A 72089-nucleotide genomic window follows, 5' to 3' on the forward strand; every position below is an offset into this window, starting at 1 on the left:
ATCATACTGCTATGTTGGAGGAAAAACTAAAAACTGATGGTTCTTGAGAGGCAAGCATGAAAAAAAAAAAAAGCTGAAACCCCCCAAATATCTAAGGCTGGGTTCACTCAGGGCGCTCAGGATTAGACAGCCATGTGGACGAGATTTCTCAGAAATCTCGTCCACAATGGACAGCCAATCCACTGCGGTTAAACCGGCAGAAACCGTGGCTGCGGCGCGGCTTTGCCAACCGCAGCATGTCCATTCTTTTTTTCTTTCCGCTGCGGCCGCGCTCTCCTCTATGGGAGCGCCGGCCGCAGCGGAAGAGTGAGCGGCTGGGCCGCTTCAAAGCCGCCGTGGGTTTTTCCGCGGCGGTTCTCCCAGCAGAAGTCTCGTGTTTTTATGCTGCGGCCAAACCGCGGGATTTCCGTGACCCCAGCCCAACAGTTAAATGGTTAATCTCCCTGAAGGCCATTTACAAATGTTGGCAATTATGTCCTTTTGAAGTCAATGGATAGATGAACTGGCATTTGTGAATCCTATTAGCATGGTGTGCTTTTTTAATGCAAATTACAGATCTAACAAAGTTTAACTTGACAATTAATACAGTAAATAAACTGCAGCGCAGAACATTTTCTTGTTTTTCAAAATATTTTCTATGGATTTTGTTAAGATTACATAACTTGTTCCAGCAAGTTATCAGCGTTAGATTACATTTTGCCACATCTGTATTGGTGCATCAGTATGATATCCATGAGGAAACATACAGAAGAGATAAATGATTAACATGCCTTTCTTTGCAATTAACACCATATTTATTCCTTCCTACATTTGTACTCTTTAAGACACTGCTGATAAATCTTGTCCTCTATGATTTGCTTCAAAAACCTTGTGAAGAGCTCAGCGCTGCACCTCTCTATAATACAGTGTATCACATTTACTTACTTGGCACAAAACATGGATCTCATAAATGGGTTTTCTGGTATTGATTTTTGACAAATCAAGCAGTGGACAGAGAATATCCCTCCGATGATGATGTCACCATCCTGCACATATTCATAGTCCTCATAGGCTGGGACAATTTGCAGGTTACAAGCTGATGATGGATTCTTGGTTCCAGAGCTGCAAGGTGTCACACACAGCAGTAGAATCAGCAGCACAAGTAGTAGCATTGCCAATGAATCAAGAGGTCCTGTAAATGTGGAGATTCTGTCAGCAGAGAAGTATCACAGGTTCTGTAGACTCCACAGTGACTGTCAGTGTAAGGAGCCTCAAACTGAACTGTCAGACATCTTATATAGCATTCAGCAACACAGAGATCTGATATTAGCTTCTACAGACAACAACTGTGACTATTCTTATTGCATGTAATGTCTGGAGGAAAAGCTCCAAAATACATTTTTCCTTTTTTTCTTTTCTTTTTATCTTTCTATTTTTTTTCTGATTAAAAACATGCCAAAGTGTGTGCAGCCCTAATACAAGAGTGTTGTGTGCTCTGTTAGTCATTGAATGGTTGTGATCAGCAGCACACCATTTGGTTAGGTTTGGTATTGCAAGCAAAACCAATTAAGAGGTGTGTTGTTTAGTCCACGGGATCCCTTTTCACTGGATGTTTTTTCTAACATGTCCTCTAACATTTAAACACAATGATTGCCAATCCATATATTTGTAAACTTATGTCACATGCACATGTCCATATTATTGCTCTATACAAACAGAAATTTCTATGGAACCAAAGTACAGCACCCATGGAAGTCTATATGTCCATGTGGTATTTCTGTATGCTTCTCCCATGGAAGAACTGCTCATAGATGAGAATATCCCCATAATACATTGTTATCCAGAGGTACCATACAGGGGTACATGGAGTGCCTACATCTCCATACACATAGGTTGAGATTCCTTTTGCTACTATACAAGACTCTCTACCACTGACTGTGTCACATGTGTAGCTCCCTAGAGTTGTGGTCCCACAGCACTGTTATAGCCACTTTTTGGAAATTGTGTGTGTATTACTTTAAATATGTTTTTTATGTATGTCCATGCTACCTAACCCCGCATGACTTTGCAGAATACACTCTAATCTGCTTTCTCACCTGTCAATCACCCCTAGCTACTCTGGGATTGGATGGAAAGTTTTGCCCGAGCTCAGGATTAGTCGAGTAGGAAGGTATAAAAGTTAGAGAATGAACAGGGTTGGTCAGTATAGTCAAGAGACGGAGCCTGAGAAAAAGACCAGAGTGGAACAAGAAGACCATCATTACTCCTAGGCCAGTGCAGTGAGAGGCTAGAACAACTAAGTGTGAGTACTCAAAATGCTAGAAATTTTTAGTAGATTAGAGATAGAGAAACAGAACAGAAGAGAAAGGGAAAACAAGGAAATTAAGTCAGCAAGTAATAATCAATGTAATAGTCAAAGCAAGGATAAAAGCTGGAAATCAAATGCAATGTTTTGTGTCAATCCCCTGAGAAAAGTACAGAATCAATCAATGCCTGCAAATGTAATGCAAGTTCATCATCTACTTCAAGTAAATGAAACTTTGTTTCTGCTGTAAGTCCAACAGTTCCCTCTCTTCCTGCATATGAAGATGTAAATAGTTTTCATCATCTAAGTGCTTCATGGAGTGCTTCCCACTGTGAGAGATTTAGTTTGGTTCATAGACTTTGGTTCATTCTGCAGATGCCTTTAAAGCCTTCAGAAAAGAGCATGCTGCCCTGGCCATCAACCATGTGCTGACTTGTAAAGTCACGTACATTTGCAATCTGTAGAAACAATGTTTATTTGCCAAATTATCTTTAAAATGGTATCAGGATGCGCTAAGAATTGCTGAGTGTGTAGGGGTTATCCTTTAATTGTGCTGTTTGTCCACCATCTGCAAATTCCAATGTGTTTACGCCAAATGTAATATTCTGAGCTTGGGAAAATTATTTCTTAGCCAATAATGTATACACCCTTATATCTTACTTATGTGTCATTTGTATAACCCTTCCCATATCTATATGTTTATGACACCTTTCCTGTCTTCTTAATAAAACTAAGGTGTTGGGTGGCTGGTTCACCAGACTCTCATTGCCATTAACTACATTCGGATGTCTTGTCTGAGTTTTAGTTAAGGGTTAAGTCACTGGTGACTCTTGTATTTGATTTTACCTGATTTAGGTGTACTTCTTTAAAAATCTCTAACACCACCAACCACAACATCTGCACTGAGGTACCACATGACATTACAGGAGAGCAAGAACTACTACGCCCATTATTGTTTAGTTCCCCACTTTTTGTATTTTATTATTTTTTATTCGGAAATGGTCCCTACCCATATATGAACTGGCATCACGACAAACTAACAGCTTACCCTACCCAACTCTGTGGGAAGCAGGCATTAAACTCTGTCTATCTTTTTACCACTGTGTAGTTAGACCTTATGGGCTTTTACCTACTAGCGTCTTTTTAACGCTGCGATATTGCTGCGTTTTTTTCAATGGGACTTTCTAATGTAAAAATCGCATCACACACAAAAATCGCAAGTTTGTACTTTTGCGATTTTTGTGCGATGCGATTTTTAACGTTAGAGAGTCCCATTGGAAAAAAAACGCAGCGATATTGCAGTGTTAAAAAAAATGCTAGTGGGTAAAAACCCTAAGACGGGCATTTTTCCACTCCACCAGAAGAAGAGCCACCATGACTACCATCTAATTATACCTCCTAGGTCGGGGTCGCTGCACATGTGTAAGGCCTTCTGATGAGTCAATATATACGTAAGACATGACTAAACTTTCTCTTGTGTTGTAGATCAGCTAGGAAGCAACAGATGAATCTAGTAACAGATGTCATTTTCTCACTTTTCTACAAACTATTGATGCAGTTATCCAGAATGGAGGTGGCAATTTGGGCAGATGGTGTTTAGCCCTACAGTGACAGATAAAGTGTAAGTCAATCCTCCAAACAGCTACTCTACAGTGAAAAATATGTGTGAAGGGCCCATCTCTTCTCCCTGGTATGATGGTGAAGTGTAGTGTGTACAATGCAAAGAAGAGTACATAGAGTCAGGATAAGAGTTGCAGTGTAACTCACTTTGACTTGATCCAGACTACAATAGTTCAACATTAGAGATGAGCGAACGTGCTCGTCCGAGCTTGATGCTCGCTCGAGAATTAGGGTGCTCGAGATGCTTGTTACTCGAGATGAGCACCACGCGGTACTCAAGTCAATTCCATTTCCTTCCCTGCATGTTTTGCACCATTTTCTGGCCAATAGACATGCAGGGAAGGCATTACAACTTCCTCCTGTGACGTTCCAGCCCTATCCCACCCCCTGCAGTGAGCGGCTGGTGAGATCAAGTGACCGCCGAGTATTTAAAGCGGTCCCGCCCGCGGCTTGCCTCAGACACACGCTGGCAGAGATTAGGGAGAGCACTGTTCCTGCTATAGGGAGAGTGTTAGACTACTGTTAGCGTCTTCAAGAACCCCAACGGTCCTTCTTAGGGCCACATCTTACCTTGTGCATTACTGTTGTGGCTGCTGGGAGCAGTTTTGAACAAATTTTTTTTTTCATCTTGGGCTGTGCAGACTATTGCGTTCTCAGTCTGCAGTCAATTATACAGAGTATAGGGGCAGTACTGGTCAGGCAGGGACAGTGGTAGTGTAGAATCCTGTCAACAAGTACCCCAAAAAAGCTCCTTCTTAGGGCTACCTGTGACCATGTGCAGTTTAATGCGTGGCTGCTGGGAGTTGTAGTGGCTCACTATTAGCCAGCTAGGCCTTTTTGCAGCCAAGCGAATAATTTTTTCGGCCTGCAGTGTGCATTACATAACCGCTGTGATCTTCCAAGTGCAGGCCAATAATTGCATAATTCTTACAATGCTCTGTGTCTGCTCTATTCGAAATACACCATGCTGAGGGGTAGGGGTAGGCCTAGAGGACGTGGCCGTGGATGCAGGCGAGGACGCAGAGGTGCAAGTGAGGGTGTGGCACTTTAAAAAAAAAACAGAATGTCTAGGGCATGGAGTGTTGGCCGCAGCCAACATGTATTTCCTCTCACGTAACCTCAGCTATCCGGGGCACTGCAATGGGATTTCTTTATGTACCGTCTGTGTGTTCCTGCTAGCCACCCATGCTGTGGGTGCACACAGACTTGCCACAGCGGAGTTTTACCTGCCTGGCACTTTTAAAAAAACACAGAATGTCTAGGGCATGGCCTGTGGGCCGCAGCCAACATGTATTTCCTCTCACATAACCTCAGCTATCCGGGGCACTGCAATGGGATTTCTTCATGTACCGTCTGTGTGTTGCTGCTAGCCACCCATGCTGTGGGTGCTCACAGACTTGCCACAGCGGAGGTTTACCTGCCTGGCACTTTTAAAAAAAAACAGAATGTCTAGGGCATGGACTGTGGGCCGCAGCCAACATGTATTTCCTCTCACATAACCTCAGCTATCCGGGGCACTGCATTGGGATTTCTTTATGTACCGTCTGTGTGTTCCTGCTAGCCACCCATGCTGTGGGTGCTCACAGACTTGCCACAGCGGAGGTTTACCTGCCTGGCACTTTTAAAAAAAAACAGAATGTCTAGGGCATGGACTGTGGGCCGCAGCCAACATGTATTTCCTCTCACATAACCTCAGCTATCCGGGGCACTGCATTGGGATTTCTTTATGTACCGTCTGTGTGTTCCTGCTAGCCACCCATGCTGTGGGTGCACACAGACTTGCCACAGCGGAGTTTTACCTGCCTGGCACTTTTAAAAAAAACCAGAATGTCTAGGGCATGGACTGTGGGCCGCAGCCAACATATATTTCCTCTCACATAACCTCAGCTATCCGGGGCACTGCATTGGGATTTCTTTATGTACCGTCTGTGTGTTCCTGCTAGCCACCCATGCTGTGGGTGCACACAGACTTGCCACAGCGGAGTTTTACCTGCCTGGCACTTTTAAAAAAAACCAACAATGACAGACATGGGTAGGGTGCAGAGTGCAGATGGTTTACCCCTTGCGTTGTCGATGAGGTATCCGACACCCAAACAGAATGAGTAGTGTGTGGACACATGGAGTCCCCATTGCTATGTCACTCGCAGCACCTTGGGCCACACATGGTGTTTGCTGGGACAGAGGCTGACCCAGGGCCCACTCACGTATTTCCCACACAGAGTATTGCTGCATAGTGGAGATGTGTAGAAGTGCTGGGCTGGCAGCGGACTTCCCTTTATGCCCACGTTTGCAGCTCCTGACGGAGGTGGCAAAGGATTGGAATGAAGATCGAACGTCAATCTATTATCAATTCTCAGGATTATATTTCTCATTGCTTCTGTACAGCATTGTGGGCTATCGCCCCCCCCCCCTCTTTCAAAGAGGGTCACTGCCTGGCCCTGCCAACCCTCTGCAGTGTGTGCCTCTGGTTCCTCCTCATGGCAGACGCACTTATAAATAGACATGAGGGTGGTGTGGCTTTGTTGTGATAGTGTGGTGCTTAGCTAAGGTGTGCCTTGCTAATGAGGGTTTGTCCGAAGTAAAAATTGTTGGGGGGGGGGGGGGGGCACTCTTGCTGATTGTGCTTTGTTGGGATAGTGTGGTGCTTAGCTAAGGTGTGCCTTGCTAATGAGGGTTTGTCCGAAGTAAAAATTGTTGGGGGGGGGGGGCACTCTTGCTGCTATTGTGGCTTAATAGTGAGACCTGGGAACCTGAGATGCAGCCCTGCATGTTACCCCTCAACTGCCCTATCGGTATCTGTGTCGTTTCCATCCCTTTTGTAGGTTTTGAAGATTTGCACAAATGAAAACCTTAGCGAGCATCGGTCATATACAAAAATGCTCGAGTTGCCCATTGACTTCAATGGGGTCCGTTACTCGAAACGAACACTCGAGCATTGCAGAAAGCTTGACTCGAGCAACGAGCACCCGAGCGTTTTGGTGCTTGCTCATCTCTATTCAACATCCAATTGATGAAGGTCCAAAATGTTTAATCCAGTTTCAGAGTTGGTCATGAGGATGGTTGATTAAGAAAGTGCTACCCATTTCTGCTCCATACTGCTGATGGAGCTGATGTAGGGTTCTCACCACAGCCCAGCTATAGCTCCATAAAGCTGATATAATTTTCACACCACACCCATAGAATCTGCAGCTTCCCCAATATACCACTGCTGCGGGGACTAGATCCAAGATTGGCTCTGAGCTTCTATTCCATTAAACTAGCTTACTAGTTTACACTACACTTTACTCTTATTTTCTAAATTTTCTAGAAGGTTACAAGAACTTTTAGAACTTCTGCTCCTCCCACAAGCTTCTTGTTGATCGTTAGCTATGAAGGAAGCTGAGTCACTGGGCTGTTCTATCCCTCTGTGTATAAAGTACTCTATAAAACAACCATCTTCAAGTCTTCTATTTTTTCAAATATAAGGGCAAAGAAAAATAGACAATGTACAATGTTTGTGTTGCCCTAATGCAAGAGTGTTAAGAGCTATGTTGCAGATTGAATAGTTGCGATCACTAACACACAATTTGGTCAGGTTTGGTATTGGAAGCAAAATTTCAAATTGATGGCACAACATTTTTGGCATATAACCTGTAAATCAACTGACAAGAGCCTTGTAGGCCTCTGAGAGCTGAAGTGATGGCTCCTGTTACCTGACTGTTCTTATACATCCACTTGACCAAGAAGCATGCAATTTTAACTCTTCTGCTGCTGTTTGGTGAGTACCGATGCAGCCATTAAAGTTGTCCGGTTACAGAACTGTACTTAATCCTTCATAATGACAGGACTTTTTTAACATGACGCTGCAGCCTCTGAATGGCTGCAGTGGTCAATTCACTTCTTATGGTGGCAGCTGTCACAAATAATACGGTCAGAAATCAGTTGTCCACTGCAGCTAATCAGCCATCAGTGCTCACATCCTGAGCACTATGATGCCAGGAGTTCGGGAACATGACGTTGCAGTTTCTGATTGAGACTTGACTTCCAGTATCAGCAGTTGTCACAACTAATGGTGTTTAATTTTTACTATGGTCAGCTCTGTTGAAGGGACATCTTGTAGACAGTGAACACTTTAAATAAGTGCACCTTTTAAATATAAAGTGCAGCATTGGTTAAAGCCACATCTGCTCAGACGGGGAGGAGAGGGATTAGCTGCAGTCACATTATGGCTGGATTCAGATGAACGTATATCGGCTGGGTTTTCACGCTCAGCCAATATACAATGTCCCTCTCTGCAGAGGGGGGGGGGGACTGGAAGAGCCAGGAGCAGTGCTCTGAGCTCCCGCCCCCTCTCTGCCTCCTCTCCGCCCCTCTGCACTATTTGCAATGAGGAGAGGCGGAACGGGGGCGGGGCTAATTGGCAGAACTTAGCCCCGCCCCCGTCCTGCCTCCTTTCATTGCAAATAGTGCAGAGGGGCGGAGAGGGGGTGGGAGCTCAGTTCCTGCTCCTGGCTCTTCCATCCTCCCCCCCCCCCTGCAGATGAGGACACCGTATATCGGCTCGGCGTAAAAACCGAGCCGATATACGGTTGTCTGAACCCACCGTCAGTCTGTGAAACAGCTATACCTTGCTTGTGTCAAATTTGTTATAAAAATATAGCAGCTGCTCTGGAAATTATGACACGTCACACTCAGTTTGGTATAATCAGAATGATCTTTCCTTTATTTCATCATGCAGCAAAACTTTATAATTCTAAATCAATCTGTGTACCTATCTGCCTAGCCAATAAAGTACAAACAAGCGTGCATTAGTTCTGCTTTGTCATCTTTTTTTGCTATTCGAGCACATGCTATGAAGTCAATCATTTCTTATCAAGGGTGTATCTTTTGGTTGTGTCATCTAGATAGAAGTCCGAAGCAGTTATGATAGAATACACCCATATCTTGTTTTGTAGCAAACCACTTAATATAAAATATGCCTGTAGCTTTCTTATAGATACATACACATACAATTTTGATCATATAAAGAAATGTAAATATGGAGTCAGCCTTGCTACACAATCATATATTCTCTAGCAGGGGTTGCGATAGTTAAAGTTGCCCCTGTAATTTGGATCATGGCGTGATTCAGAAGATCTCTCTAAGAAAGGTAATATGAGTGATGCATAATAGTTGGGTGCTCATTTTAAAGATTTGACATAGGGACTGAAGAGCTTCAAGTTGGGGAGGCAGTGTTACATGTATGTACTGTATATTATGTACAGATAGTCCATTTAGACTCTCGTGACCCGGCGATGGGACCATATTTACAGTTGGCCCGTATATGGCCTTGAACCTGTTGTGCTTGCTGTATTGCTAAAATAAAGTTAAACTTTTATTTCCAGCATAGAAGATGTCTGATGTTTATGTCAGTTATTCCCATAGACTAGAACAGCCACATTGCCACGGGTCTATTTCAGAGACAACTGACCACAGTCTAAATCTGATTTATTGTGGCCCAAGATGGAACAAGAACACCTTATGAACGTATTATCCACTATAGCTGACGGGAGTACCGTTACTGCATGTTCATCCGAAACCGCTATGCAAATTGTCACTGTACTAACTCAACCCTATCTTGTGGCCCAGGGAAAACTTCAGCCTGATTCTCGGCATCATGTTAGACACATGCAGCTTTTTTTCCCTCTTTGCCCTGATTACTACACAGTAGGGTTCTGGCCGGCTAGGTAAAAGGTCATTAATGAGATTTTAGGACTATTTCCTAGCCTAAAAGACTTCCTATACCCTGTGCTACTTTCTGTAAAGAGAAACATTACCACCTCCCCAGGACAGTTAGATAACTCATCTACATATGGACAATTGTTTCTATTCTTCCTGGGAGCGGGCATTCTGTTAAGATCATTCCAAGAGCACAACAGGCAATCCTGAAAGGTAAGAAAAAACTCAAGTGGAACAGCCAAAGGCCTACAGAAGACTCCAGAAACAAGATATAAACAAACTTGGCATAAAATCTGGGATATAAAATTCTGTTCTAGAATGATCAATATAATCCTCACCCCAGTATCATAGAATTCTGCACTTCAGTATATAGGATTTTGTATTTATTTCAGGTCTGCAAAGAATGATGTAACATTTAGGGAAAAATATGCAGCACAAAAGTCCAGCATTACAGGCCAGGATAGCAAATATCTCCATGGCCACCATGTATTTGCCTTTGGTGCTGAGATAAGCCGGGATCATGGCTATCCAGACACTGCAGAACACCAGCAAGCTGAAGGTGATGTACTTGGCCTCATTAAAACTGTCTGGTAATGTCCTAGCGTAGAAAGCTGTAATAAAACTAACAGCGGACAGAATCCCCATGTAACCCAGGACAGAGTAGAAGCAAAGATCTGACCCTTCATTACACTGAACTACCATTTTCTCCTTATAAGTGTGTGTGTCCAGCTCCTGGAAAGGGGGAGAGAAGGTCACCCAACTCATACAGAGGACAACCTGGACAGAGGAGCAGATCAGAAGCACACAATTGGGAAGCTTTACTCCAGTCCATCTTCTCCACGCACTTCCAGGCTTGGTGGCTTTGAACGCGATGCAAACCATTAGGGTCTTGGCCAGCAATGAAGAGACGGATACTGAGAGTAATATTCCAGCAGAGATCTGACGTAACATGCAGGTTCCATCTACAGGATGGCCGAGGAACAAGAAGACACAGAGAAAACTCAACATGATGGAGACCAGGAGGACAAGGCTTAGGTTCTTGTTATTTGCTCTTACAATCGGGGTGTCCTGATATTTAATAAAAATCCTCAAAATTCCGGCAGTCAATGTAAGAAGTAACATGGATCCGGATAGAACAATCACTGATATCACATCATCAGAGAAAGAGAGAAATTCTACCAGTTTTGGAATACACTGAGTCTTGTTCTCATTTGGCCACTCATGGTCTGGACATCTCCTGCACTTTTCGCTGTCTATAGGAAATAAAAGCTCATTACATCACATAATATGGCAACAACAAAACATGCAGGGCTTAATAAGCATCAGTACAATACTTGGCTACCCTGTGGGCCTTTGTTAAGCTCCTTGCTACCTTTGCACCCTACCGGCACCTCACAATCAAGTCACGGAGAGATCAATGGGGTAACAAAGCTCCCAGCTAGAAGCTTAGATTCCACAATCAAAATCGACCACAGCATCTAAATGGTTAAATGTGATCAATCACCGTTATCGCTGATTGAGGCCACTGAGGGAGGGTGTCAATGATTTTAAACAGCCGGCACCTATCAAGCATGACTCCTGAGTCCATTCCATATCCTGCCATGACCTATGATATCATAGAGGCTTAACCCTTTCCAATCCAACCCGCACACTCCCCAGATCTTATTTAAATTGTGTGGGAAAACGCATTGTGGATTCCTTGCAATTATTTTATTACCAATTTTTTGTGCTGTATACTGTAACATGCATATGCAGAACAGCTTTCGACATTGGAGCACTGTCCTATATGCTGTTAGAAACAAGTGTCTAACCTTGTCGATATCGGAGCTATGCAGGAAAACCCTAATGTCGGATGAGGGCCAACACTAGATTGGAACAGGTTAATGGGGTAAGAATAGCTGACCAGCTGCAATATAAATGCGATATTTGTAAAACATTTAGATCATTTAGAAAGGAAACAGAAGAAAAAGAAGAAGAAATACTTACCAGAATTGTTTGATATTTCTCCTTCAAAACATGGTATACACCCATAACAACAAGAACTTTTTTCCTTGAGTACAAGTTTTCTACTTCCTGGTGGACAACTTTCTGTGCACCGAGCCTTTGGTATCTGGACAAAAAAGACACCATAGTCTCTTAATTATTTTTAGTTCGGAAAGTTTACTCCCTACATGAAACCCCATGGCCTTCCTTAGACTTCGAATGCAGACTGTTCTCAATAATCAGGGAAAACCTTTTCTGATGACCTCCTTCACAGCAAAATCTTTAATTTCTCTATCCAGGACCCAATGGCTTCAAAATGTCAATCACATATTCCACAGAACTTTCAGCCTGGAAGACTGGTCACACACCATGGATAGTAATGAGTGAAGTTCAGTTCCACCAGATTGCAAAGTTGCATTTGGTCCAAATTAGTTTGAACCGCACTTGACCTACACCAATACCTATAAAACTGGTGCATAGCATTGTCTTAGAGCCATAAAGCCCCATATAACATTATTAAGTTATCTAGGAGTGTATCTTAGTAGTTTTGATCTGCTTTACGACAAAACGTTATTGAAGAAAAGAAGAAAAAAATGATTAATTTTCCCTCTTTTAATTTCCCCATTTTGTCCTTAGTCTCCTACTTTTCCTTCTCCTTCTTCTCTTTTTCCTTTGTCATCCTCTTTTTAAAAAAAAAGAAGAAAGAAGAATAATTTTAGTAGGTTTGGCCAAGGCAACGTTTAGCAAAATTTGACCCGAAACTGAATTTGACTGTTTCGGTTCACTCAACACTACAAAGGGATCACGTTTCTGGAATGGACACATTCATAATGAAAGTGAGCTTTTAACCACCCATCCCCACTCTTCCAAACCAAGAAGTACGCCTATAAATGAACAAAATAGAATGTAGCTACCACCCAGATATATTACCCACCGTGAGCCAGGCTGTAGACCTGCAAGAATTGACCAAAGGATCTAAAACAGCCCAAACTAACTAGCATAGACTTTTGTTGACACTTTGCACAAATAGTCATCAGTACTGGTGGTGAGGAACTGTAAATGCATCACAAAAGTCAGCGGCACAGATGACGTAGCCTGGAGCTACAGATGATGTTCACTTAGTTGGTTAGATGAAAGTAGGTAGTCAATTCACAAGTGAAAAATAATGGGGAGGAAAGTATATATGAATCCTTGATTTTATTTTTCCCAGCTGTAATGTAATGACTGTTGTAAGGCAACTTTTCCAGATATGTAAATAAATATTTACGACCATGTCAAATCACAATCTGCTCACTTAAAGTATACAGCACACATTTTGCAAGAGCTGGGATAAAATAAAATGGAGGATTCATATATACTGGGCATACTGGATGTAACCTTATTATATACAGTCATTGAATCTATAAAAGGCTGTGAAGCAGTCTTCTTCTTATATAAAAAGGAGCGATCTATGGGATTATCAAGTTCAAATCTATTGCATAATGTATAAAATTCAGCCTGCAGTATAATTATTTTATATATAACTATGCGTTCTACTTACAGATAAGGGAAACCACAATGGAGATCAGCTTCACTCCTAGCTAAGCAAACCTCTATATGGACTGGTGGGACATTTATTCATATTCCCAGGAGAATAGATATGGGTGAGTCAGGTACTATAGCAGAAATCCGTAGACCATATCTTCTTCATATGGGAGGAAGCAGATTTCTCTTGATGTATTCCTTAGTGAACTAAGTAATGATGACTTTCATATTTCTTTCACTCCTATTAGAATTTTCTTGATTTAACTTTTTTTGTGGATTACCATTAATTACTCATTAAAAGTTACAATAAGCCAATTGACGAGCAGTTTCATTTTGATGATCAATTGTCACTTCCCACATAGCTATTAAATATCCTGATTCCTGAAGTTTTAGGTTAGGAGAATAAGACAAAATTGCATGCAGACTTAGTGTAAAAAGGGCAGATACTTTAGAGAGGAGAGGCCAGACAAGGGCTGAAGGCCTAGGGGTAAGCCAGCCTGACTTGGCTTGGAGGCAGGAGAATTGAGAAAAGAGGTGTTAGAGGCATTAGGGGCAAAAAGAGCCCAGGGCAAGGTATGTTATAGGCCTCTCCAGCACTGCGTGGCCACTCTCGTGGCAGCCAACTAGTTGTGTCCCAACCAACCTCCATAACTTTTTGGTACGGTAGCAGATGTGTTGTTCTATTTCTTTAGAGAATCAGGTATGTATGACTGGTGTTTGTGTGATTGTCACGCCAGCAGTAGTTGGTGGGAACCTTTTGAGTTGGTGATAAATTGTGGGGGTAATTCATAGTGTTTATGTTTCTCCAAGATATTACTATGTAAGTATTGTACTTTGGCTTACTTTGCACTCCTGCTGGGTGATGTCCTAAGGAGGGATGTATATTCTAAAACAGCCATCTGTGCTTGCTTGTGGTGCCTGTAAAACTGCAGGAAGTAGGTTTTTTTCTGTCAGTCGAAAAAACCACTTTGAGAAAGTAGTGAACAACAATCTCTGATGAAGAAAACTGCAAGTGTTTCAAAACATGTTGGTTTACAGTGTCCTTACTCCGATGCTAAACCCTGGTAATGTCATCCAGCATTTTTTTTCATCTTGTTCAAACTGGCACATGGTGAATGTCATTGGGTGGAGCACAATTTTGGACAAGTGTCCAGTTTTTTTGCCCTAAGCTAGACAACTATTCCACTAATCATTTTTTACTTGCAAATGGACTACCTTCTTCCATTTGCCCAATTGCAAAGTAAGCTATGTGAGTACCATCTGGAATTGGAGGTTCAACTGTGCAGTTGAGTTTACAGCTCTTTATAACTAGGGCAGTTGCTATGACCTGTAAGTGGGGATCACTGGACCTCACTGTTCAGCCTCATTGCAGAGAGGAGAGTCTGAGTGGTTAGCTTTACTTTAAATACTTTTGATTTCTGCAGAGCAGTACGGTTGATAGCTATGACAATATGTTGTATCCAGTATTCCTTGTTCTAGTTCTTAGTACCCAATTTCAGTCCAGTCTCTGTTTTGCTACTTTGTTTTCTTGTCCAGTTTATGTTTACTAGTTTGTGGTTTGTCTAACCTCTCTTGTTTGTTTCTGTTTGCTTTAAGTCATTTCAGCAGTTGCTTCTTTAGGCCCAATGCCCACAGATGGATTATCTCAGTGGAATCCACAGCCAGAAACCCGCCACAGATTCCACTGCAATAACTGTCCATAGACATGCTATACTAAATGATTATCCCATGTCCACGAGTGGAAATTAGCTGCGATTTTCCGCTCGCGGGGGAGAATCACATCATGTTCTATTTTGCGTGGAAAAATGCACAAACGACTTCCATTACAGTCAATGAAAGCTATCCGTCCTGTGATACTTTTGCAGTGAACACAGCAGAAGTATCCCAGGAATATGCGTCACCGCTAGAGATGAGCGAGCACCAAAATGCTCGGGTGCTCGTTACTCGGGATGAAATTATCGCGATGCTCGAGGGTTCGTTTCGAGTAACGATCCCCATTGAAGTCAATGGGCGACTCGAGCATTTTTGTATATCGCCGATGCTCGCTAAGGTTTCCATTTGTGAAAATCGGGGCAATTCAAGAAAGTGATGGGAACGACACAGCAACAGATAGGGCAGGCGAGGGGCTACATGTTGAGCTGCATCTCAAGTTCCCAGGTCCCACTATTAAGCCACAATAGCGGCAAAAGTGCCCCCCCCCAACAACTTTTACTTCTGAAAAGCCCTCATTAGCAATGCATACCTTAGCTAAGCACCACACTACCTCCAACAAAGCACAATCACTGCCTGCATGACACTCCGCTGCCACTTCTCCTGGGTTACATGCTGCCCAACCCCCCCCCTGCACGACCCAGTGTCCACAGCGCACCCCAAATTGTCCCTGCACAGCCTTCAGCTGCCCTCATGCCACGCCACACTCATGTCTATTTATAAGTGCGTCTGCCATGAGGAGGAACCGCAGGCACACACTGCAGAGGGTTGGCATGGCTAGGCAGCAACCCTCTTTAAAAGGGGCAGGGCGATAGCCCATAATGCTGTACAGAAGCAATGAGAAATATAATCCTGTGCCACCGCCATCAGGAGCTGCACACGTGGGCATAGCAATAGGGAACCTATGTGCCACACACTATTCAATCTGTCAAGGTGTCTGCATGCCCCAGTCAGACCGCGTTTTTTTTATAAATAGTCACAGGCAGGTACAACTCTGCGATGGGAATTCCGTGTGCACCCACAGCATGGGTGGCTCCCTGGAACCCACCGGCTGAATATTAATGTATCCCATTGCAGTGCCCATCACAGCTGAGGTAACGTCCGATTAAATGCAGGTGGGCTTCGGCCCACACTGCATGCCCCAGTCAGACTGGGGTTCTTTAGAAGTGGACACATGCAGTTACAACTCCGTGTGGACCGACAGCATGGGTGGCTCCCTGGAACCCACCGGCGGTACATAAATATATCCCATTGCAGTGCCCAACACAGCTGATGTAACGTCAGCTGTAATACAGGTGGGCTAAAAATTAATTGGATTACACTGTAGGCGAGGGCACCCAAAAATTGGTGTACCAACAGTACTAATGTACCTGAGAAAAATTGCCCATGCCCAACCAAGAGGGCAGGTGAAACCCATTAATCGCTTTGGTTAATGTGGCTTAATTGGTAACTAAGCCTGGAGGCAGCCCAGTTAAAATAAAAATTGGTTCAGGTGCAAGTTTCAACGCTTTAATGAGCATTGAAACGTATAAAAATTGTTTAGAAAAATTATATGACTGAGCCTTGTGGGCCTAAGAAAAATTGCCCATTCGGCGTGATTATGTGAGGTTTCAGGAGGAGGAGCAGGAGGAGGAGGAGGAATATTATACACAGATTGATGAAGCAAAAATGTCCCCGTTTTTGATGGTGATAGAGAACGATGCTTCCATCCGCGGGTGCAGCCTACGTATTGCTTAGGTATCGCTGCTGTCCGCTGGTGAAGAAGAGAAGTCTGGGGAAATCCAGGCTTTGTTCATCTTGATGAGTGTAAGCCTGTCGGCACTGTCGGTTGACAGGCGGGTACGCTTATCCGTGATGATTCCCCCAGTCGCACTAAACACTCTCTCTGACAAGACGCTAGCCGCAGGACAAGCAAGCACCTCCAGGGCATACAGCGCGAGTTCAGGCCACGTGTCCAGCTTCGACACCCAGTAGTTGTAGGGGGTAGAGGCGTCACCGAGGACGGTCGTGCGATCGGCTACGTACTCCCTCACCATCCTTTTACAGTGCTCCCGTCGACTCAGCCTTGACTGGGGAGCGGTGACACAGTCTTGCTGGCGAGCCAGAAAGTTGTCAAAGGCCTTAGTGAGTGTTCCCCTGCCTGTGCTGTACATGCTGCCTGATCTCCGCGCCTCCCCTGCTACCTGGCCCTCGGAACTGCGCGTTCTGCCACTAGCGCTGTCGGATGGGAATTTTAGCATCAGCTTGTCCGCCAGGGTCCTGTGGTATAGCATCACTCTCGAACCCTTTTCCTCTTCAGGAATGAGAGTGGAAAGGTTCTCCTTATACCGTGGGTCGAGCAGTGTGTACACCCAGTAATCCGTAGTGGCCAGAATGCGTGTAACGCGAGGGTCACGAGAAAGGCATCCTAACATGAAGTCAGCCATGTGTGCCAGGGTACCTGTATGCAACACATGGCTGTCCTCACTAGGAAGATCACTTTCAGGATCCTCCTCCTCCTCCTCTGGCCATACACGCTGAAAGGATGACAGGCAAGCAGCATCTGTACCCTCAGCAGTGGCCCAAGCTGTCTCTTCCCCCTCCTCCTCATGCTCCTCCCCCTCCTCCTCCTCCTCAATGCGCTGAGATATAGACATGAGGGTGCTCTGACTATCCAGCGACATACTGTCTTCCCACACCTCCGTTTCCGAGTGCAAAGCGTCTGCCTTTATGCTTTGCAGGGAACTTCTCAAGAGGCATAGCAGAGGAATGGTGACGCTAATGATTGCAGCATCCCCGCTCACCATCTGGGTAGACTCCTCAAAGTTTCCAAGGACCTGGCAGATGTCTGCCAACCAGGCCCACTCTTCTGTAAAGAATGGAGGAGGCTGACTCCCACTACGCCGCCCATGTTGGAGTTGGTATTCCACTATAGCTCTACGCTGCTCATAGAGCCTGGCCAGCATGTGGAGCGTAGAGTTCCACCGTGTGGGCACGTCGCACAGCAGTCGGTGCACTGGCAGATTAAACCGATGTTGCAGGGTCCACAGGGTGGCAGCGTCCGTCTTGGAGTTGCGGAAATGTGCGCTGACCCGGCGCACCTTTCCGAGCAGGTATGACAAGTGTGGGTAGCTTTTCAGAAACCGCTGAACCACCAAATTAAAGACATGGGCCAGGCATGGCACGTGCGTGAGGCTGCCGAGCTGCAGAGCCTCCACTAGGTTACGGCCGTTGTCACACACGACCATGCCCGGTTGGAGGCTCAGCGGCGCAAGCCAGCGGTCGGTCTGCTCTGTCTGACCCTGCAGCAGTTCGTGGGCTGTGGGCCTCTTCTCTCCTAAGCTGAGTAGTTTCAGCACGGCCTGCTGACGCTAGCCCACCGCTGTGCTGCCACGCCGCGCGACACCGACTGCTGGCGACGTGCTGCTGCTGCTGACACATCTTGATTGCGAGACAGAGGTTGCGTTGGAGGAGGAGGAGGAGGGTGGTTTAGTGGAGGAAGCATACACCCCCACAGATACCACCACCGAGCTGGGGCACGCAATTCGGGGGGTGGGTAGGACGTGAGCGGTCCCAGGCTCTGACTCTGTCCCAGCCTCCACTAAATTCACCCAATGTGCCGTCAGGGAGATATAGTGGCCCTGCCTGTCTGTGCTTGTCCACGTGTCCGTTGTTAAGTGGACCTTGGCAGTAACCGCGTTGGTGAGGGCGCGTACAATGTTGCGGGAGACGTGGTCGTGCAGGGCTGGGACGGCACATCGGGAAAAGTAGTGGCAACTGGGAACCGAGTAGAGCGGGGCCGCCGCCGCCATCATGCTTTTGAAAGCCTCCGTTTCCACAAGCCTATACAGCAGCATCTCCAGGCTGATCAATTTGGCAATGTGCACGTTTAACGCTTGAGTGTGCGAGTGCGTGGCGGCGTACTTGCGCTTGCGCTCAAACAGTGGCGCTAGCAACGTCTGGATGCTGCGCTAAGAGACATTGCTGGATGGGGCCGAGGACAGCGGAGGTGAGGGTGTGGGTGCAGGCCAGGAGACGGTAGTGCCTGTGCCCTCAGAGGGGGGTTGGATCTCAGTGGCAGGTTGGGGCACAGGGGGAGAGGCAGTGGTGCAAACCGGAGGTGGTGAACGGCCTTCGTCCCACCTTGTGGGGTGCTTGGCCATCATATGCCTGCGCATGCTGGTGGTGGTGGCTCCCCAGCTGATCTTGGCGAGACAAAGGTTACACACCACTGTTCGTCGGTCGTCAGGCATCTCTGTGAAAAACTGCCACACAGTAGAGCACCTTGACCTCTGCAGGGTGGCATGGCGCGAGGGGGCGCTTTGGGAAACAGTTGGTGGATTATTCGGTCTGGCCCTGCCTCTACCCCTGGCCACCGCACTGGCTCGGCCTGTGCCCACACCCTGACTTGGGCCTCCACGTCCTCACCCGCGTCCACGTCCTCTAGGCCTACCCCTACTCCTCAGCATGGTGTATTACCAGTAGTGCAGAAACAGAACGCTGTAATTAAATGTGCCGCTTATTGGCCTGTGGTTGGAGGCTGACTTCGCTTACCGAACGCACAGCAGAGCCAGGAAATAATTTTGCGCAAGCCTGCTGTAACACTTAGCTGGCTGCGTATGAATTAGGAGGACAACTACACCCAGCACAGACCCAGTACACTGAGGATAGTCACAGGCAGCCCAAATAGATTTTTTTCCCCAAATGTTTTTGGAAAGGCCCACTGCCTATATTCAATAAATATATGTCTTCTGTCCCTGCCTCACCACCACTACTGGCCCTGGAGTATGTATAATTACTGCAGGGCGCAATGCTCTGCACGGCCGATATACAAAAAAAAAAAAAAAAGTGCAACACTGCAAAAAGCAGCCTCCACACTACTGCACATGGTTAGATGTGGCCCTAAGAAGGACCGTTGGGGTTCTTGAAGCCTAAAATCACTCCTAACACTCTCCCTATAGCAGCTCTGGCACCAACAGCACTTTCCCTCCTCTATGTCAGAATAAATCTGTGGCAAGCCGCAGGAGGGGCCGATTTTTATACTCGGGTGACACCTGATCTCGCCAGCCACTCACTGCAGGGGGGTGGTATAGGGCTTGAACGTCACAGGGGAGAAGTTGTAATGCCTTCCCTGTCTTTCTATTGGCCAGAAAAGCGCGCTAACGTCTCAGAGATGAAAGTGAAAGTAACTCGAACATCGTGTGGTACTCGTCACGAGTAACGAGCATCTCGAACACGCTAATACTCGAACGAGTATCAAGTTCTGACGAGTACGTTCACTCATCTCTAGTCACCGCCCAGTGCCGGCGCGTCATACACTGTACTGCTCATGTGCACTGGTTTCCTGGATCGGACTCTCTTGGGGGGCGTCGTGTCAGATTCCACTGCGATATTCTGCTGGCAGAATCCAACACGGCAGTGGGCATGAAGCCTTAGCCTATTGACTGGTCCATAATGCCCTCCTGTACTTTTTGAGAGCTTCTAGACAGGGTTATCTACAGGAACAATTTTGGGCTGTTTGGGTCAGTGTCAGAGCTCCTTCACACTGGCGATAAAAAGGGAAAGGGACAATAGAGACACCATTGACAACTAACCTACTATCTCCCCACAAAGGTCTGCGCTCGGCTGCCACAAATCTTGGCATCACAAATAGGATGATACCTCCATGCCTGCCACATCAAAGTATGCAGAAATGGACTTTTGCTACCCCAAACTGTGGATTACAAGTGGAATTTTTATTGAAACAATGGCTGCTAAGATACCCCATGTGTTGCAAGAGGACTGTGTGTTGCTACTGAGTGATTTGGCCATACAAGATGGCAGCAAAGCACAGGAAAATTCAAGCTGTGCCATATTGTGTCTAGAGATAGTGCTGACTCGCCTTCTTCATCACCTGAAAAAGACCCATAAAACTTTGCTTCCAAAGAAAAGCCCGCCAGTGGTGAGAAAAAAGTAGGGGGCAAGACTCCACCATTGAAGTGAATGATGAGAGTTTTACAGAGACTTTTTCCTGGGTGGAGTCTACCCAGAGGGGGAGGCGGAGAGAGTGGAGCATGTGAGAAGAACTGAGAGAAGCTGTAAGACAACACCTAGCTGCACGATGTCTGCAAAAAACGTGCCTGCTATCTATCCGCCACCAGAGCCCAGCTGTCTGTTTGCGGATGAGAAAGAGGTGGTGGAGCTAATGGCTACAGTTAAACCGGCGTTGGCCCTTCCGATTGAGGAGGTTCCTGCCAGGGAGGGAGTGTGTGCTGCTGCCAGTGCTGTTCCAATTATGCCCCGAATTTGGAGGAAGAAACCAAAGGCAATCCACCTGCTCACAGAGAGGCGAGCAGAGCTCCTACCATGGGGAAAGCCACCTCTGAGACCGCTGTGGTCAGCTGAGACCCCGTCTGTGACTATTGGTTTAAGAAATTCCCATCAAGAAGAGGTCTCTGTCTCAGCTTCTGTTATAGAGAGACGCGCTAAGGATCAGCCATAGGCGCGCAGGGGTTTCTGAGCCCAGCCCTGTCCTTCACCTACTTCAATGTTTCCCAAGACCCCAGTTGAAATGGTTACCCCGTTGAGAAAAAGCCATGGTATGTGGAGTCTGTTGTCGGATTTCTAGCCCCCACAGGACCTGTCCGTTCACATTATCCCCATTGGATCTTTATCCACCGTAATAACACAGAGGCCCCTTTGTTATATTGCTGAACATTTGTGGCCCTACATGGTGGCTTATCCTGACTACAATTTTTTGTTTGTATATCAATCTACTGAGGACAATGTCCCTGAGGGGAGAGAGACATTGTTGGTGGAGACTTCCATGGCCCAGCCATTCTTTATGTTCCTCTATAGGGATTAGCTTTTTTGGGAGTACCTAAAAGCCCACGGGTTTCACTTCTGGGAAGGAAGAAGAGCCCGAAGTTCCCTGGGATCATCTTGGTTCTAGAAGGACTTACTAAAAATTTTTTTCCAATGTTTACAGAAACTCCTTAAAAGTGTGAGATTTGTAGTTGTAATTTTTTTGTTGTGTTTGAATCATGGACTTCCTTTTAGGTCGAGCATTGCTAATTTTGTGCCGTTTAATTGGAAAAGTTGTTTGCAGGACAATATTTAGAAAAATGTTTGTGATAAAGCTATTTTCTACATCTTTTTTCACGTGATACTGTACTGAAAGTAATGTTTCTTGAAATAGGTAATGGTAAATTAAAAATGTCCTGACCTGGTTAAGTTTATAGAGTTGCTTGAAACTGTTTTAAAGAAAATGTGCAGAAGGTGAAGTATAATGCTACCCTTATGTATAAAATGTACATAATTAATTGTAAGAGTCTATGTGGGTGGTGTAGTGTAAGAAAGAGAGAGAGAGTACAGGAGGTATGTCATTAGCTGGGAGAAACAGTTCCTACAATTTTTATACCAGTGTCTGCTTGTGTACCTGCGGATAGCTTCTCTGTGCACATTCCCATTTTATTTTTATTTATTTAGTCCCGTCTGGAAGTTCGTAGACAATAAGTGCTGTTTCCAAGTCGAAGGGGAAGGCAGTGAAGGTTATGCCACTCCTACCCATAACCTAGCAAGACACCCATTTCTTTCTATGTGTCAGTATCAGTGTGTCTCTTTATTTCAGGCTTTGGAGAGAAGAATTATGTAAGGGCCCCATAGTGTAAGGTGAGCATTTTCAAAAAGGTACTGGTGAGTCCTATAAATTCTACATGTTGTTGCAATTTTAATTCTGTCACTGGAAATGGGAAGCTGACTGTCAAAGGTGACCAGAGGGGGTAGAGAGATATGGTTAAGCCATGCCCTCACCAGTCTTGTCTAGAAGATTATTAATTTCCCTCAACACTTCTTTATTGAATTTGGTAAAACCACTCATTACTGAATTTGTTAGAGGATGTTTATATGGGTTAGTACACTGAGGGATTCTCACCTCAGCCATATTTTCTGTTTTATAGAGAGTGTCGGGATCGGCTTTCTTTGGGTAGGGGGGCACAGTAGTGTCCCAGAGTAGGGCCATCCAGCACTTTAATATCTGTCTCCTGTGGTGTGCTTAATAGAGATGAGCGAGCACCAAAATGCTCGAGTACTCGTTACTCGAGTCGAACTTTCAGTGATGCTCGAGAGTTCGTTTCGAGTAACGAACCCCATTGAAGTCAATGGGCGACTCGATCATTTTTGTATATCGCCGATGCTCGCTAAGGATATTTATATGTGAAAACCTGGGAAATTCAAGAAAGTGATGGGAACGACACAGAAATGGATAGGGCAGGCGAGGGGCTACATGTTGGGCTGCATCTCAAATTCCTAGGTCCCACCATTAAGCCACAATAGTGGCAAGAGTGAGATCCCCTCCCCCGCACTGTCAGCGTAAAGATCGTTCTCCTCTGCCACAGCTGTAACAGCTGTGGCAGAGAAGAACGATGTTAGCCCATTGAATTCAATAGAGCCGGCAATACAGCCGGCTCCATAGAAAGCAATGGGCTGCCGGCGATCGTGGGATGAATTGTCGGGAAGGGCTTAAATATATAAGCCCTTCCCGGCAATTCATCCAGACATGTGTAAAAATAAAAAATATATATATACTTTCCTGGTCCCGGCAGACGGAGTTCAGCGCGGCCGCTGCAGTCCTCCTGAACTGCTCTGAACAGCTGTGAGTAGTATTCAGCAGCCGGGGATTTAAAATCCCCGCCTGCTGAATGAGCTGCCTCTGATTGGTCACAGCCTGACCAATCAGAGGCAGATCTCACTCACACCCATTCATGAATTCATTAGTGGGTGAGTGAGTGCTGCCTCTGATTGGCTCAGGGGCAGCTCTCAGCTGAATGTCATTGAATAGAACTAGGTAAAGCAACTTATCCGAGTGTAGAGCGATCTAGAGCAATGTCATTCAGCTGAGAGCTGCCCCTGAGCCAATCAGAGGCAGCACTCACTCACCCATTCATGAATTCATGAATGGGTGTGAGTGAGACCTGCCTTTGATTGGCTCAGCGCTGAGCCAATCAGGGGCAGGTCTCACTCATACCCCCTTCACACCCACTGCAGGCCGGCTGCGCTGAACTCCGTCTGCCGGGACCAGGTGAGTATATATATATTTTTTATTTTTACACATTTCTGGATGAATTGCAGGGAAGGGCTTATATATTTAAGCCCTTCCCGACAATTCATCCTGCGATCGCCGGCAGCCCATTGCTTTTAATGGAGCCGGCTGTATTGCCGGCTCCATTGAATTCAATGGGCTAACATCGTTCTGCCGGGACAAGGTGAGTATATATATTTTTTATTTTTACACATTTCTGGATGAATTGCAGGGAAGGGCTTATATATTTAAGCCCTTCCCGACAATTCATCCCACGATCGCCGGCAGCCCATTGCTTTCTATATTGCTGGCTCCATTGAATTCAATGGTCAGTGCTCGTTTAATCGAAACGAGCATCTCGAGCACCCTAGTACTCGAACGAGCATCAAGCTCGGACGAGTATGCTCGCTCATCTCTAGTGCTTATGTGTTTATATAGTTGGATGTGATAGACTGTGTTGTTATGTGTATTGGCTCTGTCTGGGTCAATGCCAGGTCATTTGTCTGGTGTCTGTATTATCCTAATCTTATGTGTCTTGTCAGTTACCCTAAGCAGGCCTAGGATTGGCTAGGTAGCTCACCCATAGCTCGGGTTTGCTTGTGAGTGCAACTATAAAAATCCAGAGAATGGGGTGAGAGAAGGGGCTTAAGATAATAGAGGAGGAGAGGTGTATGTGTGTGGAACTAAAGAAGAGTTCAAGCAGAGCGGGCTGGGCTCAAGTCAAGCTACGTAGGCCAGAGTGGAGTCTTTTTCATCCCTGCTGGAAGAAGAATCACAGACAGGGCAGACTCCTCGAGGCTCAGAGAAGAGAAAGTCTTTACAAGTTATAATCTTACAGAAGAACTCTCAGATAACTTAGACTGATGGGTGCATCTTCTAGAACAGAGAGAAGGAGAGAGAAATTGGTACATGTGTTGGCTGTTAACCGCTAAACTGTTGGAATTACTACTAATTGGAAGATACAAACTTGGAAATGTGTTTTGAAATCTTTGCAAGTGTGGAGTAAGCTGTATGCCTGTTTATGTTATTAAAGCAATTCTTATGGTTATCTCTACTTGCCACTGTGCGCAGCCTGGCCAGGCCGCATCTAGATACTACAGAGTGGGACGGTAGAGTCACCATTGACAATTTTATTTTCCCGCCATCTCCCCACAAAGATCTGTGCCTTTTAGAGAGTACTAGTGACACGAGAAAGGAGGAAGCCTGAACTGAGAAGTGCGGCCTCATAATCAGAACTGACATTGCTGATAGAACAATGCTGCAGGGACTACAGCTAGAGAGACTGCTACAGATAGACTGCTATCGTCCTGCAGATGTGTACGGTAGCCCCAGCAGACGTCCAAAGATGCTTCACCTACGCTACAGGAGAGATATGTAAGTGAGGTATGTCCTCAGAAAAAAAACAATGTGTGCACACAGGCAATGATCCTGTGTGCACACATTGTTTTTTTCTGATCCTGTGATGCCAGTGACTGCTGGAGTTTTTGATGACTGTGCCATTCAGAGGTGAAGAGCTGGAAGCCTGGGTTTTTTCTGGTACAAGAAAAAGGGAGGATGACATCACAATGAGAGCGGGAGACGAACAAGGAAGACAGGGAGCATCAGGTCAAGAGTGAAGAGGCCTGCCTACCCACCCTTACAGGGGGGTGAAGTTGTTGGTCTAGCAGCTTATGGGAGAAGTTTTGGGTCATATGGAAAGTTGTCACAGCTGGCTGCTCGAGGTGGTTTTTCCATGCCAGCATTTTACGGTTTGGAAGTACGGGTCTTCAAGCACGCTGCATAAGCGTGGTTTTCAGAGGGTTTTATCAAAGTCGGTTACAATGTTAAGGATTGTTGGAAAATACGGTTTAAAGCATGAAAAATGTTAGTAAAAGCTGTGGCTTATACGACTTGAACAAACATGGAATGTAATAAAAGCTGTGGCCTACCCCACTTGAACCAACATGGAGTGTCAGAGTTATTATGTTAATAAATTGAACTGGAAGGGCAACAGATGGTTGGTATATAAATACAAGCAGTCGTGTAAATAGCAGCCGTTCAGTATTGAACGGCCACTGTGTTAAGTCAATGGAGAGGGCCGGTGGAGAGAGAGGAGAGAAATTTCCTCCAGCTGTCGTGCCACCACCCACTGGCCGCTCTGTCAGAGACCCAGTGATACTTGCTCCTGTGTGACAGCACAGCAGCCAGTATGTGCGGGGACAATTGTCAGACATTGTTTGTGTGATATTCGTCCTGTGTAAATGGGGCTTAAGAGTAAATGACCCAATTAGGAATACTGTGGGTTAAAGCATTAGAGTAAGTTCTTGTGGATTTAATTTATTTGTTCAGATTCACTAAAGAAATGTCAAAACTTAACTCACAAACTTTCATCATGATGACACATTACCTCATTGTTGATAGTATTCCACTGAATTAAACTTTCATTGATGATAATGGCTTCTACGTCAAGTATCTGTGAAAATTGAGGTACAATGTAGGGAACAATACTTGAGATCAATGTTTGATTGACTATAATGTGGTTATGAATTTCGAAATGTTCTAAGATTGCTCCGTTCATCTGGAAAACCAGTTTACCAAAAAGTTCTAGATGAATCAAAGTATGATATACCTTTGAAATAAAAGGGGAAAAAAAAGCTATAACCACACACTGAAACATATGAAAACCGTAAAATTGAAAAGCCTCAACCAGTATATTGTACTTTTTTTTTTACACAATTGTACGATTTCGCTTGTTTGACATATAGAGTTTGCTGCAACAATGGCAATCACTATCCATAGCAGCTGCTAGGGACGAATTATAGGTAAGGCACATTGGTACCTGCCCAAGGGCCTCCACCACCCTACCTTCATGGTGGCAATATGGCGATCCTCTCCAGGTGAAAAGAGGTAGAGTTCTACCCTGGCTCCATAACACTCACAAACTATAGTTGAAAGGACTATTGTATTTCTTGCTTTCTTTCTTATATGTGGATTTTGTAGGAGGTCAAGTGGGATCCATATCCCCACAGCGTTCCAAGAGGCTGCTGCAACCCTAATAAATCCCTAGAAAAAGCTATGAGAATTTCCACAAGAGGGAAGCTGATGACCAAAATAAAACTAGACTTTCATTTACCCAGGAAAAATAATTTAAATAGCCTAGTCAAGTCAAGGTGGATTTGTAGGCACTTCTGGAATCCCAATTTACAGTATATGGAGAACTAGCCAGTTTCACCTGAAGAGTGCGACACATCTGCATCTTTCTGTGGTTACCATAGATTTAAATAGAGAGCTGCTGCCTCACCTGGCCAAATTGGGATTGGGGGACCACTCCTCTTCCAACAGCAGGCACTACATCTGGGTTAAATATCTGAGTCTGAAATCCCTAATTAAAAGTTGAAGGTGTAAAAGACTGATTTAACCGCTTATAGACAAGACTGTTTTGTACCTTAAAGGGGTTGTCCCGCGGCAGCAAGTGGGTCTATACACTTCTGTATGGCCATATTAATGCACTTTGTAATGTACATTGTGCATTAATTATGAGCCATACAGAAGTTATCAAAAGTTTTTTACTTACCTGCTCCGTTGCTAGCGTCCTCGTTCCCATGGAGCCGACTAATTTTCGCCCTCCGATGGCCACATTAGCCGCGCTTGCGCAGTCCGGGTCTTCTGCTTTCTTCAATGGAGCCTCTAGTGCAGGATGCCGGCTTCGTGTAGCTCCGCCCCGTCACGTGCCGATTCCAGCCAATCAGGAGGCTGGAATCGGCAATGGACCGCACAGAAGAGCTGCGGTCCATGGAGGAAGAGGATCCCGGCGGCCATCTTCACCGGTAAGTATAGAAGTCACCGGAGCGCGGGGATTCAGGTAAGCGCTCCGGTAAGCTTTCTTTAGGTCCCTGCATCGGGGTTGTCTCGCGCCGAACGGGGAGGGGGGGGGGGTTGAAAAAAAAAAAAAAACGTTTCGGCGCGGGACAACCCCTTTAAGGAGCTGACACCATTTGGGATTTTACCCATGGTGGTGGTTTTACTACCCTATTTTTTTTCCTTTAGCTATCAAAAATATTTTTGCTGCGTTTTTTCCCCCTTTACATGTAGGGCTAATTTTCTTTTCCTCCTGGTTTTTATTGAAATTTTCCATCAATACAAAGGGAAAATAGACAAATATGCCACTCACATTTCACATGCGGGAAGAAAATGCCCGCTAAAGTTCGCGAGTAGTAAAAATCAAAAGCAATTAAACAAGGAACACTTTAACTTAAAATAAATGAAAAGTGGGTAGGTGGAAAGACAAACAGTGGCATTGGGGTAGTGGGAAATGAGTGGGGGAGCGGAGGGAGGGGGACTACCTAACGCCTATGGAAGCATTAGCATGTGGCTGTCATAGTGGGTTCAGGGCCATCTGCTCATCCATGAAGTAGGCCAAAACATGACCCCGTCGCCAGGCAGGCATATACAGCTAGAGGCTGCAAAAATAAAGAGGCCCACGAACTCCCTGATCATATAACCAAGTCAACCAATAACTAGAGACCATTTCGTACTTTATACCAGGTGCTCCATGTCTCCAGGAATCCGTCATGGGTGCCTCTCGACCAACTGACCAGTTATTCCAAGTTGCAGGTCTGGTCAACTCTATCCTTCCATTGGGTCAAAAAGGATGAGATTTTTTGGAGCCAAAGAAGAGGGACCAGTGCCTTAGTCACGTCAAGTAAATGGACAATCAACCTGTGTTTCAGAGGATGAAACCCTACTGAGGGCTTCCAGAGAAACAAGATCTCTGGGGTGAGTGTAAATTTTGGGGAGGACTTCTAGAGAGTCGCTTCGACCTCCAGCCAAAAGGGAGTCAAAATCGGGCATTCCCACCAAATGTGTAGGTATGAGCCTATTCCCCCATCTCATCTCCAGCATTTGCGCTGCATCGCTAGACTATGATCGAAGAGCCACTGAGGCGTCCTGTACCACCTGACTAAGAGTTTGTAATGGGCCTCCTGTGAGGGAATACAAGGAGACAGGCCATAGGCCATTTTCAGGATTAAATGGATATCACCCGACGAAAGGTTAATACTCAGTTCTTTCTCCCATGAGGATAGAAAAGCTTGATAGAGATTTGTGTGGGGAGATAAATTGTTTGTGGAGGAATGCAATTCTTCTAACTGTATGTTTGTCGTTGCTTAAAGCCCTTTCAAACTCTGAGAGTGGCATCGTAGAGGTATATGACTTAAGATAGTCCCCAATCACACCTCTCACATGGGCTGACTGTAAAAAAGGAAAGGGTCTGCCCAGGAAGAAAGAACCGTAGGGCTTTCTCTGTACCCAGATGTGCCAGGGCCTGTAAATCGCCAAAGGACCTATTAACAAATTTAGACCAGAGACTCGTTAGACAGGAGTCCCCAGGGAACCCATGAAGCAAGGTAGTATGCTGAGAGGGATGATCGGGGAGGGCTTCTTGGCAAGGGTTCCCTCAGGGCATCCCAGACCTCGCAGGGACCTCTTAGAAGGGGACTGAAGCTCTTGGCTCTATATAGATTCTTCTATGGAAACCAAAGGGTCTCCAAAAAGGAGGTGCCATATGTGGTTTTGACCTTTTGTTCATAAGTGAACCTGGAGGGGGTCTCTCAATGGTCTAGTTAACTCCATCCAATAACTCAGATGAGATGCCAAATGAAAGTCGTGGATGCAGGGCAGACCAATTCCCCCCTCAGAGCCTTTCCTTATCATGAGGCTATACGCCAATCTAGGCGTAGTCGTAGTCATGCAGAAGATTCTTGATTTTAGCTATAAGGGGAGAAAAATTAGCAAGGTATAAGTCACCTATTCTCTTGGTTAGTTTCAACCCTAAGAAATCAATTGCTGATTCTGTCCAAGAGAATAAGGAATCATCCTCTTATGCTCTACGGCGGCTTGGGGGGATGGAAACAGTATCGTCAACTTGGCAAAATTGATTTTGAAATTAGAGAGGCTCTCAAACTGATCCAGGAGGGAAGTAAACCTAGGGAGACTAGTTTCTAGGTCTGTGATCGAGAATACAATATAGTCGGCAAACGAAGCACTATAGAGCTCCTGTCCCCCCATGGTTAGGCCGCGTATCTCAGGATCTAGTCTGACACTCTGAAGCAAAGGTTTTAGTGCAAGAATAAAGAGGGTAGGGGAGAGTGTGCAGCCCTGATGGGTACCATTTCTGATATCAAAAGGCGAGGATAGAGAGTCGTTGATTTTTAGTCTGGCGTGGCGATCATAGTAGAGAGAGAAAATGGCTGAAATACAGTGGGAGGGGAATTGAAATGTAGGAGTACAGCCTGCATATAGATCCAATCAATCCTATCAAAAACCTTTTTTGCATCGGTGCTTACTAGGGCTAGGGGAATTCCTTTTAATTGGGCGTACTGTACCACGTGTAAAATTCGCAGACAATTATCTCTCCCCTCCCTTCCCTTCACAAACCCGCCCTGTTCTCTATTAATCAAATTAGGAATGAGAAACTCCATGCGTTTGGCCAAGAGTTTAGCCCACAATTTGACATCTAAATTTATGAAGGAGATGGGCCTGTAGCTACTACACATCTCCGGATCATTATTGTCTTTATGGAGAAGAGTAATATGAGCTTCTTGGGCCTGTCTCGGGAGGGGACAGCCCTGTAGAAGGGAATTATAAAGTTCGGTCAGGCGTGGTACTAATACGTGACGAAGGGACTAATAATAGATAAGAAGGAGGCCATCTGGGCCTGGGCTTTTACCGGGAGGGGAGGAGTCTAAGACTCACTTCACCTCAGGTTCTGAGATTGGGACAGTCAGGGAGGGCGCTACATCCTCCTCTAATTTGGGCAGACGCGAATTTGTTAAAAAGTCCGCAATTTGCTCTCTAAGCCCGCTGGGAACGTCAGAGGGTGGGTGTGCCCTGAGATTATAAAGCTGGGCGTAGAACTTCTGGAATTCTCTAGCTATTTCGACTGTGGACGATACCCGGGCGCCCCTACTGGGGTTAATGGAATTGATTTGGTTTTTCCTACGAGCTTTCTTAATCAGAGCCGACACGTTTGCTTCCCCGATTACCTTGGGCGTAAACTACATGTTTGAGGTGAAGACACTTTTTATTAAATCTAGATTCCAGACTAGAGATGAGCGAGCGCACTCGGCCGAGCTTGATGCTCGTTCGAGCATTAGGGAGTTCGAGATGCTCATTACTCAAGACGAGCACCACGCGGCACTCGACTCAATTACATTTCCTTCCCTGAGAAATGTGCGCCCTTTTCTGGCCAATAGAAACACAGGGAAGGCATTACAACTTCCTCCTGTGATGTTTCAGCCCTATCCCACCCCCCTGCAGTGAGTGGCTGGCGAGATCAAGTGACCCCCGAGTATTTAAATCAGCCCCGCCCGCGGCTCGCCACAGACACACCCTAAGAGAGATCAGGGAAAGTGCTGTTGCTGCTGCTGCTGCTATAGGGACAGTGTTAGCATCTTCAAGAACCACAACGGTCCATCTTAGGGCCACAGCTCACCTAGTGCATTACTGTTGTGGCTGCTGTGAGCAGTTTTGCACTTTTTTTTTTAAATGTATGTCGGGCGTGCAGGCTATAGCGTTCTCAGGCTGCAGTCTGTACTTGAGTATAGGGACAGTATTGGTCAGGCAGGGACAGTTATAGTGTAGAATCCTTTCTACAAGAACCCCAACGGTCCTTCTTAGGGCCACAGCTCACCTAGTGCACTACTGTTGTGGCTGCTCTGAGCACTTTTGCACTATTTTTTTTTAATGTATATCAGGCGTGCAGGCTATAGCGTTCTCAGGCTGCAGTCTGTACTTGAGTATAGGGGCAGTATTGGTCAGGCAGGGACAGTGGTAGTGTAGAATCCTGTCTACAAGAACCCCAACGTTCTTCTTAGGGCAACCTCTGACCGTGTGCATTTAACTCCGTTGTTGCTGGGAGTTGTAGTACCTCAGTATTGCACAGCAGAGCCTGCGTGCAGCCTTCATTTAAATATTTTTCTGTCCGCACTTTGCATTGCGTCAGCTCAGTCTGCCTCTAAGTGTACGCCAAGAAACCACAAATTTTCTACAACGCTCTGTGTTATACGTGTGCTGTCTCACAAGTGCACGGTGTGCCGGATGCCCATAGATTGAAAGTGCAATACACACTGCATAGCCTCAGCCTGCATTGCATCGAAAAAAAAAGGAGATTTAAAAAAGAAATCCTTTTTACGGCTACCGGTGACCCAGTGCATTTGTCTGCATGGCCTGTGCGACTTCACGTCCATCCAAACTGCATAGTGCACAGCAAGGCCTGCGTGCAGCCTTCATTTAAATATTTTTCTGTCCGCACTTTGCGTTGCGTCAGTTCAGTCGGCCTCTAAGTGTACGCAAAGAAACCACAAATTTTCTACAACGCTCTGTGTTATACGTGTGCTGTCTCACAAGTGCATGGTGTGCCCGACGCCCATAGATTGAAAGTCCAATACACACTGCATAGCCTCAGCCTGCATTGCATCGAAAAAAAAGGAGATTTCAAAAAGAAATCCTTTTTACGGCTACCGGTGACCCAGTGCATTTGCCTGCGTGGCCTGTGCGACTTCACGTCCATCCAAACTGCATAGTTCACAGCAAGGCCTAAGTGCAGTCTTCCTTATAATTTATCTCTGGCTTCATTTTGTGTTATATTACCGCTGGCAGCCACCAACTGCGCGGCAATAATTCACAAACATTTTTACACTGCTCTGTCTCGATTCTTATTCCAGCATGCTGAGGGGTAGGGGTAGGGGCAGAGGACGTTGACGCGGTTGCGGTTGAGGACGCGGAGTCCCAAGTGAGGGTGTGGGCATAGGATGAGTTCCTGGTCCAGGTGAATTGCAGCCGACTGCTGCGGGAGTAGGAGAGAGGACAGTTTCTGGGGTCCCCAGCTTCATATCACAATTTTTGGGTCCTCGTCGTAGACCTTTATTAAAAAATGAGCAGTGTGAGCTGGTCCTGTCGTGGATGGCAGAAAGTGCATCCAGCAATCTATCGACCACCCAGTATTCTACGCCGTCCACTGCTGCAACTCTGAATCCTCTGGCTGCTGCTCCTCCTTCCTCCCAGCCTCCTCACTCCATTACAATGACACATTCTGAGGAGCAGGCAGACTCCCAGGAACTGTTCTCGGGCCCCTGCCCAGAATGGGCAGCAATGGTTCCTCTCCCACCGGAGGAGCTTGTCGTGACCGATGCCCAACCTTTGGGGTCCAGGGGATGAGGCTGTGGACTTCCAGCACTTTAGGCCGTGCTGAAACTACTCAGCTTAGGAGAGAAGAGGCACACGGCCCACGAACTGTTGCACGGTCTGTCAGAGCAGACCGACCGCTGGCTTTCGTCACTGAGCCTCCAACCAGGTATGGTCGTGTGTGACAACGGCAGTAACCTGGTGGCGGCTCTGCAGCTCGGCAGCCTCACGCACGTGCCATGCCTGGCCCACGTCTTTAATTTGGTGGTTCAGTGGTTTCTGGAAGGCTATCCACACTTGTCAGACCTCCTCGGCAAGGTGCGCCGGGTCAGCGCACATTTCCGCAAGTCCAACACGGACGCTGCCACCCTGCGCACCCTGCAACATCGGTTTGAGCAGTATGAGCAGCGTAGAGCTTTAGTGGAATACCAACTCCAACATGGGCGGCGAAGTGGGAGTCAGCCTCCTCAATTCTTTACAGAGGAGTGGGCCTGGATGGCAGATATCTGCCAGGTCCTTGGAAACTTTGAGGAGTCCACCCTGATGGTGAGCGATGATGCTGCAATCATTAGCGTCACCATTCCCCTGCTATGCCTGCTGAGAAGTACCCTGCAAAGCATAAAGGCTGATGCTTTGCGGGCAGAAACGGAGGCGGGGGAAGACAGTATGTCGCTGGATAGTCAGAGCACCCTCGTGGAGGAGGAGGAGGAGGAGGGGGGGGGGAGCCTGAGGAGGAAGAGACAGCTGGGCCCACTGCAGAGGGTAGCCATGCTGCTTGCCTCTCATCCATTCAGCATGTATGGCCTGAGGAGGAGGAGGAGGAGGATACTCAAAGTGATCTTCCTAGTGAGGACAGCCATATGTTGCGTACAGGTACCCAGGCACACATGGCTGACTTTATAGTATCAAAGGGAAAAAGCTAACTTTGCGCTCGTTCGGGAATAAGGTATTTATTAAAATACAGAGCGACGCGTTTCGGTGAAAAATAATCACCTTTTTCAAGCTCAATAAACAAATTATACATTGACATACATATATGCAATCCAAATAAACACTTCTTGATCTATACCGGCCGTTTACATGCCGAAAGCAATCAGTGAAGTGTGATCATTAGGGGCGGGAACAATTCTTGCTGACGGAACGTACAGGTGACATAAACGTCATCAAGTTAGTACGTGACATGGAACGCATTATGCGTGTCACGTGTTTTAAAACAACTTTATTGATAGCCAATTAACTGCAAACAGAACGGCAAAATACCTAGCGAATCGCACACTGTGCCAAATGCGGCAAACTGTGGGGGATTAAAGGTCTTTTACTAAAAGCGGTCCTGGATATCGGTGTCAGCAGGGTCTATCGGTTGATTCTCCCTGCACGGCACCAGATGAGTGCTTTCCGATTATATGTAAGGTAGCACTATTCTGAAAATTCATTGAAGAAACCTGGCACATTCCTGAAACTGTCTTTTATGGCTGACTTTATGTTAGCATGCCTTTCTCGTTACCCTCGTGTTAGATGCATTCTGGCCACTACGGATTACAGGGTGTACACACTGCTTGACCCACGGTATAAGGAGAACCTTTCCACTCTCATTCCCAGAGAGGAAAAGGGCTTGAAAGTGATGCAATACCACTGGGCCCTGGTGGACAAACTAATGGTAAACTTCCCATCTGACAGCGCTAGTGGCAGAAAGCGCAGTTCCGTGGGCCAAGTAGAAGGGGAGGCGTGGAGATCAGGCAGCATGTTCAGCGCAGGCAGGGGAACACTCTCCAAGGCCTTTGCCAGCTTTATGGCTCCCCAGCAAGACTGTCTCACACCTCGGCAGTCCAGGCTGAGTTGGAGGGAGCACTGTAAGAAGATTGTGAGGGAGTACGTAGCCGATCGTACCACTGTCCTCCGTGACGCCTCTGCTCCGTACAACTACTGGGTGTCAAAGCTGAACACGTGGCACGAACTTGCGCTGTATGCCCTGGAGGTGCTGGCTTGCCCTGCCGCTAGCGTCTTGTCAGAGAGGCTATTTAATGCAGCTGGGGGAATCATCCCGGACAAGCGTACCCACCTGTCAACTGACAGTGCCAACATGCTTACATTCATAAAGATGAACAAAGCCTGGATTTCCCCAGACTTCTCTTCCCCACCAGCGGAGAGCAGCAGAACCTAAAGATTATTTTCGCTGCAACCACAGATAAAAGCACTCTCCTCTATATTACCGGTTAAACGGGGCATTTAGCTTTGTCAATCTTTCTCTGACATTAGTCCTCCTCCTGCTACTCCTCCTCCTCCAGAAACAACATGTCATCGCGCTGAACAGCCAATTTTTCTGCGGCCCAGAAGGCTCATCTTCATCTACCATTTTTTTTTACAATTTTTCTAAGTTTCAAAAGTATTGAGACTGTAACATGAACCAATTTTTTTAACAGGGCTACCTCCAGGCACTGTTACAAATTAAGCAACAGTGAGCTGTATCTTTAAAAAAATGTTTATGGGTTTCACCTGCCCTCTCGGTTGATAAATTTTTCAGAGTTACACTTGTACTCTTGGTACATTAATTTTTGGGGCCCACGCCTACACTCTTATCCAATTAATTTTTCCAGCCTTCGCTTACGCTCACGGTATCCCAATGTTTCAAAGGTTGGCCTATACTTTTACTACAGAAATTTTACTGGGGTCTGCCTGCCTGCCTATAGCTCTGCTACAAGACAGTTACAGGGGTCTGCCTATACTGCTGCCACTTACATGTTACAGGGGTCTGCCTATACTGCTGCCACTTGAATGTTACAGGGCTCTGCCTATACTTCTGTATAGGTGTCTTCCTATACTGCTGCCACTAGGATGTTACTGGGGTCTGCCTATACTGCTGCCCTGTTAATATTACTGAGGTTTGCCTATACTCCTGCCACGTAAATGTTACAGGGTCTGCCAATACTACCGCCAAGTAAATGTTACAAGAGTCTGTCTATACTTCTGCTACAGAAATGTCACTGGGATCTGTCTTTAGTGTTACTACAGAAATGGTGCTGGGGTCTGTCTATACTGCTGCTACAGAACTGATACTGGGGTCTGCTTATACTGCTGCTACATAAATGTTACTGGGGTCTGCCTATACTTCTGCCACATAAATGTTAAAGGGGTCTGCCTTTACATCTGCTACAAGAATGTTACTGGGGTCTGCCTATAATTGTGCCACGTAAATATTACAGGGGGTCTGCATATACTTCTGCTACACAAATGTTAAAGGGGTCTGCCTATGCTTCTGCTATATAAATGTTTTAGGGGTCTGCTTCCACTGCTGCAACAGAAATGTTACTGGGGTCTGCCTATACTTCTACTACAGGCATGTTACAGGGGTCTGCCTATGCTTGTGCTACATAAATGTTACAGGGGTCTGCTTATACTGCTGCTACAGAAATGTTACAAGGGTCTGCCTATACTGCTGCTACATAACTGTTACAAGGGTCTGCCTATACTTCTGCCACATAAATGTTACAGGGGGTCTGCGTATACTTCCGCTACAAAAATGGTACTGGGGTCTGCCTATGCTTCTGCTACATAAATGTTTCAGGGGTCTGCTTTTATTGCTGCAACAGAAATGTTACTGTGGTCTGCCTATACTTCTGCCACATAAATGTTACAGGGGTCTGCCTATACTGCTGCCACTTAAATGTTACAGGAGTCTGCCTATACTTCTGCTACCAGAATGTTACTGGGGTCTGCTTATACTTCTGCCACGTAAATGTTACTGGGGGTCTGCATATACTGCTGCTACACAAATGTTACAGGGTTCTGCCAATACTGCAGCTACATAAATGTTACAGTGGTCTGCCTATACTTCTGCTAATGAAATGTTACTGGGGTCTGTCTATACTGTTACTACAGAAATGTTAATGGGGTCTCCCTAGACTTCTGCAAAATAAATGTTACTGGGGTCAGCTTGTACCTGCCTGGCAGTTTTAAAAAAAACAAGAATGTCTAGGGCATGACCTGTGGGCCACAGCCAACATGTATTTCCTCTCACGTAACCACAGCTATCCGGGGCACTGTAATTGGATTTCTTTATGTACCATCTGTGTGTTCCTGCTAGCCACCCATGCTGCGGGTGCACACAGACTTCCCATAGAGGTGTTTTACCTGTCTGTCCCCAAAACACTGACAGACTTTGGTAGGGTGCAGAGTGCAGATGGTTTACCCCTTGCGTTGTCAATGAGGTATCCGACACCCAAACAGAATGAGTAGTCTGTGGACACATGGAGTCCCCATTGCTATGTCACTCGCAGCACCTTGGGCCACACAAGGTGTTTGCTGGGACAGAGGCTGACCCAGGGCCAGCTCACATACTTCTCACACAGAGTATTGCAGCATTGTGGAGATGTGTAGAAGTGCTGGGCTGGCAGCTGAGTCTCCTTTATGCCCACGTTTGCAGCTCCTGATGGAGGTGGCACAGGATTGGAATGAAGATGGAACGTCAATTTCTCATCGATCCTCTACAGCATTGCGGGCTATCGCCCCCCGCCCCCCTTCAATGAGGGTCGCTACCTGGCCCTGCCAACCTCTGCAGTGTGTGCCTCCGGTTCCTCCTCATGGCAGACGCACTTATAAATAGACATGAGGGTGGTGTGGCTTTGAGGTCAGCGTGTGGCATGAGGGCAGCTGAAGGCTGCGCAGGGACACTTTGGTGTGTGCTGTGGACACTGGGTCGTGCGCGGGGGGGGGGGGGGGGGTTGGGCAGCATGTAACCCAGGAGAAGTGGCAGCTGAGTGTCATGCAGGCAGTGATTGTGCTTAGTTGGAGGTAGTGTGGTGCTTAGCTAAGGTATGCATTGCTAATGAGGGTTTGTCCTAAGTAAAAATTGTTGGGGGGGGGGGGGAGGCACACTCTTGCCGCTATTGTGGCTAAATAGTGAGACCTGGGTGCCTGAGATGCAGCCCAGCATGTTGCACGTTTCCATCACTTTCTTGGGTTTTCCAGATTTTCACAAAATAAAACCTTAGCGGAGCATGGGTAATATACAAAAATGCTCAAGTCGCCCATTGACTTCGAGTGAGTAGCAATTGCTGTCACTCCACCACAAGGACTGACATGCCGCCGTTTTGTCTTTATTTTCTTTGATTTTAAGTTCTTTGTCCTGACCTAGGGGCTAGTCCCCTTCAGCTACTCACTCGAGTTGCATTATCAGTCTATTTAGCAACTTCAGATAGTTTCTTATCATTTAGGTAGCTGCAAATCTATCTTGAGGACTTTAAGGGCTTAGGTTATTGATAGCATCTGACGGCTTATATATCTCTTTTTGATCTCATCTTGTACTTTGAGGATAATTTTGTCCTCTTAATGACCATTACCGTGACCATCATTGCCACGTCATAGGTCATTCTTTTCTGATTTTTGTAAATTGCGGTGCACTGGAATTCTTCGCTGCATTGCATTTACATTTAGAGACAGATCATTTTGGCGACCACTGGTCCATGATTATCAGTCCTGGACTATGTGTGGCTTCCACACTTTATAAAAATTTAGCCACAATCCAACCTTTTGGTTGGAACTAGCGCATTGTAACCCCTGAGCAACCCACCAGTTGGGAGAAACGCGTTGGGTAACGCGCATTTTTGCTTTAAGAGCAAACTCCTTATGTGCAAGTCCTTCCCACTATACGACGCACATTAGGATACCAGATTTAGAGTGATTCTACTTTATTTGATCACTTTTCTGGATCTATGATCAATGTTGTACATCAATTGAGCTTCATCACATGACTCGATTTCCCATTGTTCATATTTCAGAAGTGGCGGTTGCTGTCGTTTTTTAAGGTTGAGTCCTATTATACGACTCCAACCTGTTTGGTCACTAGTCACTAGTGGCCTTCTTAATCCTAATCTTCCCCTTATTTGTTTGTATTTGTTTTGTTCTTCTTTTAAAGGAATTTAATAAAAGGTATTTTTTAATTTTATTAGTTTGGAAGGTCCTAGCAGCAGTTACTGAAGCAACCACCTACAATGCTCTTTGGAACGTCTCTTACTTAATTGGTAGCAAGAATATCTTTGCTAACAGTTAGATTCAATTCTTTACATGCACAGTCCAATTTAGATTAGCCTCTGCTGTGGAGCTTCACTCAGACTGCACTACAATATCCACTTGTTACTCACAATTCAGTTTCGTAAGTGATACCTGGAAGGATGCATGTGGGGACGATTCATCAGCAGGATAGCTGACAAGCACTGTTCCCACCGGAGGTGAGAAAACAGAGTACTCAGAGGGTCCTTGTACAACTTATCCTCTCTGTCTAGCTTCACCCCTCTTCCAAGAGCTCATGACACGGAAATTCCTCTCACAGCGTGGACTGGCACAAAAATCAGCATTGCCCAAAAATGGCAGGGTGGGTTAAGATTCCAGGAGCTCTCTCTGTAGTCTTTGTCCTGAGCTCACATGTAACTCTTCTCCCTTCCTGCTCCAAGAGACAACTCACTCTCCCAGCTGTCGGGTCCCTTCCACATTCCCGAGGGTTTGTGCAAAATCTGCTGAGGGTCTTCTTCATAACCAAAATCACATCTCATCTGTACAATTTAACTCTTATATCTCTGCATAGCCTGGGCTTATGCAAGATTTTGCAAAACTAAGACTGCAATACAAGATGCAAACAATAAATGTTATTTTGCATGTGAATAATATGCTTTATGCAATCACATGACATCTTTGCACTGGGGTGTAATAGGGACACTACACATTGCAATAGTAGCCCCAACAACACTGGCTCTAAGCCAAATGGGTGTAGATTCATAACAAATCCATATCCAATGCCTTGACAAGTACAATATTTCACTAGACGTGTCTATTATGTCTTAGTGAATTATTCAGGAATATTCATAAAAAATATTAGAATTACTTATGCAAGCAATATATGCCCATAACTATTTATCATCTATGGAGTAACAGAACCAGCTATGGCTATAATAAAAGGAACACGTAAGGGAGAACTGAAGAAGACAAACATTTTAAAACACTGTAACTTTCACTATAACTTATGTTCTCTAAATGGAGACGACCGACTCACCAGCTGTTTTATGCCACTAAACATATTTCTATCACTTACCTGGAATTGATAGGATGCGTCTGTTCTAGACCGGTTGTCTTGGGAATAGTGTATTTGATGTAGAGCGTTGACCATAATGTTCACTGCATTAAATACTGGGTCATAAAGTGTATCATGCAAGTAATTCCAGGTATCCTTAATCCGCTCCCGTCCTGTGCAGTTGTGTAGGGATATATCATAAATCTTTCCATAAAATGTATCTTTTTCTTTTTTTCCTGATGCGCAGTGGAATATTGTCATCCACAGGTTCTCAAGTAACAGGTCTTCCGGATAGTTTAAAGGATAGAAGCCATCAATGAAATGCTTTAGTTCTGCATTATGTTTTGAGAATGCGTCCAGGGACAAGCTTCCATTGAAGATCTCTGGATACTTCTCAATGAGAACAATATTTGGTCCCCAGGAAGGAGTGAAGATCATGGTCACATGACTGAGCCATTTACTTATAGGAGATTCGAATATCTGATCATGGTAGGTTCCACAAAGTATAATCACTTTAACAGGAATAATTTTAATTGCCTCAATGACCTTTTGATAATTAGTGTTCATACTCTGAAAAGCTTTAATCATATCTGTAACTATAAAAGCTACACAAATCTTATAGTATGATAGGAATCGCATTAATAAGGTGGATTCTCTCTCTCCGCTCTCGTTATTAGACGTAATAATCCCAACCCAATTCCATTCAAATTGTTTCAGAAGTGAACATAAATGCCCATACATTTCATAATCTCTTGGAACTGTCCGGAAAAAATGTGGGAAAAGATGTCTTTCACCCAAGACATTGTCTGTTGCTCCATAACTGATCTATAAAACAAAAAATGGGAACAGGCAGTGGAGGAAAGAAACGGAGGAGAGTGAGCTTCCATAGAGATGAGGACACAAACTACAAAAATGTCATATAATAGTAATCTTTATTGCCAATATATTCTGCAGTGCTTTACAATTAAGAAGGTACATGTAATCAGACCTTACCTAATAATAAACTAATAAACAACTCAAACAATAGGAGTGAGGGTGCTGCTCACAAGAGCTTACAATCTATGAGGAAATAGCAGTTACACCAAGATAAAAAGTGCTAGTTCTGTCCAATAGTTGGCCATCTTTTATATTAGGGTAGTATACGTTAAACTGTATGAGCCATCACCGGTCAATATCTGTGCATGTACAGATATGGGGTGAATTAGGGTGTACAGAGTGTGCGGGATACTGACGGATGACTGGAATAATGTAGAAGAGGGGTAAATGGAATGTGATAGGAGGGCCTAAAAAGTTGTGTTATAGGGCATGTTTAAACGTGAATATTGCTGATTACCTTGATTGTCCAGAGTAACACATTGATGAGAAGTGCTGCAGCATAAAAAAAGCATTGAAGACTGAAGTGAGAGGTTTGGATTTAGGAGACTATTAGTCTTAGATCATTGACAGAACAGAGAGCATGGGTACCGTGGTATACAGAGATGAGCGCGGAGATATAGGGTGGTGCAGCACTGTGTAGAGATTTATGGATGAGAGTAGTGAGTTTAAATTGTATTCTATAGTGGATTGACAACCAGTACAGAGACTGGTGGAGGGGAGAAGTAGTGGTGCAGTGACTGGCATAGGGTGGAGGCATGGGTGTAGTAATTGACCCAAGGTGGAGGCAGCAGTGCAGTGATTGGTTCACAATGAAAGCATCAGTGCAGTGACTGACACAAGAATGGGGCATTGGTGCAACGACTGGCACAGGGTGGAGATATAGGTGTAGTGACTGGCACAGGGTGGAGGCAGCAGGGAGGTCTAGCACAAGGTGGAGGCACTGCAGTAGGATAGAAATATTCTGGATGAATTGGAAAGGGGAGAATTTAGCAAAGGAAAGAACGATCTGTAGAGAGTTATAGGAGTCAGGATGAGAATGGCTCAGGTCAGAGGTGTAATGTGAAGCTTCTGGGCCCAGTACAAAATATGTAACAGGGCCCCCAAGTATAATGCTTTATTCATAGTACTAGGCTCCCTATATGGACAAAAGAGGCCAGATGGGCCCCTCAAGGCTCCTGGGCCCAGGGGCAACCGCATTCTCTGCACTTCCTATAATTACGCCCCGAGCTCAGGTCAACAATAGGATGTTTCGATGTTTCCACAGTGAGGAAAGGGCGGATTCTGGAGATGTTTGTCAAGTGCAGGTGACATGAGCAAGCAATATTATCAGATACAGTAAGGAGCAGAGGAAAAACACACCCTAAATATCACATCTGAATTTCTACTTATAGACAGGTCACACCAAGTACCAGCCACAAAATACAACACAACAGATCATTCCCTTAGGCCTTAGTCAGACGGGCGTTTTTTCGCGCGATTTGCGGATCACATGACGGATGCGCATCCGCAAATCGCGTGACCGGTGCGAGCAAGTCGCCCGCAAATCGCCCGAAAATCTGCTCCTAGCCGCGTTTCATTAGAAACGGGCCAGAGCTGTCCAGCGCATTGCATTCAATGGAGACGGCAATAGAGCCGCCTGTATTTAAAGCAATGTGCTGCGGGCGAGCCCGGGATGAATTGTCGGGAAGGGCTTAAATATATAAGCCCTTCCCTGCAATTCATCCTAAAATGTGTAAAAATAAAAAAAAATTGTATACTCACCTTCTCCCGGCAGCCGAAGCTCCGCGCGGCCGTCCTGCAGTAGGTGTGAAGGGGGTGTGAGTCAGACCTGCCCCCTGATTGGCTCAGCGCTGAGATGCAGCAGTCACTCACCCATTCATGAATTCATGAATGGGTGTGTGAGTGAAACCGGCCTCTGATTGGTCAGGGCTGTGACCAATAAGAGGCAGATCATTCAGCAGGCGGGGATTTTAAAGCCCCGCCAGCTGAATAGTGCCGAGAAGCAGTTCAGGAGAACTGACAGCGGCCGCGGCTGGACTCCGGCTGCAGCGGAAAGGTGAGTATACAATTTTTTTTTATTTTAACACATTTTAGAATGAATTGCAGGGAAGGGCTTATATATTTAACCCCTTCCCGACAATTCACCCCGCGCATGCCGGCAGCCCATTGCTTTCAATGGAGCGGCTGTATTGCCGCTCCATTGAATTCAATGGGCAAACATCGTTCTTCTCTGTCACAGCTGTTACAGCTGTGGCAGAGAAGAATGATTTGTCTTCTATATGTTCTCAATGGGGTCAGCGCTGCTGCCGCTGGCCCCATTGAGCGCATATAGAGAAGAGAACAGGAATCGCAGATCGCAGATAGGTGCGATCTGCGATTTTTTGTTCTATAATTTATCGGACGAGCGCATAAAAAGCGCTCATGTGTCCGATACCATTGCAAAGCAATGGTTTTATAAAATCGCCGGACGCATGCGCATGCGCAAATCGCGGCTAAAAACGCCCGTCTGACTAAGGCCTTACTGGAAACGTGTTTTTGCAAAAAATGACAGTCAAAAATTGGCCAAAAATCTGGATACGTAACCGTTTCTCATGTCTATGACCAATTTCTATCTACATGCAACTCAAATAAAGTAACCTACAACTTAACTTGCTTCACCATATTCACTGTCCTTTTTAGCTGATGTTAACTTTTAAAGTTTCCACCCCTCCAATGGATTTCATCCACATCAGTCCCTCTTCTCCTTTCATCATCCATGTACACCTCACAGCCTGTTCAAGTTTTCAAATTACCTAAATCCATCTTGTTCCAATGTGTAAGACATAAAATGCTTTCATATATCATTGAAGCCTCTGCTCTCTCTATTCTCCTGCTATCAGCTACAGGGGACATTCCCACTAACCCTGACCCAACTTCTTCATCTTCTGCTAATTTCAATTTCTTACCTGCTGAATCTGACTGCTCATTCAGTGTATCATTTGCTTTGTTTTACTTCTTGTACTTTTCTTCTTTCTGTTGGGGTTGTTCAGGGTTCAATTCTGGGTCCTCTACTCTCTTCCATCTACACAGCCCCTATTGGACAAACTATTTGCAGATGTGGCTTTCATTACCATCTCTACACTGAGAGCTTAGGCAGAAAAGAAGGTGAACAAACCGTGCTCTGAGCAAGACATTTCAATTCTTCATAAGGAACTTTTCTGGGAAACACATTTCAGTGCCGTATCGGCACCTTCATCTGGCCTTTGACAATAAAGAAAAAGCAGCAAGCAGATTCAAAAGACACAGGCAAAAACAGCGATTGATGTAATCTGGATCTCTTTAAAATTATTCTTGCTACATGTAAACTTAGCTCTCTTTACTCACCACTGGATATTTATACACTGCCAGTAGTCGGGATATGGGTATGGTAGTGATTGAACCCTGGTCCCCAATAAACCCAGCTAATCTCTGATTCTTTCTGCAGGAGTAATTAGGGATGATCCCCCCGGGTCCTGATAACACCTGTAATACATTTTTTATCGCCTTTCGAGGATTTGAACATGAGTCATAAATGTGATATCCAAGAGTCATGTTGGGTAAAAGTCTTGGGTCTTTGTTCAGTTGGTCAATAGCAAAAAGAAAAATTTGAAGATTTCTGTAGAACTGATGCAGCGGCCTGTCAGAGAAAAACAACCAATTGTAAATTAAATATATAGTATATATTATGTGTACTGTACAATTGTTGATAAATAGAGATGAGTGAGCACACTCATCCGAGCTTGATGCTCGTTCAAGCATTAGGGTACTCTAGATGCTCGTTACTCGAGACGAGCACCACATGGTACTCGAGTCAATTCCATTTCCTTCCCCGCATGTTTAGCGCCATTTTCTAGCCAATAGACATGCAGGGAAGGCATTACAACTTCCTCCTGTGATATGCCAGCCCTATCCCACCCCCCTGCAGTGAGTGGCTGGCGAGATCAAGTGACTGCCGAGTATTTAAAGCGGTCCCGCCAGCGGCTCGCCTCAGACACGCTGGCAGAGAATAGGGAAAGTGCTGCTGCTGCTATAAGGAAAGTGTTAGTGTAGGATCCTGTCTTCAGGAACCCCAACAGTCCTTCTTAGGGCTACATCTGACTGTGTGCATTACTGTTGTGGCTGGCTAGGAGCAGTAGTGCACAATTTTTTTTTTCATCTCAGGCTGTGCAGGCCATTACGGCTATAGCGTTCTCAGTCTGCAGTCTATTATACAGAGTATAGGGAAAGTGGTGCTGAGATAGGGATAGTGGTAGTGTAGAATCCTGTCTACAAGAACCCCAACGGTCCTTCGTAGGGCTACATCTGACCGTGTTCATTTTACTTGGTGGCTGCTGGGAGATGCAGGGCTACCATTTTTGTATTACGCATCTAGGCCTGTTTGCAGCCTTTCATAATATTTTTTTCTGTCTGGAGTGTGCAGTAAAATACCGCTCTCACTGTGAAAGTGCACGCAAATAATTTCTAGCCGGCTGCGAACAAACTTAGTAATACAGTTCTGTGTCTGCAGTGAATTAGACGCAGAGCGTTGGGACACAGCCACTTCTAGAGGGAAAGTGATATACACTATACAGTCCCTACCCTCTGTGCAAAAATCCTAAAGCTCCTTTGTTGTGCTACATCTCACCATGTGCATTTTACTTGGTGACTGCTGGGAGTCGTAGTGCTTCCATTTTTGTATTACGCAGCTAGGCCTGTTTGCAGCCTTCCGTAATATTTTTTTCTGGCTGGAGAGTGCAGTAAAATACCGCTCTCACCGTGAAAGTGCACTCAAATAATTCCTAGTCTGCTGCGAACATACTTATTTATACCATTCTCTGTCTGCAGTGAATTAGACCCAGAGCATTGGGACACAGCCACTTCTAGGGGGAAAGTGATATACACTGTACAGTCCCTACCCTCTGTGCAAAAATCCTAAAGCTCCTTTGTTGTGCTACATCTGACCGTGTGCATTTTACTTGGTGCCTGCTGGGAGTTGCAGGGCTACCATTTTTGTATTACGCAGCTAGGCCTGTTTGCAGCCTTCCGTGATATTTGTTTCTGGCTGGAGTGTGCAGTAAAATACCGCTCTCACTGTGAAAGTGCACGCAAATAATTCCTAGTCTGCTACGAACATACTTATTTATACTGTTCTCTGTCTGCAGTGAATTAGACAGCGGTCTCACCGCTAAATAGTACTGTAATATTACTGGGACCACTGCAAAGTATTTGAGCTCAGCCGCTGTGCAGAGCGTCTCACAATACCATTTCCATTAGTGGGGTTGAGATCTCCGCAGTTACCAGCACTATCCACTGGCTTTAGAGTCTTCTCCCACTCCACACAGCCTCTATAATCTACAAGTCTCTGCGAGCAGTAAATTACCCTTAGGTATTAGCGCAAGACAGCGGGTTACATTTTTCTAGTCACAGCATAGAGCCTCCGCTATCTACAAGTCTCTGTCTGCGGTGAATTAAGGCCCAGTTGTCAGTGCTGTACAGTGGGGTAATTTATTTGGGCGCGGCTCTATTCGTAATCCGCCATGATGAGGAGTAGGGGTAAGGGTCGAGAATGTGGACGTGGATGTGAATGCGGATGTCCAAGTGAGCGTGTGGGCACAGGCAGAGTTCCTTGTCCAGGTGAATCACAGCTGGCTGCCACGGGATTAGGAGAGAGGCAAGTTTCTGGGGTCCCCAGCTTCATATCACAATTTATGGGTCCACGTGGTAGACCTTTATTACAAACAGAGCCGTGTGAGCAGGTCCAGTCGTGGATGGCAGAAAATGCATCCAGCAATGTATTGACCACCCAGTCTTCTACGCCGTCCACTGCTGCAACTCTGAATCCTCTCACTGCTGCTTCTCCTTCCTCCCATCCTCCTCACTCCATGAAGATGACACATTCTGAAGAGCAGGCAGACTCCCAGGAACTGTTTTCGGGCCCCAGCGCTGATTGGGAAAAAATGGTTCCTCTCTCACCTGAGGAGTTTGTCGTGACCGATGCCCAACCTTTTGAAAGTTCCCGGGGTCCGGGTGATGAGGCTAGGGACTTAGGGCAACTGTCTCAAGAGCTTTCAGTGGGTGAGGAAGACGATGATGATGAGACACAGTTGTCTATCTGTGAGGTAGTAGTAAGGGCAGTAAGTCCGAGGGAGGAGCGCACAGAGGATTCGGAGGAAGAGCCGCTGGACGATGAGGTGACTGACCCCACCTGGTTCGCTAAGCCTACTGGGGACAGGTCTTCAGAGGGGGAGGCAAGTGCAGCAGCAGGACAGGTTGGAAGAGGCAGTGGAGTGGCCAGGGGTAGAGGCAGGGCCAATGCGAAGAATCCCCCAACTGTTTCCCAAAGCACCCCCTCGCGGCAAGTCTCCGTACAGAGGGCTAGGTGTTCAAAGATGTGGATGTTTTTCAGTGAGAGTGCGGACGACCGACGAACAGTGGTGTGCAACCTGTGTCGCACCAAGATCAGCCGGGGAGCCACTACTACCAGCCTCACCACCACCAGCATGCGCAGGCATATGATGGCCAAGCACCCCACAAGGTGGGACGAAGGCCATTTACCGCCTCCGGGTCACACCACTGCCTCTTCCCCTGTGCCCCAACCTGCCACTCAGATCCAAGCCCCCTCTCAAGACATAGGCACGAGCGCCTCCCAGCCTGCACCCACACCCTCACCTCCACTATCTTCCACCCCATCCAGCAATGTCTCAGCACAGTGTTCAGCTGCGCTAGCACAAGCATTGGAACGAAAGCGCAAATACGCCGCCACGCACCTGCACGCACAAGCTTTAAACATGCACATTGCCAAATTAATCAGCCTGGAGATGCTGCCGTACTGGCTTGTGGAAATGGAGGCTTTTTAAAAAACATGATGGCGGCAGCTGTCCCGCGCTACTCTATCCCCAGTCGCCACTATTTTTCCCGGTGTGCCATCATAACCCTACACCAGCACGTCTCCTGCAACATAAATCTGCCCTCACCAACGCAGTTACTGGGAAGGTCCACTTAACCATGGACACGTGGACAAGTACTGGCGGGTAGGGCCACTATATCTACCTGACGGCACATTGGGTGAATTTGGTGGAGGCTGAGACTGAGTCAGAGCCTGTAACCGCTCACGTCCTACCGACACCCAGAATAGCGGGTCCTATCTCGGTGCTGGTATCTACGGCGGTTTATGCCACCTCCTCTAAACCCTCCCCCTCCTCCTCCTACGCAACCTCTGCCTCTCAATTAATAAATGTTAGCACATCTCTAGCAGTCGGTATGGCGCGACGTGGCAGCACAGCGTTGGGAAAGCGTCAGCAGGCCGTGCTCAAACTACTCAGCTTAGGTGACAAGAGGCACATGGCCCCCGAGCTGCTGCAGGGTCTGAAAAAGCAGACCAACCTCTGGCTTTCACCGCTGAGCTTCCAACCGCGCATGGTCGTGTGTGACAACGGCCATAACCTGGTGGCGGCTCTGCAGCTTGGCAGCCTCACACACATGCCATGCCTGGCCCACCTCTTCAATCTGGTGGTTCAGTGGTTTCTGAAAAAACTACCCCCACTTGTCTGACCTGCTCAGCAAGGTGCACCACGTCTACGCACATTTCTGCAATTCCAGCATGGACGCTGCCACCCTGAGGACCATGCAATGTTGGTTTCAGCTGCCAGAGCACCCACTGCTGTGCGACGTGCCCACATGCTGGAATTCTACGCTGCACATGTTGGCTAGGCTGTACGAGCAGCGTAGAGCAATAGTGGAATACCAGCTGCAACATGGGTGACGTCGCAGTAGTCAGCCTCCGCAATACTTTACTGAGGAGTGAACATGGATGGCAGATATCTGCCAGGTCCTCGGAAACTTTGAGGAGTCTACCCAGATGGTGAGCGTCGATGTGGCAATCATTAGCATTACCATCCCGCTGCTTTGCCTGCTGAGAAGTTCGCTGCAAAGCATCAATGCTGATGTTTTGAGGTTGGAACAGGAGACGGGGGATGACAGTATGTCACTTGATAGCCAGACCACCTTCATGTCTATATCTCAGTGCGTTTTGGAGGAGGAGGAGGAGGGGGAGGGGGAAGAGACAGCTGGCCCCACTGCAAAGGGTACTCATGCTGCTTGCCTCTCATCTGTTCAGCGTTATGGGCTGAAGAGGAGGAGGATCCTGAAAGTCATCTTCCTATTGAGGACAGCGATGTGTTGCGTACTGGTACCCTGGCACACATGGCTGACTTCATGCTAGGCTGCCTTTCCTGTGACCCTCACATTAGACGCATTATGGCCAATATGGATTACTGGGTGTAAACCCTTCTTGACCCATGGTATAGGGAAAACCTTTCCACTCTCACTCCTGAAGAGGAAAGGGGTACGAGAGTGATGCAATACCCCAGGCCCTGGCTGAAAAAGTGATGCTAAAGTTCCCATCTGACAGGGCTAGTGACAGAAGTCACAGTTCAGAGGGCCAAGTAGCAGGGAAGGAGCAGGGATCAGGCACCATGTCCAGCGCAGACAGGGGAACACTCTCCAAGGCCTTTGCCAGCTTTATGGCTCCCCAGCAAGACTGTGTCACCGCTCCCCAGTCAAGGCTGAGTCGGAGGGAGCACTGTAAAAAGATGGTGAGGGAGTATGTAGCCGATCGTACCACTGTCCTCTGTGATGCCTTTGCTCCATACAACTATTGGGTGTCTCCAGGCTGCCTCCAGGGTCTGTTACAAATTAAGCAACAGCGAGCTGCATCTTTAAAAAATGTTTATAGGTTTCACCAGCCCTCGTGGTTGAGTAATTTTTCAGGGGTGCACTTGTACGCTTGGTGCACCAATTTTTCTGGCCCTCGCCTATACTGTTATCTAGCTAATTTTTCCGGCCTTCACCTACACTCTTGGTTACCAATTTTTTTTCATGGGTTTGCCTATACTCTTGCTTCAGAAATGTAATTGGCAAAAAAGAACCACGGCACTCACTCGACCCCACCAGAAAAGAAAACTTGGGGGTGGGAGGGGACAGAGAGAAATTCAAAAGGTTTCCTTCTCTGTAGCGAAAATATTCATGCAAAGCCAGCAACGGGGCTATGGACCTAAGCCCCTTCCACGATTCCAATACAATAGCAAAGCTGTGGCAGCATGTAACTAGTGAAAACACGGTTCAGACTCCATGTTCCGTGTTTTCACTAGTTTGTTGGCTTGAAAAAGACCTTGTTTGTAGGTCGAAACGTCGCCTCTTTTAAAACTGTGAAACAATAAAATATGCTCCTTTAATCAAGAAGCTATTTTTTGCATCATTACATGCTGCCACAGCTTTGCTATTGTATTGCTTCAGAAATGTTACAGCGGTCTGCCTATACTTTTGTTACAGAAATGTTACTGGGGTCCGCCTATGCAGTTTCTACTTAATGGTTTAAGGGGTTCACCTATACTCTTGCTACAGAAATGTTACTAGGGTCTGCCTATACCTTTTCTACTGAATGGTTTGAGGGGTCCGCCTATACTCTTGCTACAGAAACGTTACTGGGGTCAGCCTATAGTTTTGCTACAGAAATTTTACAGGGGTCTGCCTATACTTTTGCTACAGAAATATTACTGGCGACCACCTATACTCTTGCTATAGAAATGTTACTGGGGTCCGCCTATGCTCTTGCTATAGAAATGTTACTGGGGTCTGCCTATACTCTTGTTACAGAAATGTTACTGGGGTCTGCCTATGCTCTTGCTACAGAAAGGTTACATGGGTCTGCCTTTACTTTTGCTACAGAAATGTTACTGGGGTCCGCCTATGCAGTTTCCACTGAATAGTTTGAGGGGTTCGCCTAAACTTTTGCTACAGAAATGTTACTGGGCTCTGCCTATACTCTTGCTACAGAAATGTTACAAGTGTCTGCCTATACCTTTTTCACTCACTGGTTTGAGGGGTTTGCCTATACTCTTGCTACGGAAATGTTTCTGGGGTCTGCCTATGCAGTTTCTACTGAATGGTTTGAGGGGTTCGCCTATACGTTTGCTACAGAAATGTTACTGGGGTCTGCCTCTACTCTTGCTATAGAAATGTGACTGGGGTCCGACTATACTCTTGCTACAGAAATGTTACAGGGATCTACCCATACTTTTGCTACAGAAATGTTACTGGGGTCCGCTTATACTCTTGCTACAGAAATGTTACAGGGGTCTGCCTATACTTTTGCTACAGAAATGTTACTGGGGTCCACCTATACCTTTTCTATTGAATGGGTTGAGGGGTTCGCCTATACTTTTGCTACAGAAATGTTTCTGGGGTCCACCTATACTTTTGCTACAGTAATGTTACTGGGGTCCGCCTATTTAGTTTCTACTGAATGGTTTGAGGGGTTTTCCTATACTTTTGCTACAGAAATGTTACTGGGGTCCACCTATACCTTTTCTACTGAATGGTTTGAGGGGTTCGCCTATACTTTTGCTACAGAAATGTTTCTGGGGTCCACCTATACTTTTGCTACAGTAATGTTACTGGGGTCCGCCTATTTAGTTTCTACTGAATGGTTTGAGGGGTTTTCCTATGCTTTTGCTACAGAAATGTTACTGGGGTCCACCTATACCTTTTCTACTGAATGGTTTGAGGGGTTCGCCTATACTTTTGCTACAGAAATGTTACTGGGGTCCACCTATTCTTTTGCTACAGTAATGTTATTGGGGTCCGCCTATGCAGTTTCTACTGAATGGTTTGAGGGGTTTTTCTATACTTTTGCTACAGAGTTGTTAAAGTAGACAGTCTCACCTCGTTTTATCCATTTATGATTGTAGCATATACTTTCAGTAGCGGGAGTCATATAATCACATCCTCCATTAGCCACTCGATCCGGTGGTTTTCAAACATAGAATAAATTTAAGCAGGTGGGAACCTTGAGCCTTGATCACCCCTTACGTACACCACTACTCGTCTACTTAAATAACAAATGTAATTAAAAACATCACCTGATCATTAACCCCTTATTAACTTTCTTATGAGTTTTCACCCCGTTCCCTAGAGGTAAGAATTAATCATATTATCTATATGTATTTAAGTGGATATGTAAACATGGTTAAATATATACAAATATATTGCACAGAATAAATAAATAAATTGTTAATACACAGAAACAATGAGTGTGTCATTCTCAGTGGAACATTATTCTGTATCGCTCTAACATATACACATTGTAGATAGTGAATACACTACAATGGACATAATTTGATATAATTGCCCTGTAACACAGCTTAAACAATTATTTTATTATAATATATTAATATATGATCTAGATTAATTGTTATCATGAATTACATATGTGCCTTATATAGAAATAGAATATCATTCATTGTATCATTTAGCCTTTTGTAGCTATTCCTTTTTGTTTTCATTTTAAACGGGACAAGTTATTACATTTTAATAAAGTAAAATCAATACGGTATACTGCTTATGGTAATTCTTTCAAAACGGCCAAAATGAACGGTCCACATAGATGTCACTTTCAAATTGCATGACCGTTTTTAAACCTCCACTTTCTTGTATAAAATATAGAAAAAAAAAATCTTTAAATTTGTTTTTCATTAACTGAAACCCCAGTTCTTTATGAATTACATAATCTTTTGTAACTTTATAACCAAGCGCAATTTATCAAAAATAATTATTAACTTTTACATATAGCAAAGTAACAATTCAATTGCAAAAAAAAAAAATTCACATATTTGAGTGTTAATTCGTTAAATGATCAGGAATTCTAACGAAATTTGAGGAAAAAATCCACAAATTTGTAACTCATTGATTATAATGTCACTTTTTTACGAATTGCATAATCCATTATAACTCCATAACTAAAACCATTTCATCAAAAATAAATATTAACTTTTTCATATAATAAAACAATTCAATTGCAAAATTTTTTTAATTTTTTTTTTAAAGTTAATTCGTAGTATGATCAGCAATTCTAACGAAATTTATGGAGAAAATCTTGAAATGTATTTCTCATTAGCTGTAATATAACTTTTCTATGAATTGCATAATCTATTATAACTTCATAGTTAAAGGTAATTTATCAAAAATAAATATTAACTTTTTCATATTATAAGACAACAATTTAATTGCAAAAAAACCCCCAAAAAAACACACTTGCAGTTAGTCATAATATCCTATTTTCATTAGTTAGGTGTGTCATCATGTTCTTATAATCTAAAACAGTAAATATTCATTATTAGATGATGTTATTTTAATATATATATATATAATAAATCAGTCTTGGAATTGAAACCCTTTGGATATCTCGGATCTAGGGTTAAAATCCAGTAGCCCTCCCGTTTAAGGACAAGTACTTTATCTACATTCTGTTTTCTTTTGTTTTTACATTTGACTCTGTCAATACCAAAGTATGAGAATTTTTTTAGGTTTCCATCATGCTCTTCTAAAAAATGTTTGACAGCACCAGAATGTTCCGCATTATTATTTTTAATGTTCCTGACATGCTCAGTTATCCATATTCTCAATTTTCGGGTTGTACACTCGACATAAAATTTTTCACATGCTGTGCACATGATGACATATATTATATTAGTAGAGTTGCAATTAATGTATTCTTTTATGGGAAATTCCCTAGTCTTGGAACTGTTCTTAAATGAATTGCATTGTTTCGTCATATGACATGTGCTACATCTTGGGTGTCCACATTTTGCAAACCCCTTGTAGGGTAGCCATGTTTCTTTGTCTTCTTTTTGTTCTAACGAGAAGAAACTTGGGACAAAATGTTCCCAAGATTTCTATTTTTCTGGCTACAACTCTTATACCATTGTTAAGGATGAATTAGAATATAGAATTAGATTTCATGTTTTTATCCTTCTTTCTGAACAATAATTCCTCTCTATTTTATTAATATTTCGTGATACTTTATGAAGGCAGTTCTTATTGTATCCCCTTTCTTTCAGTCTTGTTATAATTTCTTTTTCAGTTTCTTTATAATCTTTTTGTAAGGTACATGCTCTGCGGGCTCTAATCATCTCTCCTACCGGAATGGCTCTTTTCACATGGTCCGGGTGTCCGCTATCGGCATGTAGAATGCTATTGCCTGCTGTGCTTTTTCTGTAGGATTTAAACTCTATTTTGCCTGTCATATCGTTCCCTTTCAGAATTAAGTCAAGGAAAGGAACCTCATCATTTTTTCTTTTCCCTGTAAATCTGAGACCCATATCGTCATTATTGATGTATTGAAAAAATTCCTCAATTTTTACTTCATTGTCCACTATGATATTATCATTCCAAATTACTACTACATCATCAATATAATGTGCATATCACACCATGCGGCTTTCTAATTGATTATTATCATAAAAAATGAATAAAGACTTCCAATAACGCATAGTTAGATTTGCAATGGTGGGAGAAAATCGAGAACCCATCGGGGCTCTCGATATCTGTAAAAAAATTCATTATTAGAGGAGAAAAAATTATGCTTTAACAAAAAATCATCTGCCAGCAAAATAAACTCTTTTAGTTCTTTAGTATAACCACTATAATTGTTGAAATGAAATTTGACAGATATTAATGCCGCATGGTGTGGTATGCACGAATACAAATCCACTACATCACACATGACCCAACTTGTGTTTTTATTCCGTGAGAAATCTTTCAGCTGCTGCATGACAGATCTACTGTCCTGCAAAAATCCCGAAACCCTTTTGCCCCCGAAAGGGAATTCTATATATTTGATACACTTATGGACATTAATAAGTTCATTAGAAGTCTGACAGTTAAAAGATACTTTCTTTTGAAAGAAAAACAATAAATGATATGATATTAAATACAATTAATATTTATGAAGGAAAAACCTACAGTTTCTACTGAATGGTTTGAGGGGTTCGCCTATACTTTTGCTACAGAATATTTACTGGGATCTGCCTATACTCTTGTTACAGAAATGTTACTGGGGTCTGCCTATGCTTTGGCTTCAGAAATGTTACTGGGGTCCGCCTATACTTTTTCTACAGTAATGTTACAGGGGTCTGCCTATACTGTGGGTGCACAAAGACTTCCCATCGCGGTGTTTTACCTATCTGGCGCAAATACACTGACTGACTTGTGCAGAAATGTGGGCTGAGGCCAAGGTCCTTGGCGGGGTGAAGCTCTGCCATGTTTGGGCACTCTGATTTCTTCCTGTGTAATACCATCTTTGTGCACCAACAGCATAGGTGAGCCCAAGGAACTCAAAGACTTCCCATTGTGGTGTTGAGCTATCTGACACCTACACTGAATGAATTGTGTGGGGACACATGGATTTCCCATTGCTATGTAACTCGTGGCACCTTGGGTCACACAAGGTGGAGGCTGTGACTAAGCCTGACCCAGGGCCCGCTCGCGTACTTCCCACACAGAGTATTGCGGGTCCTACCTCGGTCATGGTTTCTCAGCCTTATTATGCCATCTCCTCCTCCTGCTTGGGGTCTAGGGATCAGCGCTGGGCAACATGTATTTTCTCTCATGTTACCACAGTTATCTGAGACACTGGTTTAGGCCAAACAAAAGGAGTGTTACTGCATTAGCGAGACATTTTCAGCTGTACAAGCATCCAAGTCTGCTTTATGCCCATGATTAATGAGGGTGTGAGCCGAGGCCGAGGTCCTTGGCAGGGTGAAACTGCCATGTTTGGGCGCTCTAATTTCTTTATGTGTAATACTTTCCTTGGGTTTCAGGGGCTCACCTATTATGTGGGTACACAAAGACTTCCCATTGCGGTGTTTTACCTGTCTGGCACAAATACACTGACTGACTAGGGTAGAAATGTGGGCTGAGGTCCTTGGTGGGGTGAAACACTGCCATGTTTGGGCACTCTGTTTTCTTCATGTTTAATACTATCTTTAAGTTCTGTGTTTCACAAGTCATCATCTATGCAGAGCATCAGTCCCATACAAAAATGCTCAAGTCGGCCATTCACTTCAATGGGGTTTGTTACTCGAAATGAACTCTCGAGGATTATGAAAAGTTCGACTGAAGCAACGAGCACCCAAGCATTTCGGTGCTCGCTCATCTCTAACCATAGGTAATACTGGCATGTTCTTATATGGCAGTAGGGCTATTGGACCTTATCAGGCATCAAGGCCTGGCTGTTACTGCTACCCCTGCAGCCGCTTTAGGTATTGTATATTCACAGTTGTATTAAATGTTTCAATCTATAATGAATGGACAACACATCAGTTGTGTAACTGACTGACCTGATTGTGGCCTATTCTTAAAGGTAACTCCAAGAGGTCCCTGGTCTTCATACTTTAAACCATTTTTAGAAGCATCAGGTCTTCACTGCAGGAAACCCCTTGGGTGTTAGCTCAGAACTAGTCTCAGTTCAGTGACAGTTGAACCAGGCAGGTCAAAAGGAACTGGAACGTGGCATCGAGGGATCAGGCTAGGATGGAGTCAAATATCAAACCAGCCTCAGGACAGGCAGAGTTTATGCAATACGATAAACCAGACTGGAGGTTAAACAGGTGAATATCAGGCAAAACATAGCCAGTATACAGGCTGAGGTCATCACAGGCAGAGTTCAGGAAAGCTGGGTATACAGGCTGAGGGTCAGAAATGGAAAGCAAGCAGATTAAAGTACACCTTTTCTTGAAACACTAGGAATCGTATTGCTTAGGCGCCTTTCGTGCCTTAAGTAACCCAGGAAGGGTTGGGTTGGGCTGGCGATAGGAAAGCTGGGTATAGAATACAAAAAAACCCCATAAACATAATTGGTATCACCACGTCTGAAAAAGTCCAAACTATCTAAGTATTGCATTTTTTATCTCACGCGGTGAATGCTGTAAAAAAAATGTCAGAATTGTGTTTTTCCGATACTTGTCTCCCAAAAAAATTGAATAAAAAGTTATCAAAAAGTCATATGTACCAAAAATGCTAGTAATAAAACTACAGCTACCCTGCAAGAAACAACTCCTCACACTGCCCCACCGACATAAAAAAAAAAAGTTATGCAATAATATAACGACAAAAAGCTAATTTTTAATAGTATTAAAACAAAAAAAACATCTATAGGAATAGTAAGAACAAAATGGAACTGATCAGTAGAATTAAGTTATCATCGGATTGTTACCGCACCATGAACACTGCAAAAGCAAACTCCCCTCAAAATAGCACACTTGTGTTTTTTTCCTCCATTCTGCCCCGCTTATGTTTTTTTTTTAAAGCTTTTCAGCACAGTATATGATATTTTTAATGGTACAGTTAAAAAATACAACATCCTGCAAAAAGACAAGCCATCAATCTGCTAGGAAAAACTGATGGTTCTTGAGAGGCAAGCATGAAAAAAAATGAACTGAAACCCCCCAAATATCTAACAGTAGAATGGTTAATCTCCCTGAAGGCCATTTACAAATGTTGGCAATTATGTCCTTTTGAAGTCAATGGATAGATGAACTGGCATTTGTGAATCCTATTAGCATGGTGTGTCTTTTTTATGCAAATTACAGATCTAACAAAGTTTAACGTGACAAGTAACACAGTAAATAAACTGCAGAGCAGAATATTTTCTTGTTTTTCAAAATATTTTCCATGGATTTTGTTAAGATTACATAACCTGTTCCTGCAAGTTATCAGCGTTAGATTACATTTTGCCACATCTGTATTGGTGCATCAGTATGATATCCATGAGGAAGCATACAGAAGAGATAAATGATTAACATGCCTTTTCTTTGCAATTAACACCATATTTATTCCTTCCTACATTTGTACTCTTTAAGACACTGCTGATAAATCTTGTCCTCTATGATTTGCTTCAAAAACCTTGTGAAGAGCTCAGCGGCTGCACCTCTCTAGAGTACAGTGTATCACATTTACTTACTTGGCACAAAATATGGAGCTGATAAATGGGTTTTCTGGTATTGATTTTTGCCCAATCAAGCAGTGGACAGAGAATATCCCTCCGATGATGATGTCACCATCCTGCACATATTCATAGTCCTCATAGGCCGGGACAATTTGCAGGTTACAAGCTGATGATGGTTTCTTGGTTCCAGAGCTGCAAGATGTTACACACAGCAGTAGAGTCAGCAGCACAAGTAGTAGCATTGCTAATGAATCAAGAGGTCCTGTAAATGTGGGGATTCTGTCAGCAGAGAAGTATCACAGGTTCTGTAGACTCCACAGTGACTGTCAGTGTAAGGAGCCTCAAACTGAACTGTCAGACATCTTATATAGCATTCAGCAACATAGAGATCTGATATTAGCTTCTACAGACAACAACTGTGACTATTCTTATTGCATGTAATGTCTGGAGGAAAAGCTCCAAAATACATTTTTTCTTTATCTTTCTATTTTTTCTGATTAGAAACTTGACAAAGTGTGTGTAGCCCTAATACAAGAGTGTTGTGTGCTCTGTTAGTCATTGAATGGTTGTGATCAGCAGCACACCATTTGGTTAGGTTTGGTATTGCAAGCAAAACCAATTGAGAGGTGTGTTGTTTGGTCCACAGGATCCCTTTTCACTGGATGTTTTTTCTTGTGCATAGTGTTCTCAATAAACTCTGTATACCGTTGCACAAGAAAACCGCACAAGGTTGATAGTAAAATCCTGGCTCCAGCTAGTCTAGCATTGATTATCAGGCCTCTTTGGAAGATGCTCAGAACTCTGGATTTTGCTTGGATCAGTGGACATGGATCCACAGAGTGTTTTGGCTTTGGTCCAAATCCCAAAGCGACACTTGGGGCACCCTGCTCTTCACCCTTAAACCCCACCATGCGGGTTATGGACTTTGTTGTGAGGTCCCCAGGTTGGTTCACAGGAAGTGATCCCAGTACTGTCACAGGTGATGCTACAAAAGACCTAGGCATGATACCTGAGGTAATGAACAGCAGTGTAGTCAGGCGGTCCGGACCAGTGCAGGTGGCACACTTCAGCAGAAGGGACAAGCCAGAGGTCAGGTTATGGAGAACAGTAATTCAGGACAAAGGTTAGGATAGGCAATGGAAAATTAAACTAAAAATTAAACAGAGGAAGAGGAAAATAACTGTTTAAAACTAGTAAAAAACAAAGAAGGTAATCTTCAAATGCATACAATTTAAACAGCACAATATTAAAAGTGATTAATTTTGAATTCTAACATGTCCTCTAACATTTAAACACAATGATTGCCAATCCATATATTTGTAAACTTATGTCACATGCACATGTCCATATTATTGCTCTATACAAACAGAAATTTCTATGAAACCAAAGTACAGCACCCATGGGACTCTATATGTCCATATGGTATCTCTGTATGCTTCTCCCATGGAAGAACTGCTCATAGATGAGAATATCTCCATAATACATTGTTATTCAGAGGTACCATACAGGGGTACATGGAGTGCCTACATCTCCATACACATAGGTTGAGATTCCTTTTGCTACTATACAAGACTCTCTACCACTGACTGTGCCACATGTGTAACTCCCTAGAGTTATGGTCCCACAGCACTGTTATAGCCACTTTTTGGAAATTGTGTGTGTATTTCTTTAAATATGTTATTTATATATGTCCATGCTACCTAACCCTGAATGACTTTGCAGAATACACCCTAACCTGCTTTCTCACCTGTCAATCACCCCTAGCTACTCTGGGATTGGATGGCAAGTTTTGCTCGAGCTCAGGATTAGTCGAGTAGGAAGGTATAAAAGTTAGAGAATGAACGGGGTTGGTCAGTCTAGTCCAGAGACGGAGCCTGAGAAAAAGACCAGAGTAGAAGAAGAAGACCATCTTTACTCCTAGGCCAGTGCAGTGAGAGGCTAGAACAACTAAGTGTGAGTACTCAAAATGCTAGAAATTTTTAGCAGAGGAGAGATAGAGAAACAGAACAGAAGAGAAAATGAAAACAAGGAAATCAAGCCAGCAAGTCATAATCAAAATAATAGTCAAAGCAAGGATAAAAGCTGGAAATCAAATGCAATGTTTTGTGTCAATCACCTGAGAAAAGTACAGAATAAATCAATGCCTGCAAATGTAATGCAAGTTCATCATCTACTTCAAGTAAATGTAAATTAAGTTTCTGCTGCAAGTCCAACAGTTCCCTCTCTTCCTGCATATGAAGATGTAAATAGGTTTAATTATCTAGTGATTGATGTAGAAGAAAGAAATACCTCCACTGTGATTCTGGACATGAACATATTGTGAAATTGTTACGATGAGATGCTGGAGGCTCTCCAGAAATCAATGCCATCCACTTCCCAAGCTCAGCAGAGAGTCTTGCAAAGAGCCATAAAAAGCCCTATCTGCTCAACAACGGTTTACTAACGTGAAAGGTCAAGTCAAGCATGCACGCATAAGCGACGTGGGACCTGTTACCCTGCAACCGGAAACCAAAACCTTAATCTGGTGCCGAACCAGACCAGTTCCTAAAGCAAAATATTATGAAGCCCTTGTAGAATGAATTCAGCTAGAAGAGCATCCTTTCATCATGGCAGCTAGAGGTGTAGCGACTGTCTCAGCAGGAAAAATACCTGTTCACATACTAAATACAGGAGAATCCTCAGTTCAACTTAAAAAGAATTATCCAGTGGTGGAAATTTTGCTTCCAAATGCAGATGTTCTTATCCCATCTACCGAAAGCTTAATAATATTACACACAAGGATGCTTATTAGAGATGAGCCGGCAACAAAATGCTTGGGTGCTCGGTACTTGAGTCGAACTTTTCGTAATGCTCGAGAGCTCGTTTCGAATAATGAACCCCATTGAAGTCAATGGGGGACTCGAGCATTTTTGTGTGGGACCGATGCTCCACATTGGTGATGACTTGTGAAACACCAGTAAACATCAGAAAGTCATGGAAACACCACAAAAACGGATAGGGAATGGCAGGGGCAGCATGCATGGCTGCATCTGAGGCTTCCAAGTCCCACTATTAAGCCAAAATGAGGGCAAGAGCCTGGCGGTCACCCCCCTAACAATTTACTTGGGACAAACACTCATTAGCAAGGCACATGCGCTGGGACATCTTAGCTAAGCACCACACCACCTGCAACCAAGGACAATCATTACCTGTGGGTGACACTGCTGCCTCTTCTCCTGGGTTACATGCTGACATTGCCGTCCAACCCCCCCCCCCCCTGCACGACCCTGTGTCCACAGCGCACACAAAATTTTCTCCACACAGCATTCAGCTGGCCTCATGCCAAACGCTCGCTTCAAAGCCACACCACCCTCATGTCTATTTATAAGCGCGTACTGGATGAGGAGGAACTGGAGGCACACACTGCAGAGGGTTGGCAGGGCCAGGCAGCGACCCCCTCTGAAAGTGTGGGCGATAGCCCACAATGCAGTTGAAAATTGATGATAAATTGACGTACGGTCATTATTCCAATCCCGTGCCACCTCCGTCACAAAATTGTCAGGAGCCGCAAACGTGGGCATCAAGGGGACTCAGGTGCCAGCACTTCTACACATCTCCACAATGCAGAATTACTCTGTGTGGGAAGCACGTGAGCGGGCCCAGGGTCAGGTTCGGTCCCAGCCTCCACCTTGTGTGACCCAAGGTACCGTGAGTTACATAGCAATGGGAAATCCATGTGCCCCCACACAATTCATTCTGTGTAGGTGTTAGATAGCTCAACACTGCCATGGAAAGTCTTTGAATTCCTTGGGCTCGCCTATGCTGTCGGTGCACAAAGATGGTATTACACAAGAAGAAATCAGAGCGCCCAAACATGGCAGAGTTGCATCTCGTCAAGGACCTCGGCCCACATTTCTACCCAAGTCAGTCAGTGTATTTGTGCCAGACAGGTAAAAAAACGGCATGGGAAGTCTTTGTGCACCCACAGCATAGGCGAGCCAAAGGAACCCAAGGAAAGTATTAAGCATGAAGCAATTACAGTGCCCAAACATGGCAGACTTTCACTCCACCGAGGACCTCGGCCTCTGCACACACCGTCAGCAATCGTGGGCATAAAGTGGACTCTGATGCTAGTACAGCGGTGAACGTCTCATTAATGCAGTAACGCTCCTTTTGTTTGGCCCAAACCAGTGCCTCAGATAACTGTGGTAACACGAGAGAAAATACATGTTGCCCAGTACTGATCCCCTGACCCCAAGCAGGAGTTGGAGATGGCATTACAAGGCCAGGAAACCATGATCAGGACCCGCTATAGTCTGTGTGGGAAGTATGTGAGCGGGCCCTGGGTCAGGCTCGGTCCCAGCCCCCACCTTCTGTGACCCAAGGTGCCCTGAGTTACATAGCAAAGGGAAATCAATGTGTCCCCACACAATTCATTCTGTGTAGGTGTTAGATAGCTCAACACCGCAAGGGGAAGTCTTTGAGTTCCTTGGGCTCGCCTATGCTGTTAGTGCACAAAGATGGTATTACATAGGAAGAAATCAAAGGGCCCAAATATGGGAGAGTTTCACCCCGCCAAGGACCTTGGCCTTGGCCCTCATTTCTGCCATAGATAGTCAGGTATACTTGCAAAGGCATAGGCAGACCCCTTTAACATTCCTGTAGCAAAGGTATAGGCAGACCCCTTTAACATTTCTGTAGCAAAGGTATAGGCAGACCCCAGTAACATTTCTGTAGAAAAAGTATAGGCAGACGCCTGTAACATGTCTGTAGCAGTAGTATATGCAGAACCCTGTAACATTCCTGTAGCAAAGGTATAGGCAGACCCTAGTAGCATTTCTATAGCAAAGGTATAGGCAGAGCCCAGTAACATTTCTGTAGCAGAAATATAGGCAGACCCCTGTAACGTTCCTGTTGCAAAGGTATAGGCAGACCCCAGTAACATTTCTGTAGCAAAGGTATAGGCAGACCCCAGTAACATTTCTGTAGAAAAAGTATAGGCAGACCCCTGTAACATGTCTGTAGCAGTAGTGTAGGCAGAACCCTGTAACATTTCTGTAGCAAAAGTATAGGCAGACCCCAGTACCATTTCTGTAGCAAAGGTATAGGCAGACCCCAGTAACATTCCTGTAGCAAAGGTATAGGCAGACCCCTTTAACATTTCTGTAGCAAAGGTATAGGCAGACCCCAGTAACATTTCTGTAGAAAAAGTATAGGCAGACGCCTGTAACATGTCTGTAGCAGTAGTATATGCAGAACCCTGTAACATTCCGGTAGCAAAGGTATAGGCAGACCCTAGTAACATTTCTATAGCAAAGGTATAGGCAGACCCCAGTAACATTTCTGTAGCAAAGGTATAGGCAGACCCCAGTAACATTTCTGTAGAAAAAGTATAGGCAGACCCCTGTAACATGTCTGTAGCAGTAGTGTAGGCAGAACCCTGTAACATTTCTGTAGCAAAAGTATAGGCAGACCCCAGTACCATTTCTGTAGCAAAGGTATAGGCAGACCCCAGTAACATTCCTGTAGCAAAGGTATAGGCAGACCCCTTTAACATTTCTGTAGCAAAGGTATAGGCAGACCCCAGTAACATTTCTGTAGAAAAAGTATAGGCAGACGCCTGTAACATGTCTGTAGCAGTAGTATATGCAGAACCCTGTAACATTCCTGTAGGAAAGGTAAAGGCAGACCCTAGTAACATTTCTATAGCAAAGGTATAGGCAGAGCCCAGTAACATTTCTGTAGCAGAAATATAGGCAGACCCCTGTAACGTTCCTGTTGCAAAGGTATAGGCAGACCCCAGTAACATTTCTGTAGCAAAGGTATAGACAGACCCAGTAACATTTCTGTAGAAAAAGTATAGGCAGACCCCTGTAACATGTCTGTAGCAGTAGTGTAGGCAGAACCCTGTAACATTTCTGTAGCAAAAGTATAGGCAGACCCCAGTACCATTTCTGTAGCAAAGGTATAGGCAGACCCCACTAACATTTCTGTAGCAAAGGTATAGGCAGACCCCAGTAACATTTCTGCAGCAAAGGTATAGGCGGACCCCAGTAACATTTCTGTAGCTAAGGTATAGGCAGACCCCAGTAACATTTCTGTAGCAGAAGTATAGGCTGACCCCTGTAGCATTTCTGTAGCAGAAGTAAAGGCAGAACCCTGTAACATTTCCGTAGCAGAAGTATAGGCAGACCCCTGTAACATTTCTGTAGCAAGAGTATAGCCGAACACCTGAAACATTGGTGTACCATGAGTGTAGGCGAAGGCCGGAAAAATTAGTTAGATAACACTATAAGCTAGGGCCAGAAAAATTAGTGTACCAAGAGTACAAGTGTACCCCTGAAAAATTGCTCAACCGTGAGGGCAGGTGAAACCCATAAACATTTTTTTAAAGATACAGCTTGCTGTTGCTTAATTTGTAACAGAGCCTGGAGGCAGCCCTGTGAAAAAATAGGTTTCTGTTAAAGTATCAATACTTTTGAATCTTTGAAAAATTGTAAAAAAAAATATAAGCAGAGCCTATTGGGCCGTAGAAAAATTGGCAGTTCAGGATGATGACATGCTGTTTTAGGAGGAGGAGTAATAATATCCGAGAGTGATAGACAAAGCTAATTCCCCCCTTTTTTCCAGTGATAGAGAATGCTTTTTTCTCCTGTTGCAGTGAAAAGAATCTTTAGGTTCTGCTGCTCTCCGCCGGTGGAGAAGAGAAGTCTGGGGAAATCCAGCCTTTGTTCAACTTTATGAGTGTAAGCATGTCGGCACTGGCAGTTGACAGGCAGGTACGCTTATCCGTGATGATTCTCCCAGCTGCACTAAACACCCTCTCTGACAAGACGCTAGCGGATGGGCTGGCCAGCACCTCCAGGGTGTACAGCGCAGGTTCGTGCCACGTGTCCAGCTTTGCCATCCAATAGTTGTATGGAGCAGAGGTATCACGGAGGATGGTGGTACGATTGGCTAGGTACTCCCTCACTATCTTTTTACAGTGCTCCCTCTCATTCAGCCTTGACTGGGAAGTGGTGACACAGTCTTGCTGGGGAGCCATAAAGCTGGCAAAGGCCTTGGAGAGTGTTCCCCTGCCTGTGCTGGACATGCTGCCTGATCCCCACGCCTCCCCTGCTACTTGGCCCTCGGAACTGCGTCTTCTGCCAATAGCGCTGTCAGATGGGAACTTTAGCATCACTTTTTCCACCCAGGCCCTGTGGTATTGCATCACTCTCGTACCCCTTTCCTCTTCGGGAATGAGAGTGGAATATTCTCCTTATACCATGGGTCGTGAAGGGTGTACACTTAGTAATCCGTGTTGGCCAGAATGCGTCTAACGCGAGGATCATAAGAAAGGCAGCCTAACATGAAGTCAGCCATGTGTACCAGGGTACGCTCTCCATCTGGGTAGACTGTTCAAAGTTTCCGAGGACCTGGCAGATATCTGCCATCTATGCCCACTCCTCAGTAAAGAATTGCAGAGGCTGACTACCACTACGCCCCCCATGTTGCAGCTGGCATTCCACTATTGTTCTACGCTGCTCGTAGAGCCTGGTCAACATGTGCAGTGTAGAATTTCAGCATGTGGGCACGTCGCACAGCAGTCGATGCTCTGGCAGCTGAAACCGATGTTGCAGGGTCCTTAGGGTGGCAGCGTCCATGGTGGACTTGCGGAAATGTGCGCAGACGCTGCGCACCTTTCCGAGCAGGTATGACAAGTGGGGGTAGTTTTTCAGAAACCTCTGAACCACCAGATTGAAGACATGGGCCAGGCATGGCATGTGTGTGAGGCTGCCGAGCTGCAGAGCCGCCACCAGGTTACGGCCGTTGTCACACATGAACATGACCGGTTGGAGGCTCAGAGGCAAAAGCCAGAGGTTGGTCACCTCTGTCAGACCCTGCAAAAGCTCGGGGGCCATGTGCCTCTTGTGACCTAAGTTGATTAGCTTCAGCACGGCTTGCTGACGCTTGCCCACTGCTGTGCTGCCGCGCTGCGCGCTACCGACTGCTGGCGATGTGCTCACGCTTCTTAATTGAGAGGTAGAGGTGGCAGAGGAGGAGGAGGGGGAGGGTTTGGAGGAGGTGGCATAGACCGCCGCAGATACCAGCACAGAGGTAGGACCTGTTATTCTAGGTGGGTAGGACGTGAGCGGTCCCAGGCTCTGACTCAGTCCCAGCCTCCACCAAATTCACCCAATGTGCCATCAGGGAAATATAGTGGCCCTGCCCGCCAGTATTTGTCCACGTGTCCATGGTTAAGTGGACCTTCCTAGTAACTGCGTTGGTGAGGGCATATTTTATGTTGCAGGAGAGGTGCTCGTGTAGGGGTGGGATTGCACACCGGGAAATATAGTGGCGACTGGGGACCAAGTAGCGCGGGACCGCCACCGCCATCATGTTTTTGAAAGCCTCCATTTCCACAAGCCTGTTCGGCAGCATCTCCAGGCTGATTAATTTGGCAATGTGCATGTTTAAAGCTTGTGCGTGTGGGTGGGTGGCAGCAAATTTGTGCTTTCGCTCCAATGCTTGTGTTAGCGACAGCTGAACACTGCGCTGAGAGACATTGCTGGATGTAGTGGAGGACGGTGGAGGTGAGGATGTGCGTGCAGGCCGGGAGGCGCTCGTGCCTGTGTCCTGGGAGGGGGATTGGATCTCAGTGGCAGGTTGGGGCACAGGGGAAGAGGCAGTGGTGTGACCCAGAGGCGGTGAATGGCCTTCGTCCCACCTTGTGGGGTGCTTGGCTATCATATGCCTGCGCATGCTGGTGGTAGTGAGGCTGGCAGTGGTGGCTTCCCCGGCTGATCTTGGTGCAACACAGGTTGCACACCACTGTTCGTCGGTCATCCACGCTCTCACTGAAAAATATCCAAATCTTTGAACATTTATCCCTCTGCATGGAGGCTTGCCGCGAGGTGGTGCTTTGGGAACAAGTTGGGGGATTCTTTGCTCTGGCCCTGCCTCTTCCCCTGGCCACCCCACTGCCTCTTCCAACCTGTCCTGCTGCTACACTTGCCACCCCGTCTGAAGCCCTGTCCTGAGTAAGCTTGGCAAACCAGGTGGGGTCAGTCACCTCATCGTCCAACTACTCTTCCTCCGAATCCTCTGTGCGCTCCTCCCTCGGACTTACTGCCCTTACTATTAACTCACTGACAGACAACTGTGTCTCATCATCATCCTCATGCACAAAAAGCTCTTGAGACAGTTGCTGGAAGTCCCAGCCTTATCGCCCGGACTCCGGGAGCTTTCCAAAGCTTGGCTATCGGTCACGACAAACTCCTCAGCTGAGAAAGGAACCAGTTTTTCCCACTCATGGCAGGGACCCTAGAACAGTTCCTGGCAGTCGCCCTGCTCATCAGAATATGTCCTTTTCATGGAGTGAGGAGGCTGTGAGGAAAGAGGAACAGCAGCCAGAGGATTCAGAGTTGCAGTCCCTAGGCCGGAAGGAGTGGACTGCGTAGAAGACTGGGTGGTCGATACATTGCTGGATGCATTTTCTGCCATCCACGACAGGACCTGCTCATACTGGAAGACCCTGCAACGTTGGATTCAGCTGCCAGAGCACCAACTGCTGTGCGACGTGCCCACACGCTGGAATTCTACGCTGCACATGTTGGCTAGGCTGTACGAGCAGCGTAGAGCAATAGTGGAATACCAGCTGCAACGTGGGCAGCGGAGTGGTAGTCAGTCTCCGCAATTCTTTACTGAGCAGTGGGCATGGATGGCAGATTGACCCCTGGTATAAGGAGAACCTTTCCACTCTCATTCCCGAAGAGGAAAGGGGTACGAGAGTGATGTCATCACGCTGAACTGCCAATTTTTCTGCGACCCAAAAGGCTCTGTTTAAAAGTTTTTTACAATTTTTCAACGTTTCAAAAGTATTGATACTTTAAAAGACACAATTTTTTTTCACAGGACTGCCTCCAGGCTCAGTTACAAATTAAGCAACAGCGAGCTGTATTTTTAAAAAATATTTATGGGTTTCACCTGCCCTTGGGGTTGAGCGATATTTCAGGGCCTTGCTAATGAGGGTTTGTCCAAAGTAAATTGTTAGGGGGGTGACACCAGACTCTTGCCTTCATTTTGGCTTAATAGTGGGACCTTGGAGCCTCAGATGCAGCCATGCATGCTGCCTCTGCCCTTCCCTATCCGTTTCTGTGGTGTTTCCATGACTTTCTAATGTTTTCTGGTGTTTCACAAGTCATCCCCTATGCAGAGCATCGGTCCCATTCAAAAATGCTCGAGTCGCCCATTGACTTCAATGGGGTTCGTTACTCGAAACGAACTCTCGAGCATTACGAAAAGTTCGACTTGAGCGACGAGCAGTTGAGCATTTTGGTGCTCACTCATCTTTAGTGGTTTCTTTTTTGTTGACACACAATTTGTTTTTGCTTCAACAAAAAAAGTATTAACAACTATGTGGATATCCTATGGGCTCTGCCTTTTCACCACCTTGGCTAATTTGTGTGTGGCATGGTAGGATGTTCAGTTTATATACAATTCTTGCAATATGTTTTGGAAACTATAGTATGGTATAGACAATATATAGATGATATTATCATAATGTGGGATTACAGATCTTCTTCTTAACAAAGTTTTTTTCATTATCTAAATGACAACATCGACAATCTGGTCTTTACATGTGCACAACATGGGGATACGACAGAGATTATAGATCTACTTCTGATGAGGAATTAAATTAGTGAAAGAGTAGAGACTGACTGTTTATAAAACCCTTATCAGGAAGTTCTATGTTACACGCCAGAAGCTGTTATCCAACACATGATTTCCAACCTACCCACTGGGGAATTCATCAGGGCCGGAAGGGCCTGTTCACAACAGGCAGATTATATGCAGGAAGAATAAACTATAACTAACAGGTTTCTATAAAGTGGGTATCCAGTACACACCACTCAGAATGCACTTTCTAAAGTAAACAAGAAGTCTAGAGATTTCTACCACAAAAGAAAACTCCATTGAGGAGTCAATAGTCCATCCACGGTTTTCTCCGTGCCTTATCCTAGTAATTTTTGTGCTATTGTCAGGATAGTATGCAATAATATACCCATTTTGAGACAAAAGGATGCCTTTACACACATTTTGGACAGTTGCACTTAATTTGTGGCAAGAAAGGCACCCACTATTAACAATCAACTAACACATAGTGCACACAATATATCCAATTTCAATTGGTTACATTTAAAGGACTGCTTTCAGTGTGGGATCAGGGGAATTAGTCTGTGCAAAAGGATTGTATATTATATATATATATATATATATATATATATATATATATATATATATATATATATATGTATGCCTCTTTGGATCTATTTCACTATGCTTGAGGAACAATCCTGAGAGGTTCGAAAGCTTGCAATAACATCATGTATCTTTGTTAGCCATTAAAAGGTATCATGTCTACAAGATTGCTTGGTTTCTCTTGCTGGGAAATCCCTGGATCAACATTTGAGATCATCAACCACACTGGTCACCTAATGTCTATATCCTGTATTATCATAGCATTCTAGAAAGACATCTAGCCCCCTCTTAAATTCCTTTATGGATTTTGCCATCACCACGTCCTCAGGCAGGGAGTTCCACAGTCTCACTGCTCTTACAGTAAAGAACCCCCTACTGTGCTGGTGATGAAGCCTGCTTTCTTCTAGATGTAGAGAATGCCCTCTTGTTACCGTCACAGTCCTGGGTATAAACAGATCATGGGAAAGATCCTTGTATTGTCCCCCAATGTATTTATACATAGTTATTTGATCGCCCCTTAGCCGTCTATTTTCCAGGGTAAATAATTCCAACTTTGAAAGCTTTTCTGGGTATTCTAGTCCTCTCATTCCATTTATTAATTTAATCGCCCTTCTTTGAACCACCTCAAGTGCTGAAACATCTTTTCTTTGCAGCGGTGTCCAGAACTGTGCACAGTATTCCATGTGGGGCCTGACAAGTGTCCTATATAGTGGAAAAATAATGTTCTCGTCTCCCACCCCTATACCTCTTTTAATGTACCCCAAGACTTTATTTGCTTTTGCAGCAGCTAAAGTAACATGGATCAACTGAGCCACGGACTGGTCCAAATCCTGATGCGACACTTGAGGTACTGTCACGTCTGTCTCCTGAGATCTGTGTTTCTACAGGTGCTCTGGAGTTCTCCTGCTCAGGTGTTGGTGATATTGCTGGCTGGGTGTGTGTCAGGCAGTCAGTGAATCGCTCCAGATCAGTACACATAAAGCTGTTTTCCCAGGTGTGGGTGTGGTCAGCTTTCTCTGTTCTCATTCTGTCTCTGTTTGTCGTGAGAGCAGGTACTATGTGTGGTGGCTGCAAGAAAGGTTTGTGTTTTATGCTGGTTTGGTTGTGTCGCTGGACTCTTGGTTAGTGTAGTGATTAGCGGTATAGCCAGGAGCCATGAAATAGCCCGCTAGCTTCCATATTTTGATCAAAATGTCAACTAATACTTGGCGTTGTTATCCAGAGGTACCATACAGGTCTATATGGAGTGCCTACACATAGGCTGAGATTCATTGCGCTGCTATATACGACTGCACCACTGACTTTGTGGCATGCATGAGGCCTTCTGATGAGTCAATGTATACGATAGACATGACTAAACTTTCTTTTGTGTTGTAGATCAGTTAGGAAGCAACAGATGAATCTATTAACAGATATCATTTCCCAGCTTTTTTGCAAACTATTGATGCAGTTAGCCAGAATAGGGGTGAAAATATGGGCAGATGGTGTTTAGCCCCACAGTGACAGATACAGTGTAAGTCAATTCTCCAAACAGCTACACTACAGTGAAAAATGTGGGTGAAGGGCTGGTCTCTGCTCCTTGTTATGATGGTAAAGTGTAGTGTGTACCATGCAAAGAAGAGTACAGAGAGTCAGGATGAGAGTAACAGTGTAACTTAGTTGTTATTGATCCAGAACTACGGTGGTTCAACATCCAATTTATGAAGGCACAAAACTTTGTAATCTAGTTTCAGACATCCTGAGGATGGTTGTTTAAGCAAGTGCTACCCATTTCTGCTCCATACTACTGATGTAGGGTTCTCACTACAGCTCTGGTTTGTGTGGCCCAGCTATGGCTTCATAAGTCTGATGTGACTTTTCACACCACGGCCCTGGAATATGCAGCTTCCCCAATACACCACTGCTACAGGGACTAGATCCAAGATTGCCTATGAGCTTCTGTTCCGTTAAACCAGATTACTAATTCATATGACACTCTGCTCTCTTCTTCTAAATTTTCTAGGTTACAAGAACTTTTAGAGCTTTTGCTCCTCATACTAGCTTCTTGCTGATTGGCTGCTATGAAAGAAGCTGCATCACTGGTCTGTTCTATCCCTCTGTGTATACTATTACTCTATCAAACCATCATCTTCGAGTCTAGACATAAAATAAAATATCTTTGGAAAGACATAAAATTATTTTTTGCTTCAATTTTTTTACATCCTTAACTTTTTTAGTTTTTTGTCAACATAGTTGTTTAAGAGCTCATTTTAAGTGGGATGTCCTATAGTTTCTTTTTAGACCATTTTTGAGTACACTTGACTTTTTCATCGCTTTTTACTAGATTTTTTTCTTGCAGACAGGTTGAACAAAAAAAGCTCAATTCTGACATGCATTTTTTTCCAGACAACATTCACCTTTTTTTTATTAAAAAAAAACTTTTTTCAAACTAATTTTTTATATATTTTTTTTATAGAGTACAATGCAATGCCATGACTCAAAACTGACAGCAGTATTTACAGGGTTAGCAGGGATGATCAGCATTCACACTTACAGTGGTTGTTGCTTGGGGGTCAGCTGTCAGAAACAGCCGACACTACCATGTATGGAGCGAGATCAGCTCCCTATCCCCCTCTATACAAATTCTAAACCACCAGAATGTAAGAATACTGTTAGTGCAACTATGCTTTTTGGGTATAATATGGGTGCTAAATTAGGTGTGGTCACTACGAGCTCGGATAATCAACACACGCAACATAGGAGGTGTGTTTCAAGAGTGACTCTACTCTTTTATTATCAGGCATGGGTTTTATAGCAGAATGCAAATGGCTTTATGCCAGGGGGTAGCAGACATGAACATTAGAAACTGCTGCATCATTCTTAGATAACTGATCATCTTTCAGACATAAAGTGATCACAAGCTGTTGCATCATATTTCTAGGCTAGGTCCGCTGTTATAAAAAGCTGACCAGTGTTTTCCTGGAATCCTGCTTATGATGATGCTTCTATCCAAGGACATTGATAGTTGTTTGGTAAATATCCCTCCTATTATTCTCCCAGACACAGGTTATTTTCTAGGATCAACATTTCCTGGTGGATTTTCCTTTTCTTGTAAGAGAGTAAGAGAGGTGACAATCAAAGTAGCGTTCTGGTC

General features: G+C 44.9%; 1 protein-coding gene across 1 annotated transcript; it reads right to left on the reverse strand.

Annotated features, from left to right (window-relative positions):
* Positions 1 to 9946: 9946 nt before the first annotated feature.
* On the reverse strand, positions 9947 to 40665 carry LOC136581792 (vomeronasal type-2 receptor 26-like). Its single transcript, XM_066582414.1, has 4 exons — positions 40099 to 40665; positions 26242 to 26463; positions 11588 to 11711; positions 9947 to 10854 (listed from the first exon to the last, which is right to left on the reverse strand). Exons 1-4 carry the CDS (start codon positions 40663 to 40665, stop codon positions 9947 to 9949), a joined length of 1821 nt encoding a protein of 606 aa, XP_066438511.1.
* Between the last annotated feature and the right edge of the window lie 31424 nt (positions 40666 to 72089).

Source organism: Eleutherodactylus coqui, chromosome 11 (assembly GCF_035609145.1).
Source record: "Eleutherodactylus coqui strain aEleCoq1 chromosome 11, aEleCoq1.hap1, whole genome shotgun sequence".
In the NCBI taxonomy this organism is placed as follows: domain Eukaryota; kingdom Metazoa; phylum Chordata; class Amphibia; order Anura; family Eleutherodactylidae; genus Eleutherodactylus; species Eleutherodactylus coqui.

Bases quoted from the DNA above. Each gene is read 5' to 3' on its own strand.
- LOC136581792 (XM_066582414.1), bottom strand. From the start codon at position 40,665: ATGATTAAAGCTTTTCAGAGTATGAACACTAATTATCAAAAGGTCATT. The intron at 11,712-26,241 runs GTAATGTGTCAT...TTTTTTGTCCAG, and splicing joins GGAATACTATCAACAATGAG to ATACCAAAGGCTCGGTGCAC. The intron at 10,855-11,587 runs GTAAGTATTTCT...TATTTCCTATAG, and splicing joins AGAAATATCAAACAATTCTG to ACAGCGAAAAGTGCAGGAGA.